The 72,089-nt window shown below is 39.1% G+C and overlaps 1 protein-coding gene across 1 annotated transcript; it reads left to right on the top strand.

Annotated features, from left to right (window-relative positions):
- Window positions 1-37,320: 37,320 nt before the first annotated feature.
- On the top strand, window positions 37,321-39,467 carry LOC147602610 (large ribosomal subunit protein uL1-like). Its single transcript, XM_086797822.1, has 4 exons — window positions 37,321-37,476; window positions 38,328-38,547; window positions 38,717-39,088; window positions 39,222-39,467. Exons 1-4 carry the CDS (start codon window positions 37,472-37,474, stop codon window positions 39,273-39,275), a joined length of 651 nt encoding a protein of 216 aa, XP_086653948.1. The 5' UTR covers window positions 37,321-37,471; the 3' UTR covers window positions 39,276-39,467.
- The last annotated feature ends 32,622 nt before the right edge of the window (window positions 39,468-72,089 follow it).

Raw genomic sequence — 72,089 nt, 5'->3', positions numbered from 1 at the left:
CTTCCTGGGCTTGGAATCTTTTAAAGTTAGAGGGTGCAGGCTTTGGTGGGACCTTTACTACAAAGGCTTTGGCAAAATCCTTTGCCATTTTTACTGCTTCAGCCATGGACACGGGTTTGGCATTTTTGACTAGTGTGTCCAAAGGTTCGTTCATTGCCCGAATGAACCTGGCCATGAGCTGTTCTTCATCTAGAGGTGGTGAGTATTTGAGTAGAAGAGCAAAGGCCTGGTGATATTCTTCAATGGTTTTGTTCTCCTGCTTTAGCTCTAAAAATTCGCTCATTTTGGTTTCCAAAAATCCAGGGGGACAAAATCTCTTTCTCAAATAGGTTTTTAGATCATTCCAGGATTGAGTATTTCTGTTCAGACGGTTGGTGTCACAGTGGTTCCTCCATGCTACCCTGGCTGTTTCCACTATTATAAACGGCCAAGAGCTATTTTGCTCAGCTCATTATAACCTGTGACGTCAAAATACTCTTCCATGGCTTCCACCCATTTCTCCACAGTCTCACCCAGGTTCTCCCCTTCTCCTTTGAAGGGTCCTGGTTGAGTCCTATGAAGAGCCTTGCGAACATCAGGATCAAGTTCGTTATCTTCGATGACAGGGTCTGGCTGCTACGATTTCCTCGTCTCATGATTCTGTCAAAAATTTATATATTAGAGAGAGAATAGTTATAAGATTAGAGAGGAGATTCTTATTTTTGAATACCTCAAAAACTGGGGAGAATTCTTACATTCTACCCCACTTAAAAAAAAGCGCGAGATGTCCTCATCTCGTAGGAAGAGGACAACTCTTTTTCTTACGACCCAAATTATTCTGGGGTTCCTTACATTCTGGTCGACCCAACAGAATACCTTCTGAACATTCCTCCACGGGAAATTTTAGTTAAGCAAGTTCTCAATTTGTCATTCCTTAACTTGATCTACCGGTCAAGTGTTAACAGTAGTAATCTGACAGCACAACCCACTAATCTCATAGTGATTTGCTGAAATCATTATCATCATTCCAGTTATGAATATCATCACTGGGACTCGTCCCATTCATCCTCATTGTGGTTTCGCTCAGCTTATTACATTTCAACTAAATTTTGAAAATCGTCATTTTTCAATCAGAATCCAAATCAATTCATCGATTCTTAAACAGAATTAAAAATCATATCAACCACATTCAAATTCATCATCTAGATAGCATTAACGCTTATAATTTCAAGTCTTAGATTTACTCGTATATACTGTCAGTAAAGAGCTGCAGTATACTCTCGGTATATACGGGTAGTCAAGGCCCTTGGAATTATAAGGTAAATACCATCATGTCTAGGCCTCAAGCAAGTCAGGATTCTATATAATTGCGGTACTTCCATTTGAAGACCCAATTACTAATTTATGAATTTTCAGATTGAATATCAATTTGTATGAATTATATCACACAATTACAACCTTTTTGATTCTTGATAAATTTTTGATATATTTGGCTTCTCGGTTGATCCTTATTAACCAAAAAGCTCTGATACCAACTGTGAGATCCCTGTTCCTACCGCGCAACGGATTCGGGGTACTAGCAGCGGAAGTAGCACTTCTTGCGTGAGGCAGGGTCCCACACTCGGGGCCTCGTCCACGGATATCCGGACAAAAGACTAATCCGTCGGTTTTTCCAAAACCGAACCCGGAAAAACTTCCCTTATCCAGAAAGCACGGGCGATTCCTCCATGATAACTTTTTACTCTAACGTAGTCAAGACCATTAGTGGTCAAACTGATCCGACTGCACCTATAAAGATACTCGATCAGATCAAGGAAGAAACTTGCACTTGGATCATTGGGATCAACGCTTTTTTCCCCATCAAGAGGCACAGCCGTTGATTCCTATCCATAGAACAATTACTATCCAGGACTTACTTCATCTATCGTAATAACAGAAATTGAGTCTCGATTTATGGATCCATTAGTCCAGCCTCCGATCCCATGGGTTAGCCAACCGCCCAACCACTGTAGTGATGGGATCCAATTTGGAATTTGGTTAGGTTTTGTCTCGGGTACCAAGTAAAAGAGTTCCAAGGCCCCCTAGCCGGAAGTTCATGCAAACATAAAACTAGCCACACCACTTACACACCCAATATGAAATTGCCTTTTTCTTAGCATCAGCTAACTTTAAAACAATCCTTTAATGAAACCATGGTACCACTGATCACAATCTTCCAATTTATCCAGATGATTCATAATTTCCCATCATTCCTTCATCAGAGTATCTATGGCATCATTGGCAACTAGAACGCTCACCACCTGTCCACACAGGGGTCTTTTCAATAGTTCCTAGCCCATAATACTCGGCAATATGATCACTTATAAAAATCAAGATGGACTCTCGTTGAAGATCAGCAAGATCAACCAACAGATCCATATAAAGAGCCATGGACTCATCCATTGAAGACCAGCAAGGTCAATCAACCAGATCCATGCCCGGTTTCACAAAACAACTCTTACTCCTTGTTCCAATATCTTCCTCGACGCACGCGTGGGTATCCTAGGCGACCCAGAGCCCGAGCACCGTATGGTCAGCACCCTCTAGGATCCTTCGCAGGTGACCTAGCGCTTCACTCATAGGCCGCTTCCTTGGTCCCTCATCCACCGTACCGGAAGCTCACCATTTTAATCGAACCGAGGCTGGTCAAGACCTCGGCCGACTTTGCTACGCGAGACGTCCTCCATTGACTCTCCGTTAGCAGTTGCAACTTTATCAGTTAGGTCTCCACGACCTTAGTCACAAGACGGTCAAAATGCTTCCCCAGCATTCTTGACATAAAACAGCCATTTACAAACAGTTTACAATACAGTTTCTATATTAACTCTCATTTTTCCACATTATCCTTCATTAATCCACATTACTTATTCCACATTCCATTTATATGTGTACTCATCCAATCACATCATTTTTCATCTCTTCACTTCAGATTCTTTCACATCACATATCATATATTCACATCCATACATCCACATCCACATCCACATTCACATCCATACATCCACATCTACATGCTTACCTCCATTTTCACATCCTCATTTATACATCCACATCCCATATCCACATTCATACATACACATCCATATCCACATCTATACATCCACATCCACATGCATACATCCATTATCACGTCTTCATTCATACATCCACATCCACATACATACATACATCCACATCCACATTTCCATTCACATCTATACATCCCCATCTACATCCACATACATACATACATCCACATCCACATTTCACATCCACATCTATACATCCACATTCACATACATCCACATCCACATTTTCATTCACATCTATACAGCCACATCTACATCCACATACATACATACATCCACATCTACATCCACATACATACATACATCCACATCCACATTCACATCTATACATCCACATCCATATCCACATTCCACATTCGCATCTATACAACCACATCTACATCCACATTATACAACTTCATGCATACATCCATTTTCACATTCATACATCCACACTCTCATCTTCATGCATACATCCATTTTTACATTCATACATCCACACTCTCATCTCCACATCCACACATCCACATACATACATCCATTTCCACATTCCCATTCATATAACCCCATATGCCTTCACAACTAATCTTTTACATCACATCCATTCTCGCCCTATCACAACCCATATACATCTTATCCTATCACATACACTTCTTACCTCATCCCATACACATCTTATCACATCTTAATTCATTTTATCTCCTCTTATCACCTCTTATACACCTCTTATCACATCCTATCACATCTCATATCTATTTATAGAATATAAGAGAATTCTTATATTTGATATAAGATTTCTTTACACATTTACTTATGCATAAATTTCATTTAAGGAGATTAATACTTCCGAAGAAAAATCAATCTTTTATGCACCTTCCTATGCATAAATTCATTTTAAATGAAAATGACACTTTTAAATTAAAATTCAATCTTTTATGCATCTTCCTATGCATAAATTTAATTTAGATGAGAATGACACTTTTGAATTAAAAATTTAAATTTTTTATGCATCTTCTTATGCATAAAGTCAATTTGGTAGGAATTACACTTTTAGAATAAAAGAATTTCTCTTATGCATCTAAGTTATGCATAAAATCCGTTTATGATGAAAATCACACTTTTAGTATAAAAAGAATATCTTTTATGCATACCTCCATGCATGAAATCCAATTATGATAAAAGTAACACTTTTATAATAAAATAATCAACTTTTATGCATACCTCTATGCATGAAATTCAATTGTGACAAAAGTAACACTTTTACATTAAAATAATCATCTTTTATGCATACCTCTATGCATGAAATCCAATATGATAAAAGTAACACTTTTATAATAAAATAATCAACTTTTATGCATACCTCTATGCATGAAATTCAATTGTGACAAAAGTAACACTTTTACATTAAAATAATCATCTTTTATACGTACCTCTATGCATGAAATCCAATATGATAAAAGTAACACTTTTGATATAAAAAAAATTATCCTTTATGCATACTTCTATGCATGAAAATTAAAAATGATAAAAGTAATACTTTTGATATAAAAAATTTTCCTTTATGCATACTTCTATGCATGAAAATTAAAAATGATAAAAGTAACACTTTTAATATAAAAAAATTATCTTTTATGTATACTTCTATGCATGAAAATTAAAAATGATAAAAGTAACACTTTTAATATAAAAACAATTATCCTTTATGCATACTTCTATGCATGAAAATTAAAATTTGATAAAAGTAACACTTTTATGTTAAAATAATAATCCTTTATGGATACCTCTATGCATGAAATCCAAATATGATAAAAGTAACACTTTTATGTAAAAATAATAATCTTTTAAGCATAGCTCTATGCATGAAAATCAACTATGCATAATATAAAAATCAATTTCTCTATGATTACAATGAATATCTTTCAATTAATCTAGGATGATAATTCCTAGAATATGGTAGGAAGTCCTGTTTTTATGCTTTGAATGAAATTATTTTATGCATAATTTTTATAAAACTTTTGCCATAGCTCCCCTGCTATGACTGATAAATCTCAATTTTTCTAAGGGATAAAGCTTATCATTAAGGAAATAATTAAAATGATCTCTAATTGGATCATTAATCCATAATGGATTGAATCATCAATATACATAAACTAAAAGCATAGAAAAAAGCCATTAATTTGGCCTCAAGCATAGCTTAATCTTGGGTTAAGGAAAAGCTTTATGAAAAGCTTGATTTGGATTGAGAATGGGTCATGAGTATGACCATTTCTTGAGTGAGAGAGAGAAATTACATAAAAACCATTAGAATTTAAACATAAATGGAAATTAACTTCAATAGTATTTATTAAATTATGTAACTCTTCACTACTATTCAACAATTAACTTCAATAGCATTTAAAAAACCATACCAATTAAGCTTCTCAAGCTTGAGAGGGGTTGAGAAGAGAGAAACATTGAGAAATTATAGAAAAGATCAATATTCACTAATTACCTTACAAATTGCTTGATTCTTTGTTCACGGTAGAGGCCCCCAACCAATCAATTGGTTAAGTATGTTGATGGAGCCACTAATGGGGATTGAAGAAAGAGGGAAGCTCCAAAAACTAGTGAATTATTAAATGAATTCACAGTTCTTGGCTTAGGTGGAGTAGAGTAACGATGCATAAATACTATCTATTTTTCAACAAGGGGAAGGCTTCTATTTATAGGAAAAATTGATCTCCTAACCCGACAAACTGATTCTAGAATTTTCTAAATCAGTTTGGTCAATATTTGACCATGTTTAGGTCGGTTAAGCTAACTTTTTGGAACTAGACTTGAATGAGGAGAGAGGAGAGATGAAATATCTCAATTTTTATGAGTTTAAAACTCATTCAAGCATGTGAAATATGCACTTCCTTTAAAGAACTCCCCTTCCTTACATATGTGTCATAATGGAATCATTTTAATATTGCTCATAGTTTTTTACTAATAAACCTTGTACATTTTCAACTCTTCATCTTATGTGAAATATGCACCTCCTTTAAAGAACTCCCCTTCCTTACATATGTGTCATAATGGAATCATTTTAATATTGCTCATAGTTTTTTTACTAATAAACCTTGTACATTTTCAACTCTTCATCTTATGTGAAATATGCACCTCCTTTAAAGAACTCCCCTTCCTTACATATGTGTCATAATGGAATCATTTTAATATTGCTCATAGTTTTTTACTAATAAACCTTGTATATTTTCAACTCTTCATCTTATGTGAGCATTTACTCATTTTTGGATACCCAAAATATCTCATATTTTTAATATTGCTCATAGTTTTTTACTAATAAACCTTGTACATTTTCAACTCTTCATCTTATGTGAGCATTTACTCATTTTTGGGTATCTTCTTTTACAAATTGGATTTATCTCCTCCCTGCACATGGATTGATGCTATTGGCCCATAGGAACCTTAATTGGACCATAATCCAAAAATTTCTGAAAATCTAGACCCTTAGACTAAGGTTCTTTATACCTATTTCCAATTAATTCCAATTGCACATTGGAAAATTCTTTTTGAATTTCTGTTTTAGGGGAACTCATCTGAATTATAAGAGATATTTTTCTATCCAAAAATATTCAAAATCTGAATATTCTCTCTCTAGGCTAAAATAGTTAGCAACAAGGTCTTTATATTTCTGAAGAGGGTTGATTACAGGGGAAGATACTAGACATAAAAAAGGGGTTGGGGGAGGAATCTTACATTCTACCCCACTTAAAAAACGCGAGATGTCCTCATCTCGCAATTAGAGTATGATTTCTTTCATCATCTTCTTCTTCTTCAATCACATTCAACTTTACGCCTTGGAAGTGAACGGTCAATTTTTCCCTGGTATTCTGCTGGAGTATGGATGACTGGAGAACTGTCGGTTAAGCCCTTGGTTTTTTCAATTGCAGTAAAGATCTGCCCTTCTTTCCTCTTCTACTTCTTCTGAAATTGTGACAGCTCTGGCTGCTACAGTCTGAGATGGAATTCTTTCTCTTTGGTTGCCCCTGTTCTGGAAAGGAGTTCTGAGATTACTCTGGGTAGAGGCAGACGGTTGATTTGGAGTTCTTCTGGGGTTACCCTGGCTTGGGTGAGACGGACCCTGATTAGACTGGTATGAAGGAATTGGTCTCTGAATTCGAGGCCCTAGACTTCCGTGTTCCCTTGACATGGCAGGAGTTGGGCAGTCTTTTAACTGATGACCAAAACCTTGGCATCCAAAACACCGGTTCTCACTTCTGGGCTCATTGTTCTGCATCCTTAAAATAGATGGTCCTCCTGAGAAAGTATTCTGGGGGAAGGATCTTCCTTCACTTTGGAATCTTCCTGCACCTTGATTCTGAATCGGTCCTTGCTGTCTCTTTGGGGGTGGAAAGTTTGAAGTACCTTCCTGGGCTTGGAATCTTTTAAAGTTAGAGGGTGCAGGCTTTGGTGGGACCTTTACTACAAAGGCTTTGGCAAAATCCTTTGCCATTTTTACTGCTTCAGCCATGGACACGGGTTTGGCATTTTTGACTAGTGTGTCCAAAGGTTCGTTCATTGCCCGAATGAACCTGGCCATGAGCTGTTCTTCATCTAGAGGTGGTGAGTATTTGAGTAGAAGAGCAAAGGCCTGGTGATATTCTTCAATGGTTTTGTTCTCCTGCTTTAGCTCTAAAAATTCGCTCATTTTGGTTTCCAAAAATCCAGGGGGACAAAATCTCTTTCTCAAATAGGTTTTTAGATCATTCCAGGATTGAGTATTTCTGTTCAGACGGTTGGTGTCACAGTGGTTCCTCCATGCTACCCTGGCTGTTTCCACTATTATAAACGGCCAAGAGCTATTTTGCTCAGCTCATTATAACCTGTGACGTCAAAATACTCTTCCATGGCTTCCACCCATTTCTCCACAGTCTCACCCAGGTTCTCCCCTTCTCCTTTGAAGGGTCCTGGTTGAGTCCTATGAAGAGCCTTGCGAACATCAGGATCAAGTTCGTTATCTTCGATGACAGGGTCTGGCTGCTACGATTTCCTCGTCTCATGATTCTGTCAAAAATTTATATATTAGAGAGAGAATAGTTATAAGATTAGAGAGGAGATTCTTATTTTTGAATACCTCAAAAACTGGGGAGAATTCTTACATTCTACCCCACTTAAAAAAAAGCGCGAGATGTCCTCATCTCGTAGGAAGAGGACAACTCTTTTTCTTACGACCCAAATTATTCTGGGGTTCCTTACATTCTGGTCGACCCAACAGAATACCTTCTGAACATTCCTCCACGGGAAATTTTAGTTAAGCAAGTTCTCAATTTGTCATTCCTTAACTTGATCTACCGGTCAAGTGTTAACAGTAGTAATCTGACAGCACAACCCACTAATCTCATAGTGATTTGCTGAAATCATTATCATCATTCCAGTTATGAATATCATCACTGGGACTCGTCCCATTCATCCTCATTGTGGTTTCGCTCAGCTTATTACATTTCAACTAAATTTTGAAAATCGTCATTTTTCAATCAGAATCCAAATCAATTCATCGATTCTTAAACAGAATTAAAAATCATATCAACCACATTCAAATTCATCATCTAGATAGCATTAACGCTTATAATTTCAAGTCTTAGATTTACTCGTATATACTGTCAGTAAAGAGCTGCAGTATACTCTCGGTATATACGGGTAGTCAAGGCCCTTGGAATTATAAGGTAAATACCATCATGTCTAGGCCTCAAGCAAGTCAGGATTCTATATAATTGCGGTACTTCCATTTGAAGACCCAATTACTAATTTATGAATTTTCAGATTGAATATCAATTTGTATGAATTATATCACACAATTACAACCTTTTTGATTCTTGATAAATTTTTGATATATTTGGCTTCTCGGTTGATCCTTATTAACCAAAAAGCTCTGATACCAACTGTGAGATCCCTGTTCCTACCGCGCAACGGATTCGGGGTACTAGCAGCGGAAGTAGCACTTCTTGCGTGAGGCAGGGTCCCACACTCGGGGCCTCGTCCACGGATATCCGGACAAAAGACTAATCCGTCGGTTTTTCCAAAACCGAACCCGGAAAAACTTCCCTTATCCAGAAAGCACGGGCGATTCCTCCAGGATAACTTTTTACTCTAACGTAGTCAAGACCATTAGTGGTCAAACTGATCCGACTGCACCTATAAAGATACTCGATCAGATCAAGGAAGAAACTTGCACTTGGATCATTGGGATCAACGCTTTTTTCCCCATCAAGAGGCACAGCCGTTGATTCCTATCCATAGAACAATTACTATCCAGGACTTACTTCATCTATCGTAATAACAGAAATTGAGTCTCGATTTATGGATCCATTAGTCCAGCCTCCGATCCCATGGGTTAGCCAACCGCCCAACCACTGTAGTGATGGGATCCAATTTGGAATTTGGTTAGGTTTTGTCTCGGGTACCAAGTAAAAGAGTTCCAAGGCCCCCTAGCCGGAAGTTCATGCAAACATAAAACTAGCCACACCACTTACACACCCAATATGAAATTGCCTTTTTCTTAGCATCAGCTAACTTTAAAACAATCCTTTAATGAAACCATGGTACCACTGATCACAATCTTCCAATTTATCCAGATGATTCATAATTTCCCATCATTCCTTCATCAGAGTATCTATGGCATCATTGGCAACTAGAACGCTCACCACCTGTCCACACAGGGGTCTTTTCAATAGTTCCTAGCCCATAATACTCGGCAATATGATCACTTATAAAAATCAAGATGGACTCTCGTTGAAGATCAGCAAGATCAACCAACAGATCCATATAAAGAGCCATGGACTCATCCATTGAAGACCAGCAAGGTCAATCAACCAGATCCATGCCCGGTTTCACAAAACAACTCTTACTCCTTGTTCCAATATCTTCCTCGACGCACGCGTGGGTATCCTAGGCGACCCAGAGCCCGAGCACCGTATGGTCAGCACCCTCTAGGATCCTTCGCAGGTGACCTAGCGCTTCACTCATAGGCCGCTTCCTTGGTCCCTCATCCACCGTACCGGAAGCTCACCATTTTAATCGAACCGAGGCTGGTCAAGACCTCGGCCGACTTTGCTACGCGAGACGTCCTCCATTGACTCTCCGTTAGCAGTTGCAACTTTATCAGTTAGGTCTCCACGACCTTAGTCACAAGACGGTCAAAATGCTTCCCCAGCATTCTTGACATAAAACAGCCATTTACAAACAGTTTACAATACAGTTTCTATATTAACTCTCATTTTTCCACATTATCCTTCATTAATCCACATTACTTATTCCACATTCCATTTATATGTGTACTCATCCAATCACATCATTTTTCATCTCTTCACTTCAGATTCTTTCACATCACATATCATATATTCACATCCATACATCCACATCCACATCCACATTCACATCCATACATCCACATCTACATGCTTACCTCCATTTTCACATCCTCATTTATACATCCACATCCCATATCCACATTCATACATACACATCCATATCCACATCTATACATCCACATCCACATGCATACATCCATTATCACGTCTTCATTCATACATCCACATCCACATACATACATACATCCACATCCACATTTCCATTCACATCTATACATCCCCATCTACATCCACATACATACATACATCCACATCCACATTTCACATCCACATCTATACATCCACATTCACATACATCCACATCCACATTTTCATTCACATCTATACAGCCACATCTACATCCACATACATACATACATCCACATCTACATCCACATACATACATACATCCACATCCACATTCACATCTATACATCCACATCCATATCCACATTCCACATTCGCATCTATACAACCACATCTACATCCACATTATACAACTTCATGCATACATCCATTTTCACATTCATACATCCACACTCTCATCTTCATGCATACATCCATTTTTACATTCATACATCCACACTCTCATCTCCACATCCACACATCCACATACATACATCCATTTCCACATTCCCATTCATATAACCCCATATGCCTTCACAACTAATCTTTTACATCACATCCATTCTCGCCCTATCACAACCCATATACATCTTATCCTATCACATACACTTCTTACCTCATCCCATACACATCTTATCACATCTTAATTCATTTTATCTCCTCTTATCACCTCTTATACACCTCTTATCACATCCTATCACATCTCATATCTATTTATAGAATATAAGAGAATTCTTATATTTGATATAAGATTTCTTTACACATTTACTTATGCATAAATTCCATTTAAGGAGATTAATACTTCCGAAGAAAAATCAATCTTTTATGCACCTTCCTATGCATAAATTCATTTTAAATGAAAATGACACTTTTAAATTAAAATTCAATCTTTTATGCATCTTCCTATGCATAAATTTAATTTAGATGAGAATGACACTTTTGAATTAAAAATTTAAATTTTTTATGCATCTTCTTATGCATAAAGTCAATTTGGTAGGAATTACACTTTTAGAATAAAAGAATTTCTCTTATGCATCTAAGTTATGCATAAAATCCATTTATGATGAAAATCACACTTTTAGTATAAAAAGAATATCTTTTATGCATACCTCCATGCATGAAATCCAATTATGATAAAAGTAACACTTTTATAATAAAATAATCAACTTTTATGCATACCTCTATGCATGAAATTCAATTGTGACAAAAGTAACACTTTTACATTAAAATAATCATCTTTTATGCATACCTCTATGCATGAAATCCAATATGATAAAAGTAACACTTTTATAATAAAATAATCAACTTTTATGCATACCTCTATGCATGAAATTCAATTGTGACAAAAGTAACACTTTTACATTAAAATAATCATCTTTTATACGTACCTCTATGCATGAAATCCAATATGATAAAAGTAACACTTTTGATATAAAAAAAATTATCCTTTATGCATACTTCTATGCATGAAAATTAAAAATGATAAAAGTAATACTTTTGATATAAAAAATTTTCCTTTATGCATACTTCTATGCATGAAAATTAAAAATGATAAAAGTAACACTTTTAATATAAAAAAATTATCTTTTATGTATACTTCTATGCATGAAAATTAAAAATGATAAAAGTAACACTTTTAATATAAAAACAATTATCCTTTATGCATACTTCTATGCATGAAAATTAAAATTTGATAAAAGTAACACTTTTATGTTAAAATAATAATCCTTTATGGATACCTCTATGCATGAAATCCAAATATGATAAAAGTAACACTTTTATGTAAAAATAATAATCTTTTAAGCATAGCTCTATGCATGAAAATCAACTATGCATAATATAAAAATCAATTTCTCTATGATTACAATGAATATCTTTCAATTAATCTAGGATGATAATTCCTAGAATATGGTAGGAAGTCCTGTTTTTATGCTTTGAATGAAATTATTTTATGCATAATTTTTATAAAACTTTTGCCATAGCTCCCCTGCTATGACTGATAAATCTCAATTTTTCTAAGGGATAAAGCTTATCATTAAGGAAATAATTAAAATGATCTCTAATTGGATCATTAATCCATAATGGATTGAATCATCAATATACATAAACTAAAAGCATAGAAAAAAGCCATTAATTTGGCCTCAAGCATAGCTTAATCTTGGGTTAAGGAAAAGCTTTATGAAAAGCTTGATTTGGATTGAGAATGGGTCATGAGTATGACCATTTCTTGAGTGAGAGAGAGAAATTACATAAAAACCATTAGAATTTAAACATAAATGGAAATTAACTTCAATAGTATTTATTAAATTATGTAACTCTTCACTACTATTCAACAATTAACTTCAATAGCATTTAAAAAACCATACCAATTAAGCTTCTCAAGCTTGAGAGGGGTTGAGAAGAGAGAAACATTGAGAAATTATAGAAAAGATCAATATTCACTAATTACCTTACAAATTGCTTGATTCTTTGTTCACGGTAGAGGCCCCCAACCAATCAATTGGTTAAGTATGTTGATGGAGCCACTAATGGGGATTGAAGAAAGAGGGAAGCTCCAAAAACTAGTGAATTATTAAATGAATTCACAGTTCTTGGCTTAGGTGGAGTAGAGTAACGATGCATAAATACTATCTATTTTTCAACAAGGGGAAGGCTTCTATTTATAGGAAAAATTGATCTCCTAACCCGACAAACTGATTCTAGAATTTTCTAAATCAGTTTGGTCAATATTTGACCATGTTTAGGTCGGTTAAGCTAACTTTTTGGAACTAGACTTGAATGAGGAGAGAGGAGAGATGAAATATCTCAATTTTTATGAGTTTAAAACTCATTCAAGCATGTGAAATATGCACTTCCTTTAAAGAACTCCCCTTCCTTACATATGTGTCATAATGGAATCATTTTAATATTGCTCATAGTTTTTTACTAATAAACCTTGTACATTTTCAACTCTTCATCTTATGTGAAATATGCACCTCCTTTAAAGAACTCCCCTTCCTTACATATGTGTCATAATGGAATCATTTTAATATTGCTCATAGTTTTTTTACTAATAAACCTTGTACATTTTCAACTCTTCATCTTATGTGAAATATGCACCTCCTTTAAAGAACTCCCCTTCCTTACATATGTGTCATAATGGAATCATTTTAATATTGCTCATAGTTTTTTACTAATAAACCTTGTATATTTTCAACTCTTCATCTTATGTGAGCATTTACTCATTTTTGGATACCCAAAATATCTCATATTTTTAATATTGCTCATAGTTTTTTACTAATAAACCTTGTACATTTTCAACTCTTCATCTTATGTGAGCATTTACTCATTTTTGGGTATCTTCTTTTACAAATTGGATTTATCTCCTCCCTGCACATGGATTGATGCTATTGGCCCATAGGAACCTTAATTGGACCATAATCCAAAAATTTCTGAAAATCTAGACCCTTAGACTAAGGTTCTTTATACCTATTTCCAATTAATTCCAATTGCACATTGGAAAATTCTTTTTGAATTTCTGTTTTAGGGGAACTCATCTGAATTATAAGAGATATTTTTCTATCAAAAAATATTCAAAATCTGAATATTCTCTCTCTAGGCTAAAATAGTTAGCAACAATGTCTTTATATTTCTGAAGAGGGTTGATTACAGGGGAAGATACTAGACATAAAAAAGGGGTTGGGTGAGGAATCTTACATTCTACCCCACTTAAAAAACGCGAGATGTCCTCATCTCGCAGTTAGAGTATGATTTCTTTCATCATCTTCTTCTTCTTCAATCACATTCAACTTTACGCCTTGGAAGTGAACGGTCAATTTTTCCCTGGTATTCTGCTGGAGTATGGATGACTGGAGAACTGTCGGTTAAGCCCTTGGTTTTTTCAATTGCAGTAAAGATCTGCCCTTCTTTCCTCTTCTACTTCTTCTGAAATTGTGACTGCTCTGGCTGCTACAGTCTGAGGTGGAATTCTTTCTCTTTGGTTGCCCCTGTTCTGGAAAGGAGTTCTGAGGTTACTCTGGGTAGAGGCAGACGGTTGATTTGGAGTTCTTCTGGGGTTACCCTGGCTTGGGTGAGACGGACCCTGATTAGACTGGTATGAAGGAATTGGTCTCTGAATTCGAGGCCCTAGACTTCCGTGTTCCCTTGACATGGCAGGAGTTGGGCAGTCTTTTAACTGATGACCAAAACCTTGGCATCCAAAACACCGGTTCTCACTTCTGGGCTCATTGTTCTGCATCCTTAAAATAGATGGTCCTCCTGAGAAAGTATTCTGGGGGAAGGATCTTCCTTCACTTTGGAATCTTCCTGCACCTTGATTCTGAACCGGTCCTTGCTGTCTCTTTGGGGGTGGAAAGTTTGAAGTACCTTCCTGGGCTTGGAATCTTTTAAAGTTAGAGGGTGCAGGCTTTGGTGGGACCTTTACTACAAAGGCTTTGGCAAAATCCTTTGCCATTTTTACTGCTTCAGCCATGGACACGGGTTTGGCATTTTTGACTAGTGTGTCCAAAGGTTCGTTCATTGCCCGAATGAACCTGGCCATGAGCTGTTCTTCATCTAGAGGTGGTGAGAATTTGAGTAGAAGAGCAAAGGCCTGGTGATATTCTTCAATGGTTTTGTTCTCCTGCTTTAGCTCTAAAAATTCGCTCATTTTGGTTTCCAAAAATCCAGGGGGACAAAATCTCTTTCTCAAATAGGTTTTTAGATCATTCCAGGATTGAGTATTTCTGTTCAGACGGTTGGTGTCACAGTGGTTCCTCCATGCTACCCTGGCTGTTTCCACTATTATAAACGGCCAAGAGCTATTTTGCTCAGCTCATTATAACCTGTGACGTCAAAATACTCTTCCATGGCTTCCACCCATTTCTCCACAGTCTCACCCAGGTTCTCCCCTTAACCTTTGAAGGGTCCTGGTTGAGTCCTATGAAGAGCCTTGTGAACATCAGGATCAAGTTCGTTATCTTCGATGACAGGGTCTGGCTGCTATACGATTTCCTCGTCTCATGATTCTGTCAAAAATTTATATATTAGAGAGAGAATAGTTATAAGATTAGAGAGGAGATTCTTATTTTTGAATACCTCAAAAACTGGGGAGAATTCTTACATTCTACCCCACTTAAAAAAAGCGCGAGATGTCCTCATCTCGTAGGAAGAGGACAACTCTTTTTCTTACGACCCAAATTATTCTGGGGTTCCTTACATTCTGGTCGACCCAACAGAATACCTTCTGAACATTCCTCCACGGGAAATTTTAGTTAAGCAAGTTCTCAATTTGTCATTCCTTAACTTGATCTACCGGTCAAGTGTTAACAGTAGCAATCTGACAGCACAACCCACTAATCTCATAGTGATTTGCTGAAATCATTATCATCATTCCAGTTATGAATATCATCACTGGGACTCGTCCCATTCATCCTCATTGTGGTTTCGCTCAGCTTATTACATTTCAACTAAATTTTGGAAATCGTCATTTTTCAATCAGAATCCAAATCAATTCATCGATTCTCAAACAGAATTAAAAATCATATCAACCACATTCGAATTCATCATCTAGATAGCATTAACGCTTATAATTTCAAGTCTTAGATTTACTCGTATATACTGTCAGTAAAGAGCTGCAGTATACTCTCGGTATATACGGGTAGTCAAGGCCCTTGGAATTATAAGGTAAATACCATCATGTCTAGGCCTCAAGCAAGATTTCTAGTTTCCAATCATTCCTTCATCGAGGTACCTATGGCATCATTGGGAACCAGAACGCTCACCACCTATCCACTCAAGGACCTTTTCAATAGTTCCTAGCTCATAGTACCCGGTAATATATTCACTTATATAAATTTAGATGGAATCTCCGTTGAAGATCAGCAAGATCAACCAACAGATCCATATAAAAGAGCCATGGACTCATCCATTGAGGACCAGCAAGGTCAATCAACCAGATCCATGCCCGAATTCAGAAAACAACTCTTACTCCTTATTCCAATATCTTCCCTGATGCACGTGTGGGTATCTTCGGCGACCCAGAGCTCGAGCATCGTATGGTCAGCACCCTTTAGGATCCTTCGCAGGTCACCTAGCGCTTCACTCATAGGCTGCTTCCTTGGTCCCTCATCCACCGTACCGGAAGCTCACCATTGAAATCGAACCGAGGCTAGTCAAGACCTCGACCGACCTTGCTACGCGAGACGTCCTCCGTTTACTCTCCGTTAGCTGTTGCAACTTTATTAGTTAGGTCTCCCGACCTCATTCGCACGACGGTCAAAATGCTTCCCCAGCATTATTGACAAAAAACAGTCATTTAAAAACAGGTCATAAATACAGTTTCTATAACGAACTCTCGTCTTTTCACATTTCTCATCAATCCACATTACTTAATCCAGTTCCAATCATATGTATTCCCATCGTCCTTCATCCATTCACATCTATCCCAATTTACATCACATCCATTTCACATCACATCTCATTCATTCACATCCCGATTCACATGACCTCACATCTCATCAATTCACATCACATACCATCCATTCACATCTCTCATACTTCACATCGACATCACATTCAGATCCACATCTCTTTACATTACACCACATCTCATCCACATCGACATCACATTCAGATCCACATCTCTTTACATTACACCACATCTCATCCACATCTACATCACATTCACATCCACATCCCTTTACATCACATCCACATCCACATCCCTTTACATCACATCACATTCTTTCACATACACATCCACATCCATTCTTTCACATACACATCCACATCCATTCTTTCACATACACTTTCACATCCATTCTTTCACATATATATCCACATCCATACATACACTTCCACATCCGTTCTTTCACATACACTTCCACATCCATTCTTTCACATACATATCCACATCCATACATACACTTTCACATCCGTTTACTTCACATCTCATCCACATTCATTTTCTTTACACCACATCCTATCACACTCCATTTACATCTTATCACATCCCATTTACATCTTATCACATTCATTCACATCCTATCGCATCCCATTTACTAGTTTTTTTTACTTCGATACTGATAATGGAACTTTTTCTAAATTTCTACTAATTGCTTGGCGGTTCTTTTTCTCGACAACTGTTTCCATATTCTTTCTCAATTTCTCAAATGAATTATATTCAATATTCCTCTTTTGAATAAAAGAATTCATGGGATTTACAAAAATCAATTTTACCCATATTTTCACTTTTGATAAATAATCATAAATTGAATTATACTAAAAACTTCTCTTTTTTCCATTTAAATGATTGGATTCCAAATATGATGAAAATTTCTCTTTCATCATTTAGATTTATACATGCATAAAATAATTTTAACTAAAATTTCTCTTAAAAATTATATAAAAATATCCATTAATTCCATTATGCTAGAAATTCTACTTTTCTCATTTAAATGATTGAATTCCAAATATGGTGGGAATTTCCCTTTCATCATTTAAATTTATCTATGCAAAAAAAATAAATTTAACTAAATTTTCTCTTAAAAATTAAATTAAAATCTCTATTAATTCTATTATACTAGAAATTCCACTTTTCTCATTTAAATGATTGAATTCCAAATATGGTGGGAATTCCTCTTTCATCATTTAAATTCATTTATGCATAAAAATAAATTTAACTAAAATTCTTCTTTAATAAAATAACCATTATTTTGGTATTCCAATTTTTCTCTTTCTCCATTGGAATACATGGACTTCCATTGTCGTGGGAATTTCACTTTTATCATAAAAATGAATTACTAGAAATTTCTCTTTTTTTCTAATTAACTATTTATGCATAAGCATTAAAAATCAAATTTTCCATGGTTATGATGAGAATTATTCAATTAACCTAGTATGACCAATCCTAGAATATGGTAGGAAGTCCTCTTTTCATATTATGTATGAAAATGATTTATGTGTGTGTGTTAATTTTCTAAAAATTTTGCCATAGCTCTACTACTATTACTGATAATTCTCAATAATTTTAAAAAGCATAAAGTTTAATAATACGAATAACTACCATTTGGATCAATATCAAATTATGGACTTGATTCCTAAGTTTCTCATAATTTAAGTAGCATGAAAGCATTAAAAAGCCACTTCTTTGGCCTCTAATTTGACAAGCATAGAAATTACTTTTAGATTTGAGAATTGCTTCATGAAAAGCATCATTTGAATATAGAATTGGTCATAGGAATGACCATTCTTTGGGAGAGAGAGAGAGAGATGCTTAAACATAATTTTTAACTAATAAATCTTGTACTCGGTCAACTCTCCATCTTATGTGAGCATTTACTCATTTTTGGGTATTTTATTTTATTCATTGGATTTATCTCATCCCAACACTTGGATTAATCTTATTGGTCCATAGAAACCTTAATTGGACCATAATCCAAAATTTTTAGAAAATCTTGACCCTTAGACTAAGGTCTTTTAAATCATTTTTAATTAATTCCAATTGCACCTTGAAAAATTTATTTTGATTTTCTGTTTCAAGGAAACATATTTTTGATCTTTATAGAATTTATATATCCAAAAATATCTCAATATTGAATTTTCACTCTCTAGAAATTTTCATCTCACTAGGCAAAAACAAGGAAAATAATATTTTCTTGTATTTAGAAACAGGGAATGATTACAGGGTATTGAGGTAAAGGCTTATTCATTATTCAGGTTGAGGAGGAATCTTACATTCCCCGAGCCATAACGATACGTCTTCTCGGACATTTTAGATGCCCACTAGCTGAAGTATGTTGGGGGGCGGTGGAAGCACATGACTACTTCAACAAAATGTGGAAAAAGGAGTTTGCTAATATCTCCCTTCTAGTCCACCCACACTACCATCCCACAGCCAGCAGGGCCCGTTGATTCCCAACTAGAACTAGAAAAGCTTTTCCACTCAACATGTAGAGTATGCAACAAAAAGTTAGCAGTTGCAGAAAAAGAAGCCAAAAGGCTAGTCGATGAAGAAAGTGCTAAAGCCAAAGAGACCAGATAGGTACCTAAACATTTCAAGACCTTCCATATGGCTGATTGATTTGTCCAATATGATTCGGCCCAAAGGTCAAATAGTGGGCAACCAAGGACCTCTTATGATGGTCCCGGCCAAGGTCAAGGAGATAAATCTTGCAGGCCTGGGTGAAGACCCACGCTGGGTGAAGACCCAGGGCCAGTATATATTGGAGAAGACCTCTACATAGAGAAAGAGACTAAGCTCATCGCTTTGTTAGAATTCTAGGATTTCTTTGCCTGGAAGTACACGGACATGAAGGGTGTACCTCTAGAAGTAATCCATCACACCATCCCAATCGTTGATATGAAGCTAGACTGGTCAAACAACGGGCTTATGTGATGAACCCTAAATACTCCAAGATGGTCCAAGAAGAGATCAACAGACTCATTGATGCTGGATTCATTTTAAAAATTGAGCATATGGAAGGGGTATCATCCATTGTGATAGTGCCCAAGAAGAATGGAAAAGTCAAAGTATGCGTAGACCTCAAAAAGGTCAATGTCACTACCATTAGGAATCATTATCTCTTACCTTTCATAGAACACGTTCTAGAACAAGTAGCAGGAAAGGAAACCTACAACCTCCTTCATAGATTCTCTGGATACAATTAGGTGCTGATCAATCCCAAGGATCAGCACAAAACAGCCCATCGAGCTGATCAATGCCCCCGGTACCTTCCAACGTCTCATGTGCACGGCTTACAAGGAATATGTTCAAAAATTCCTTAAGGTCTTTATGGATGACCTTAAGGAATATGTTCATAAATTCCTTAAGGTCTTTATGGATGACCTTTGTGTCAACTCCTCTTTGGAAGTCTCACCTTGCATGTTTGCGTTCGTAAAGTGTTAGAAAAGTGCAGGCTACACCGTATCTCGTTGAACCCACTTAAATGTCAATTTTGGGTTTGACATGAAGTGATCTTGGGACATATTGTCTCTAGGCAAGGAATCTCTATTGATAAATAGCAAAGTGTGGCTCATCCTAGAGAGCTTCCCCCACCCACTAACTTTAAAGGATTCCAGTGCTTCATGGGGCACATCGGCTACTATCGAGGCGATTCATCTTTATGTACGCTGGTATTGCTCGGCCTCTTTAGTATACGGACTCTTAATCGTCTTCGAGTGGACTGAAGAAAGCTAATAGGCTTACACAACGCTGATATTGCTCGACCTCTTTAGTATACGGACTCTTAATCGTCTTCGAGTGGACTGAAGAAAGCTAACAGGCTTACACAACGCTCAAAAAAGCCTTGGCAAGTGCTCCAATTCTTAGGTCTCCCAACTGGGACATTATCTTCCATGTCCACATCAATGCCTCATCTTTCGTTGTTGGTTGTGTGGTGCTAGCCCAGCCGGGAGAACACAAGATGGATTTCCCCATCAACTTTGCCAACCGCCAACTCAATGAAGCTAAGAGAAACTACACCATGACTGAGAGAGAAGGATTAGCCATGGTCTACATGGTCAAGAAGTTTTGCCATTATTTTTTACTATATCCATGAAGTACATCACTTGAGACTTTATCCTAACTTGCTCTACCACATGCTCTTGAAGCGGAATCGCCATAAGTATTCAACCGCGGGACCATTACGAGTGCCCGTCTAAGTTGTAGATTTGGATGCCATTGCTTCATATCTTGAATGTATGACATTTTGGTGTATCTACCTTGACTCCTTGATATAAGATAATGGTAGTAGCTCTTGTTAATCCTAGAAATAGATTAACAAGTAGATCTATATTTTCTTTCATGATCTACTCTTCTTCGTCATGTTCTACCCCTTCCAGGTAATTTAGGCCTTCTACATGGAGCGATCGGCTCTTCTACATCGTCTTCTACCCCTTCCAAGTAATTTAGGCCTTCTGCATGCAACGGTCAAGTGGCCAGATTCAACTTGTATTTTTCTATGACCGAGATGTAAACCTTCTTTTCCCCCCTCCAAATTGTGATCTTGTTTGTATCCCAATTGTGCCTGATCTTCCACTTCTAAGCCACGGTCTTCCCACAGCATGGATATGCACCCGTTATCTCTGTCCTTTTGAGGACTATGAACACGGTAGTGAACATGCATCCTACCACTTCTATTTGTTCCCCCCTGGTTATTCCAATTGGTCGAACTCCTCTCTGGTCAGCCATGCGCATCTAGAATGGAGCTGGGTGCATGTGCATGATACCTATCTTTTTGACCAGGCTATCTGATATCTTGTTCACTCCTGATCCTCCATCCAGAATGACCCTCATCGCCACTACTCTAATCTTAATGGTCACTTCTGAATCAAATGTGTCATAGTCTTGGATTGTTTTCATATTCCTGCATTCTGCTTTGTCGGATTTTTCAGTTCCTACAAAGGTATCTATGCCAATTTCTCATTTGGTACTATGGCCTGAAGCAGATTTTGCCTGTAGTAGTTGGGAACTAGGTTCAAAATTTGGTCCAGTGTGATGTTCAGTTTCATCTTGCTGAGATCCTCCCACAAGTCATATTCCTTCATGGAGTTACTGTTTTTCTCATGTCAGGCGGGCATACCTTGACCTCTCTATACATTCTTCCTTCTTCCTCTTTTGCTTTCTTTTCCTTTTCCTAACCCTCCCTTGTCAATTTTCATATCCGGATTTCTTCCAGATTCCCTTCCATTTCCTTCATCTCGTGACACTTTTGCTGCTCTGGGATAAAATTGGCTCTAGTTGGCACTTCAGCATCCTTTCTTCAGTTTACCATAACACACCGGATTCTTTCCTGCTGCAATTTCTTCTCTTTTCTTGACCAGGTTTTTCATGTTCGAATTCTCCTTAGAATGCTCTCCCAAGAGTAGGATATTCTTGCATTGTCTACACCATCCCTTGTGCACTCTATACCAACTCGGTAATTCTCACATTTCTACAGGGGGTTTGTTAGATATTTATAGTAGTACTATAGTGAGGCCACATACTGATGCCATGGGCACTTTTGTCCCATCAAGTTTTTTCCCATGGCCATCCAGTTGTGAATAGACACTTTAGTTACTATAGAGGTAACATTACTATAGAGGCAACATTTGTACTTGGAGAGAACTTCATCTCTCTGCTACCTTGCCCACTATAATGGCTTTTATTTCTGTTCTAGCTTAGAATTCCTACCTGTTGACATCTTGACAAGACCTTGTGATCTTCTCACAACCATCACCTCTGGTGGATTTTCTTGTTCTTTACCTACCCCATGGTCCACTTTTACCATGTTTACAACTGCATATTAGCTCCTCCTCCTGGGTTCACCTCCCTTTGCAGCCTTGCCTCTTGCAATTCCTGATGGTGCTGAAATATAGGGTAGTCATTTTGTCTATGCCCTAGACCATTGCAATAGAAGCAAGTTTCCCTTAGCCCAAATCTTCCACCTCCTTTACATACAGTCTGTTGATTTGAGGTCCTCTGCAACTTGGTTGATGGCTATGTGATTGTTCCTTCTGTAGATAGTGCACATCTGTTCCACATTCTTCAACTGGAACTCCTCCTTCATGTGACCTTGATTGTTACACCTTATGCACCAGACATCTGATCTGAGTCCAGATCCTGCCTGTCCTCTGAAAATCTTGGCTAGGGAAGCCTTTAGTTCTTCCTGAACATACTGCTTGCTTCCTACCTTTGTTTCTCTAAGGGTTTCACTCTTCGGCATCTGACTCCTGGCTAGACTCTGATTCTGAGGTGTCTTCTTCGAAATCCAATTCAGAAGTTTCTTCCTCCTCCTTCTTCCTTTTATCCTTCTTCTTCTTCTTGGGGTCTTTTCTTATTTCCTTCAAGATCCCCTCAGCTCTAGTTGCTCCCACCACCACTTGTTCAAAGGTGAGGACATCCAAGTCATATGAGGTCACTATTGTTTGGAGTTTTTCCCTTAGTCCTTTGATGAACCACTGGCTTGATGTGGCTAGAGAAAGTCTGTTGGGCTGATCTAGGTGCATTAGAATTCAGCTGCATAGTCCTCTGTTGGCCTCTTCTTTTGAGTTAGCCTCTGTAGGTTTTTCAGTACTTCTGTTATTGTCTTATCTTTCCTAAAGCTTTTCAAGAATGCTTTCTTCAAATCTTCAAATGTCTAGAAGTGCTCCAAACCATATTGTGCATACCAATTGGTGGCCTTGCCACCCAAAGTTGTCGCGAAATACTCTATATTTTGTGTGGCAAACAGAGCTCTAGTGGCCTCTAGTGGCCTCTAGTGGCCTCTAGTGGCCTCTAGTGGCCAGGAATGGCAAAGATGTGGGCACTTGGATCCTCCTTGCTCTTACCCTTGAACTTAGGGTACTTGAGAGACATCCTTCCCACTACTGTGCAGGTTCTTGTTCTTCTTGAGCTTCTTGCCTCCTGTTTTATGGCTCCTAGTGATCTCCTTCTTGATTTCTCAGTGGTTCTTGAATCTGCCCTTCTAGCTTGCACGGAATCCCTTCTAGGAGTCTTCTTGGATGATGCAGTTGTCATTCATGTTCTATAGCTTTAGCCTGTTTGCGGGGCAATGCCGCATTGCTCTATTTGAGCTCCCTTCATTCTCCATGCATACCCCATTGTACTCTTATGACTCTCTCATCATGAACATTCCTCACACCACTATGTACGCACTTATTTTCTAAATCTATTTCAACCCGCTTTACTCTATTAACTCACTGTGCAGTACTAACCTAGCCTCTATCTTCCTACTCCCCTACCTGGCATCCCAGTCCCCAATAGGATTGCCAAAAGTGTTAGAGTCCCGGTCGTCTCGAGACCCCGGAACTTACATGGTTCCAAATCACCTAGTCGGCTCGGAGGAGCAGTGACTAATGCAACTGTGCCCAATGCAATAAGCCAACACTAGGACTTTGAGCTACATGTCTGCCTAAGTGCTGGGAGATTGATCATGACTCTGTAAAGCAGGTTAGTTCTTAAGTCTATCCTGAATCTGGAAAGTAATCCACATCCAATCAGAATTGCACTTAACACAAGATTGAATGTTGAATAGATAGAGATAAGTAGAGTGAAACACAAGTAAGACAAAACACTAGTAAGATAAAGACCAACCAATGTGTCATCCTTGAGCAATAACAATACAAGTACAATCCAAGAGCTCTACTTATAAAATTACTCACTCAACTCTCCAGTCTTGCTATTCAGTATTATTACTCTCCTATGGGCCCAAGTAGACCCAACATGATTCTTGGACCATCCAAGTGAAAATGCACTCCTTCTCTAATCTACGCCGGGTAGACCAAGTCTTCTCTAATACCCCATCCCCTTATCCAACTAATTCCACTTTTTCCTTTATACAACTACACGGGTACTACCCATTCTTCAAGGTGCTATTATAAGTTTGTTACAAAATAAGAAGGCTTAGTTTATTGCACAATGGTCAGTTTAGGTGGCGATTTGGGCGGCGGCCAAACAGGCTGATTGGCCGCCAACAATCAAGAGAGGGGGAGAGGGCACTAGAGGTAGGTGAGAGGCAAAAGGTGGGGGGTGGGCTAGGCACGCGGGTCAGGGGCAAGCATAGAGAGGACAGAGGAACCCCCTTACCCTGAATATGGTCATTGGCGTGCATGAACATATTCGGGGCAGCCAAATATGGTCGCTAATGACCATATTCAAGAGGCACAGAATCTGGTCATTGGCAACCAAATTCAGGGCATCCGAATATGGTCACAAATGACCATTTTCAGGGGGCATAGAATATGGTCATTGGCAACCATATTCGGGGCACCCTGAATATGGTCACCTGAATATATGTACACACACACATATATGTACACACACACACACACACATATATATACACACCTGAATATATGTACACACACACATATATGTACACACACACACACACATATATATATATGTATGTATGTATACACATATATATGTATTTATACATACATACATACATACATATATACATATATATATATAAATACATACATATATATATATATATATATATATATATATATATATATATATATATATGTATTTATACATACATATATATATACATACATGTATGTATGTATGTACACACACACACACACACACACACACATATATATATGTATGTATGTATGTATGTATGTATGTATGTATATGTATTTATACATACATATATGTATGTAGGTATATATATATATATGTATGTGTACATAATATATATATATATATATATATATATATATATACATACATGTATGTATGCATGTATGTATGTATGTATGATACATACATACATACATACATACACACACACACACACACAACACACACACACACATATAAGCAAAGGAGAGGGATGGCTCGTCGTCCCTCTTGAGGGGTAGCTGTTGCCCCCCCTTCGATTGCCCTGCCTGTCGCCCCCCTTCCTTCCTCTCAAACACCCCTCCCTTTCGGTTGTCCCCTTGCTCATCATTCCCTTTCGTTTTATTTATATAATTATTATTTAAGTTTAGATATTAAACTATAGTTATATATATATATATATATATATAATTGATATAAATAATATACATATGTTTAACCTTGATATATATGTATGTAACAAGAATATATGTATTAAGTAAAATACTTATAGTTTAATAAAATAATTATATATTTATATCATTAATATAAATATGTTTAACCTTGATATATATATATATATATATATATATATATATTTATATATAACATGAATATATATAATATTAAGTATATTATAAATTATTATTTAAATAAAAAATACTTTTATGAGAAGTAATAAATCAAGAGTTTCATTAATTTTATTTATAACAATATTTTTTTTTATGAAAAGTAAAAAAATACTTTTATAAAAAGTAGTAAATCAAGAGTTTAATTAATGATATTTATAACAATATTTTTTGATCACATTGTTTTCTTTTTAGTGAAGGTTTTTTTGTTAAGGATATGAGATGATATATTTTTTTAAATGACATCACTTACACGGATGGCTCAAAGATTAGAGAGAGATTGGGTTATGGGTTTTATTCATAATAAAGTGGAAGTGGGTGAAGGGATAGTTCTATAAACCGAGCGAGGAAGATATTTTGTTCATGGTGTCGCACCATGTGGGTGTTCTAATAGAAAATGGAGAGATTGTTTATCTTGATGATACAATGAAAAGCTTCATCATTTGGCGTATAAAAGATCTAGTAAGAATTCAACTTTCACTTCGATACTATATTATTTTATGGTAAAATTGTGATAAGGTGACATTTTATGACTTCTGCTTAGGTTTTAATACAAGGATCAAAAAAATTCTCATGAAATATAATCATTTTTGGATGGTTTTTGTGGATATAGTCAAGTCAGAATGACACTTGAATGCAAAGAGAAAAAAGCATTTGTCATAGGATGGGGGGTGTTCACATCCAACATCATGACATTTGGCCTAAAGAATGCACCGGCAACCTTTTATAGGAGAGATATTCTATGAATATCTCATCACATTCATGAAGTTGTTTGTGGCTGACTTCGTACTAATGTTATTTAACAACCAGTGGGACCCGACCTCAGTAAGATCAAAATGACATGGATTATCCCTTACATCATTTCTACAAAATTAGGAACCGTCACTTTTGAACTAAAAACAATGGACAAGGAGCGACTAAGAAAAGTTGGTTAATGGATTTAGGTTATGACCCTATTTAGGCAAGGTGCCAGAAAGACTGGCAATAAATTTTCCCTATTCATATGTCAATGCAGTGAGTATCATCAATGAGCTGCATGGGCCATAACTCCGCTCACCGTTAATAGTCCCGTCACCACGTGTCTCACATGCATTAGACAATACCCTAGGCATCGTTAAATATCATGCACCATTAATAGTCCTATCGCCATGTGTCTCACATGCATTAGACACACTGCCCCAGGTAGTTGATAAACTATCACATCATTTACATTCTTTTTTTGTAATGCTAGCATGCACTGAGATCTATAAAAATTCAATCTGCTTTGGTCATTGTGCCATCATGACATTCACATTTATTCCATAAGGTCTCATTATGAAACGTCTTATCAATCAATAGGTAGGTCAAGAGGTCCAAAATACGTATTCTTCATGCATTAGGCTCCCAATCACAAGTTATTGTTTTAACATTCTGCAAGCTCCTTGCATAACTTGCACTCTTGTACAACCCCTACTCTCTCTGTGATCTTATATAGATAGTACAAGATGATCCAGCTTGAGAACCTCACTACCATCACTCCTGTAGTAGTAGTAGAGGAGATGCACAAGGAGTGGATGGAAAAGGTGCAACTTAAAGGCTTTGTAGAGCTTGTAGAGCTCCCGTGGGGTGGATGAAAAGTGGTTGAAGCAAGTGTAGCTAGAAGGCTTCATAGAGCTCTCTTAGGGATGCTCCCTTGAGATGAGGTGCAAAAGAATACTTGATCCCATGAGTAGCTCTAATACCCGAAGAAGGAGAACTACATCCCACTGGCCAATGGGGAAAAGAAAGCCTTCATCCCCAACCCGATGGCAAAAAATTTCAAACTACTGATAGAAGGCATATCGAAGGTGTCTCTGATAAATGATTCAAATATGGTCACTTAGTTTGGCAATAAACCAAGTAAAGAGTTTTTAGTACATAAAGTGGCTAATTAGAAAAGGCAAAAGTAGTTCCATTTCATACTGAATATGCTCTATCTCGCCCACAAGATAACATATATGAGAAAAAAGACATATGGGCTGATCAAGGCAACAAAACAAGGGAAACACTTAGCATGGCCATAAATATTTGTCATGAAAAATATAGCAAGCAGTAGGCACCTCAACTAGACAAATATTTCTCCACATTTAAATATGTTGTTTAATCAGGTTGCTCGCAACAAGAAGAATGATGTTGATACCACCCACAACAGTAACAATAGAAGCAGTAGAGCAGGAACATCAATATTAATAACAACAAACACAAAAGTAGCAACAACTACATCTGTGTCATAGAAAGCAACATCATAAAAGCAATAGTAGCTTCAAGAGCTTCTACAGCCTCAAAAGTCTCAACAACAACCAAAAGGTCAAAACATTTGATTATGGGCTGAAACAACCTACCCCCCCTAGAAGATGCAGAAAAAAGGTGTGTTATATAACACCACCACCACCGCATCTACCATTGCAACAATAATCTCTACAAGCCTTGAAGGAACCCTACTTGACATCACCACATCTGCCCTCATCACCACCCCAAAACCCATAACCACTACCATATCACTCGACATGTCCATTTCCATAGCCTACACCGATACCACCACCACCTCATTAACCACCATCTTCCCCCTCCCTAACCCCCTATTACAAACAATACTAATGATGTCCACATAAGTAGACATGGAAAAGTTGCATCAGGCACTTGGCTATGTCAACCATTGTGTCTTGACCGGATTGGCCTTACTAGGGATTACGCCAGAGTTCAACTCCAACAGAGTAAGCAAAGGCTAGGGAGGACCTCCCTAGAAAGTAGAAGAAATGGGCACAAATATAAAAAAGGTTGGAAGAGGAGACATTGGAAGTCAACTTGTACAGATAAAAAGAGGAGACACTGGAAGTCAACTCGTGGACGTAAAAAGAAAAAGTGAGGCCCACAAGCTCGCAAAAGTTGAGTGTGGCAACCTAAGGAGACAAAGGAGTGGCAAAAAGAACTCGCAGAGCAGTGGAGGTAGGTAGAGAGAATGCTTAGCATGCAGAGGCAAAAATAAACAACATTTTGGCCACACACCTCCAAACCGTGTAGGGAGCTGGAATGGCAGAATGATCATATTAAGCTGTAGATAGCCATAGCCAAGGTGGCTGTGTGATAGAAGGATCATATACATAAAAATATATAGTGAGCGCATATAAGATGAAGGACTAGAAGGAGCACACTGCATAAACTTACATGGAGGAGCTCCAAAAGCACACTGCATAAACTTACATGGAGGAGCTCCAAAAGCACCCAAAGAAACTTTAGAAAGTCAATAGAAGGGGAGGACAACACCAACAATCCAAACGGGAGGAGCAGGGCTGGTGTAGATAAAAACCCAAAAGCCGCATCTACTGCCAATGCCACAACCAATGCCATTGGCATTGGCATCTACTGCCAATGCCACAACCACCCAAATAGAACAAGCCAAAACCTCCTTCAGAGGAAAAGAGAACAATAGAGGCCACCAACCTTTTGGATCTCAAGGTGAGGTTACGCTTTAAGCAGAACACAAAGTGCTAAACGTAGAGACAACTTGACTAATGGAAGATTTGAAAAAAGGTCAAGGTGAGATTGTGCTCTAAGCAGAACACAATGTAGCATTATATGGTAGTGACGTGTGTGAGCACACTTAGGACCGCTGGGGCATTTTTTCCCTCACTAGGAGGTTTTTTCCCCTGTGCAAATGTACACTCTCTTATCTGCTCATTTTGGGGTGTGTACTTATTTTTTGTATCTGGCACACATTTGTTCATTCTAATATAGTGAGTTCGTGTGCTCTCAAGCTTCTCTATCTTGTGTGTGCATTGTTGCAACCCTAACCCTAATTCCAACAATTAGTATCAGAGCTAGCTTCCTTGACACTTGATCTAGTAGTCTGCCTCCCTCCTCATGACCTTGTTTTTTTGTCTCCTATTGAGATACCCTCTTAGGAGAAGAAGGTATATAATGTAGTGTGCTGTATACAAAGTATACTAAATTTTCAGGATCCGCGGTGCGATTTGGCCACATTTTGGGCACCGCAAGGTTTCTGCAAACGTTCTGGAGAGGCATCATTTCGGATTGGTTTTGGGTATTTGGGCTGTGCAACGGCAAAGATTTGGTATACAAGCAGCATCTACAATGTCTTCAACAACATCGACCATCATACTTTCACCAGCAACACTCTATTCTCTACTCTGTGTTATTTTTCATACACTTTGCAGGTGATTTAGTCAGTTGGCAGCCATCCGGGGTTGCATTCAGTGAATACTGTTAGTGAATACTGAGTACTTGCAGTGTGTTGAAAGAATTTGCATTTGGTAGACAGTCATGGTTGGCAGTAGTGATTTATTCAAGATGTTGTTTGCTAAGGGCAAACTTGATGGGACTAACTACCCATTGTGGTCCTATATGATGAGGGATGTAGTGGTTGCTAAATGCCTTTGGAATGTGGTCAGTGGTAGTGAAACTCGTCCTGTTTCACAACTATTAGTGTTGCATGTACATCTGAAGTAGAATCTGATACAGATGTGGCTCATCCACATGCACCACCAGTACCTCCCACTGCTGCTCAAACGAGATGGAATGGAAGAGATGCACACGCACATGCATTGCTTGCACTTTCTGTGAAGCGAAGCATTATTCCTCATATTCGATCATGTAAGACTTCAAAACAAGCATGGGATGCACTTACTGCATTATACCAAGTGCACAATGAAGCACGTGTTGCATATCTGCGCAAACAGTTGGAGTCTGAGCACATGAATGAGGGAGACTCAATGGACAACTTCTTGACCAAGATCAAAGATTTTAAGGAGCAGCTCACTAGTGTGGATGAGATATATCTTGATGGTACATTGGTGCCCATAGTTCTCAATGCATTGTCGGATTCTTATCAGAGTTTTACCTCTACCCTTAGACTCACAATGAAGAGAAATCCAAATGCCCTTACATTTGATGAGCTAGTTTCAACAGTACTCTTTGTTGCAAGAAGAGCAGTCTAGGCAAAACAGATATGTTATGCAAGTTGGTGACCAAGCTTTTGTTGTCAATCAGAAAGACAAAGGTAAAGCTTCTTTGCATGGTGGCTATAAGCCAAAATCAGAATCCTCAGGTAAGGATGCAAAGAAAGAAGGTGATAAGCCTTAAAAAAAGGGCAAGTGTCACTATTGCAAGATACCAAGGCACTACATAAATGAGTGCAAAAAAAGGCTAAAGAAGGAGAAAAAGAAAGAATTGGGCATGGTTGTGGGATGATGCATCTGCACCAAGTGCAGAGAAGAAGGAATATGTAAGTTTTGCTCATTCAAGATGACAGGGCATGGACTATACATTGCAGTTATGACCCTTTTGTTCATGATGTATGCATGTCAGTGGTGGCAAAATCAGATGTCTGGTACTTTGAGAGTGGTGCTAGTGCAGAGAAGAAGGAATCTGCACATTTTGCTCACTGGGCATAGACTGTATATTGCAGTTATGATGCTTCTGTTCATGATGTATGCATGTCAGTGGCAAAATCAGATGTCTAGTACTTTGAGAGTGGTGCTAGTAAGCACATTACTTCACAAAAAAATTTGTTCTCATCTCTGGAATCTGTCCAAAGTGCAAAAACCATCACATGTGCAAATGGTTCCTCATATCCTATCAAAGGAGTTAGTAGAGTTGTGCTCACTGCTGCAAATGGCTTTCTAAAGTTTTATATGTGCCAAGCATTAAGAAGAAATTACTGTCAATTTCAACCTTTGCCTTGTTAGGCTTGATGGTGAAATTTGTGGATGATAGATGTACAGTTCAGGATAGAAATGATGGTTATTCTATCATTATCTCAGGTACCTTGTTTCATGGCCTATACAATATGGATGTATTTAAGAAGTTGCAGCATGATGCTTGCTCAGTATCTACGACTCGTGTTATTAGCGATGCATAATTATGGCATGCACGATTTGGCCATATGAATTATGGTAGTTTGTTACGCCTTCAAAGGCATGACATGGTGTCTGAGTTGCCAACTCTTGAGACCCTTGCTAGACATGTATGTGAGGAGTGTATTCTTGGTAAAATGTATCGGGCATCATTTCCAAAGGATGGATATGTGAGAGCTGTTAAGAGATTATAGCTTATACACATAGTGATGCATGTGGTCCTATGAGGACACCATCTATTGGGGGATATCTCTACTTTGTTACTTTTATTGATGATTACTCTAGATATAGCTGGGTGTATTCATTAAAACAGAAGTCATAGGTTTTTATGTGCTTTAGGAACTTTGTATCCATGGCTGAAAATGCATGTGAATGTAAAGTTGGCACCCGTCATTCGGATCGAGGGGGGGAGTATATGTCCAAGGAATTTCATGCATATATGGTTGAAAAAGCATAGGGCATCAATGTACAATGCCATACACACCTCAGCAAAATGGTGTGGCTGAGAGGAAGAACATGTCTCTCATGGAGATGGCACGATGTATGGTGAAAGCCCAAGATTTACCTCATGGTTTTTGGTTAGAGACAACTATGTGTGCAAACTATGTGTTGAACAAATGCCCTACCAAGGCCTTGCAATCTAAAACTCCTTATGAAGCTTGGCATGGCAGGAAGCCTTTTGTGGCTCATTTGCGTGTTTTTGGTTGTCTTGCTTATGCTCTTGTGCCCTGAGCAACAACGCAGTAAACTTGATAATAAGGCATATTTGTGGGATACAGTTCAGAAAGCAAGGGATGTAGACTCTACCATCCAGCCTCAAAGCGGATTTTGGTAAGTAGAGATGTTGTTTTTGTCGAAAACTCAGTTCATCCCATGTTTTCATGCCAAATATAACAGAATGTATACTCACAGGACATGTTTGATTCGCTGCTACCTTTGTTCAATGTGGAGGGCAGCCATATGTAGAGCAATTGAATGCTCAACCAAGTGCTGAAATTCAAAATTTGCAGGTGCAAAATGAGCCTGCAAATCAGCCTTTTGAATGAGGCAATTATTGAGGATGTAGTGGATGAGGAGAGAGAAGCCATAGAAGAATCTAGGCGTATGCCAAAATGGCTAATGCAAACATTGAGGATAGCAAGTTGGCAACTCCTTTACCTAGCAGAACTCATGTAGGTTCTCATCATGCAAGTTATTCTCATATGGATCATGTTCTCATTTCTACTTTATGTAATGAGGAGGAACCTGTTTCCTTTGAGACAGGATGATGATCATTGGATGCATGGTATGCAGGATGAGTATAACTCTATACTCAAGAATGACACCTGGTATTTGACAGATCTTCCTCATGGTGGCAAGAAGGCCATTGACACTAAGTGGGTTTACAAGTTAAAACGCAAAGCAGATGGTAGCATTGATCGCTACTACAAGGCCATACTTGTTGCAAAGGGGTATGCCCAACAAAAGGGCATTGATTTTATGATGAGACATTTGCACCCACATCTCGTATAACTACCATTAGGTGTCTCATTGCTTTGGCAACACATCATGGGTGGAATGTACATCAGTTGGACATTAAGACTGCATTCTTGAATGGTGATTTACATGAGGAGGTGTATGTATTGCAGCCTCCTGGTTTTGCTGTGAAAGGAGAAGAGTCTAAAGTATGCTGGTTGAAAAAGACTCTTTATGGCCTTAAGCATGCTTCTAGAGCATGGTATGAGAAGATACATACTTGGTTGCAAATGATTTTTGCAACAGTCCAACAAAGAGTACCCTCTATGTGAAGAGGAAGGACACATTTTTGGTCATTATTCTATACGTTGATGACATGCTACTCACGGGACCCGATATAGATAAGATTTCAGTCTTTAAGACTAATTTGCAGTCATCATTTTTTGAGATGTCAGATTTGGGGCCCTTGCATTACCATTTGGGGATTCAGTTTATGCAGCACAATGATGGCATTGTTATGTTGCAATCTAAATATATACAGAAGCTATTGAAGAGGTTTAATCTTGAAGACTGTAAACCTATGGCTACACCTATGGTGGAGACAGGTACTTGACTTAGTCTTCAAGATGCAAGAGACTCTTTTGATGCTAGTTTGTATCAACAGGTTGTACCTTTTTCCATTAGTCAAGTTGCTTTCAGCACTTTGTGTGTTGGAATTAGGGTTAGGGTTACAACAATGCACACACACAAGATAGAGAAGCTTGAGAGCACACAAACTCAATAGATTAGAATGAACAAATGTGTGCCAGATACAAAAGATAAGTATACACCCCAAAATGAGTAGAGAAGAGGGCGTACATACGCATGGGGAAAAAAACCTCCTAGTGAGGGAAAAAGTGCCCCGGCGGTCCTAAGTGTGTTCACACACGTCACTGCCATATAATGCTACAAACATGCCCATGAAAATAGAAGAAGACAACAATGTGATACATCAATCATCAAAAAATAGGCTGAGTATTTTAGGAGGGCCTTTGTAGAGGAAAGACAGAAGACGTCAAAACACAAGTGATAGTATGATCAAAGTTATGGCCACAGATAAAGACAAACATGAGCAACAACTCACGACCATGACCACACAAAGGGAGAGAGAACTAGAAGAGCTCCAAAATCAAGACAAGAGAGTGAAGCGCCATGTAGAAGAGACATAATCCAAGCTGGCAGTTGAGCCCGATGTGGGAAAGAGATGTGAAAGGAGGCTTCAAAGTTCATAGCTTAGAGGGCTCGCTCTCGAAGGGCTTTTGTGCTTGAAGAGGTTATCGACAAACTTCATTAAGTCATATAAGTTACTCAAGCCAACAACACCCCCTTAGCTCTAAAAAACAATTGAAGAAGAAAAAAGAGTGAGGAACATTAGGACTAGAGAATTTTGAGGATTCGAGGTGGTTTTTATGAAAAATAGCAAGTGATGCGATGGGTAGATGTTAACAGCAAGGAGGAGTGTCATGTGACCCTCAATTGATGTATGAGTTGCATCAGTCATAGACGATGGTTCAAGGGCTCAAAGGAAGCCCTTAAGCAAAGGAGAGTAATTGATGTATGAGTTGCATAAGTCATAGACTATGATTCAAGGGCACAAAGGAAGGCCAACTGTGAAGGTATAAGTGGAATTTCCAACCCAAATGTGAAGGTATACGTGCAATGTCCAGCCCAAATGGAGGCCAAAAGGAGGTATCTAGAAAACAGTGGTGAATAGCCCAAGCGGGTGTTCACTTCAAGGGAGATAGTGCTCAAATCTAGGCAAGATTAGAGGATGGCTTAACCAAGATTAGGAGCCACAATTAGTGGCTAACAGAGATGTACTCAAACCTATATGAAGGCTTGGATTATCATACGATCTTTTTGCTAAACTCTTGTCTTGTCATTATGCTCTAGCTTTGTCATTAGTCTTAATCTCTTTCTTGCATTTCTATTATGTCAAGATGTTGATACTAATCCATTTCTACACACCCTAATCCTCTCTGTGCATGAAATTCAACTTAGTATTAGAGCCACCCATCATCTCTTGATCATCTATACACCCTAGTTAGTAATATCATACACACCCTAATCCTCTATAGGCATGAAATTCAACTTAGTATCAAAGCCGCCCATCATCTCTTAATCATCTATGCACCCTGGTTAGCATCCAAATTAACCCATTAATCCAATTTTCTCCCTCTTTTCCCAAGCTCCAAAATCATCAAGAATCACAGTGTTTAGGCTCGTTTGTGTTGCAAGAAGGCATCATTCTAGAAGTGCCCGGACTATGTCATCCGGCTATATTCCGCCATGTTGGTCAAACCGCCCAACACTGAATGTGCATGCTACTAATGTTTTTGGTGTTTCTAAGGAGAAGGTGACGCTAGATGAGCATTATCTTAGCTTTGGAAAGAGTATCAAGGATGGATGAGATTTAACAATAGTGACGAACATCTTGTGGTGCTGATCGACACATGCCGATCAACACAATAGTGTTGGATCTGACATCTTTGGAAGATATAGTTGTTGAAAGGGTGGCGGTTGATCTTAAAGGACATCTGGCGACATCTGGCTCATGATGGTGACCATATGTATGCCCAGCTAGTTCTTTATTAATTCTTTATCAAACGTTGTCACAAAAAGTCTGACAAGTTCATAACTGCGTGCTTGTGTTGCATATTATTCTTCTTGTGGGTGCTTATGCTTATTATCATCAACGAAACCTCATCAGCAAGATGTCTGAAAATTGTTCATTCACTAGACATATAGAAAAGAGATGCATGTAGTAAATGAACCAGAAGTGCGGTTATACAGACCAGAAGATCGAGCTCTCTGCTTGATAGCAAGCAAATTATGAGCTGTGGAAGGGCCTTCGGGGGGAGTGAGAATGCGATTAACCATAGAAGGACCTTGTTGTCTAGGCACAATTGACATGGATGGGGACTAGGAAACTACTGTCCACCATCGTGCAATGTTGGAGGTCGATGGGACGACCTTCATCCACAGGGGAAAGCTGAAGGTCGATGGTCGACTTGCATGATATTACTGATATCATGCATAGGTTTTCTTTTAGGAGCCATGAGAATCAGCAGCAAGGCGGCAATGAACACAGAGCAAAGGTAAAAGTAGATAAGGAAGACAACGCCCAATGTCATTAAATACCAAAGGAGACCATAACTTGCCGTACATATATCCTCTAGAAAGCGCCACTGTCGACAGCAGTGATCCACAAGAGCAAATCCCATATGATATGTCGAGAACATACCTTGATGCACGGCGGTATGGCATGGCAAAAGAACTCCAAGCCATACCAACCAGGAAGAAGATGTATGCACCTCGAGGAGAAAGACGATTGTTGATGAGAAGCATCCATGAAGCGTTGGAAGCACCGTGCCCAACAAAACAAATGAATGAACAAAACATCAGCATGACAAAATCTTAAAAACAACCACAGGCACAACGGCACATCCGCGTAGGTCCATGCAATGTTCGAGACAACTGGCCCTGCAAAATAGGGGCGCACGGCATGCACAGTGACAAAAGGAAGGTTAGACGGAAAATGAAAAGGTTTTGTTGCACACCATGCAAAGACAGATAAATGAATAAATCGGTTGTGGGTGCATATTGTAAAGAGAAGGCCCTTACCTCAGTTAGAAACTAAGGGTAAGGCTCTTGACATTAAATGTTACCACATGTGGTCAGTGTGACGGCTGGCATCAAAGGTTGGGCAGATTTAGGGTTTTCTCAAGTCCTACTACCCGCTCATCTTCTTTTGCTCCATCTTCGTGTACGTCCTCATCAGCACCGAAGCTGGTAGCAAGCAAGCATGAGGTGCCCCTCTCTTCTTCTCTCTCATTCTCTCTATATCTGTTTGTTGGCTATGGCCGTAGTCATACACTGTTTCATTAAGAGCATTGTTTTGTTGATCTGTCACGTTAGGGTTCCGTAATCAGTGATATTTCGGGTTTCGTCTAGCTGTTGCAGTGTGGGATGCGTGGCCGTAAAGGCATGCATCCATGCCGGTCTTTATTAAGAGATGTTTTTCTAAAATTTTGTCTCCAGGAAGTTTCTGTTTGGAATTAAGCTTCAGCTCTTAACCTATCTAGGTCTCCAAATTAGAGTGATGCCATGTTTGTTATCAAGTCGAGGGTTTGTGAATTTCGTTTGTTATGGTCAGTATGCCTCTCAAATGTTGCTGAGATCTTAATCATGTCCAGCATGCCATGCATTTCTGTGCCTGGATTTTCCTTCCGGTACGGATCTGTTCTGTTTAACGCCCATTGAATTGTCGTCATGTTTGAAACACGAGATTCGTTGGCTCCTGTGACTAGCGGCTCGAATGCGTTATAGGTCTCACGCATGAACTCAGACTAAATGTATGCCTCCTCTTATCAGTCAGAATTGCCCAAGAGTATTCTCTTTTGAGCTTGTTAGCAACGGCGAGAGGTCAAATGTGATGGGTTGTTGTGTATGGTCAAATATGAACGCCTTATTGAGGTTGTTCTCTCGGGCTAGATGCTTTAATTTTTGGAGCCGGATGTGAAAGATCTTTTGAGGGCCAGGTGTTGCTTTCAAGGATTCGACACCGAATTTGTTATTTTCTCGTGTGTAGCTGGTAGCCCCATTTTGGACACTGGTGGTTTTGTTAAAGGCTGTAACTATGCCTTTTTGGTTTGGTGCAGTAAGCTTCAGAGTGACGTGTTGAGGGAGGCAATCACCCAAATAGTGACGGATTCAAAGGAGAAAAAGAGGAAATTTTTGGAGACAGTAGAGCTTCAAATCGGGCTTAAGAATTATGATCCTCAAAAGGACAAAAGGTTCAGCGGGTCAGTTAAACTTGCTCATATTCCTCGACCCAAGATGAAAGTTTGCATGCTCGGAGATGCCCAGCATGTAGAAGAGGTAAACCGTGAGCTATCATAGCTATGTACTTTCTTTATGTCTTCCTGTAAGAGGTGCATTGTGGATAGTGGTGCGAGTGTACTGCTTGTCTTAGACTCATCAGGGTACTGCCGTCACTTATTTCTGTATGTATTGGAATTTCACTTCTTGTACTTTTGATTCTGTTCAGGCCGAAAAGATCGGTCTCGACTGCATGGATGTGGATGCGTTGAAGAAGATGAACAAGAACAAGAAGCTCGTGAAGAAGCTGGCCAAGAAGTACCATGCTTTCTTGGCCTCTGAGGCTGTTATTAAGCAGATTCCTCGTCTCCTAGGGCCTGGTCTTAACAAAGCTGGCAAGTTCCCAACCTTGGTTTCTCATCAGGAATCCCTGGAGGGTAAGGTCAATGAGACCAAGGCTACTGTGAAGTTCCAGCTGAAGAAGGTTCTATGCATGGGGGTTGCAGTGGGCAACTTGGAAATGGAAGAGAAGCAGTTGTTTCAGAATGTTCAGCTTAGTGTGAACTTTTTGGTTTCTCTCCTGAAGAAGAATTGGCAAAATGTGAGTCAAATTGCTTCACGAAACTTACAGTATTATGCCAATTGGATTATATGCTTGGATTATGCATTACCAGTGTGAATAGTCGTTTAAAGCTGTAACTGGTAACATGGGTCTTCTTCTGTTTGCTGCTCAGGTGAGGGTGTTGTATCTGAAGAGTACCATGGGAAAGCCAGTGCGGATCTTCTAAGCTGATCTGGAGGGGATTGAGATTCTAGATTGTTTAGTTCATGCTCTTGTAATGAGAATGTGAGGACTTTTTTGCCATATGAATATTGGGAAGCTACCGGAATGCTACCTTGCAGTGCATCTGAGGGACCTGGATGAGGAGTTCAAGATTTTATGTTGCTTTTTGAATTTAGTACTTTAAAAGTTTCTGATTTATGCCATAATGTTTAGTGCATTCAAAACTGCTAAATTTTGTATGTATAGTATATCCGAGAATAAGCTGCTTTTTACCACGCTGTCTTGGGCTCTCTTTTGTGCTGACTGCCTGGTAAAAGCTTGCAGTCTCATCCTGCCTTTCGGAGTTTATGTTCAGGTGCAGTGGTGGCCTTTGGGGCGGACAGATGGATAAAGTGTTGTAGTACTGGATTTATATGGTTAAGAATATGGTGGTGGTGGTGTTGGGCTGCAGTCAAGGTGGAATTGTACACATATATATATATAACCAGTGTTACCCAAAAAAAAAGAATATGGTGGTGGTGTTGGGCCGCAGTCAAGGTCATTACTATTTGCACTAGCAGCTGCTGGTTATCTTACTGGCAAATGAAATGGGTGGATGTGTTACTAATGGGCCGATATAAATTTGAAAATCTTTTATGCAAATGAAATTGGCAAAATCTTTCAGCAGGAGATGTGGGCCTAACTAGACTGCAAACTCATCTGCCAAGTGGAATGGTATGAAGAGGGGTGGAGAGAGTGTTAAATGTTAGTTTGGTACTCTCCACTCCATGTCTACAGCACTGTGCTATCTACTAGCCAGATGACTAATTTTGAGTCAGGTGGCATGGGTCTTCAGTGGTAGGTGTGCTTACTAGTTCTGCTGTTTACTGAAGGCCGCCTTGTATATTTTGAGATCTTGTAAGTTAAATGACGATAGCAAACTCTTCTCATAGGCCGTGCAGCCTGATGGAGCAATAGTAGCACGACATCCTACATATCCGCCATTAGATTACAGAGAATTGTATCAAGCTGTGAGCAACTTAATCCTTATGTTATAACTACCCACTAGTCATGTTTACTGAAACATCTTATCTTGTACCTAACTAAACTATAGTTGAGCAATGGTGATTTCAACTTGGTTAAAAACATCAAGTCAAGAAATTGGGTGCACAGGCTAGTGCACATGCAAGTGAGAGAGAGAGAGAGAGAGAGAGAGAGAGAGAAGCTCCACTTCTTAGGATCCTTTTAAATTATTGCATGGATGTAACTACAGGGAAAAGACATGAGGCCAACATATCCAAAACAAGAGAAATTACCCATCTTAGAAAAAATAATTCTCTTCCCGACCTGCTGTCTTCAACAGTAAAGTTGCTAAAACACTCCAAAGTCAATTGAACACATACAGCCTACAATTAAAAAAAAGGGCAAGCAAACAATTTCACCCTTGAAAGACTTGCACGTGTTACCATATCCTTCCTTCCTTTACGCTTGCTCCTCTTAGCTAGACACCACTTGCAATGAACTAGCTCTGGTCGTTCAAAGCATGGATGTAGGAGCACCTTCCATGAGCAGGGAGGATGACAAGATTGCCATTAAAGTTGATTAGTTTGTAAATTTGACTAGTATGAGTTAATTATGATTAGTTATTCACATTGGCCTATATACTATGGTCTCTTTTTTACACACTTATTGGTGTTTACCTCCACTTGGCCTCTGGCCCATAAGCTTATGTCTCAATTACAATTGGTTCTTTGGTCCAATACACATATCCTTAGTCCTTGGTCTCATATGTATAAGTCTTGTCCACAATTATGTGTCCACCGTTCTATTACAAACCAACTCCACCCAAATATGTTTGGTCCTCGAAACATGCTTAAAGTAGAACCATAGTATGGATGGTTTGCATAAGCATCAACACTTTACACTTCTTTTTTGCTAAAACTATCCAAAAGAGCATCATTTGAGCTTGTGAGACCTCCAAAACTTCATGAAATGCTTTTCAACACATTGCTAATCATGGCTAAGAAGTGTATATGTCAATTTCATCCATTTGAACCTCTTTTATGTAAATTACAGCAAGTTAAGAAGTGTATATGTCAATTGCATCCATTTGAACCTCTTTTATGTAAATTATAGCAAGTTATTTTTTTTTGTTTTGGCTCAAGAATGCACCTCGGATGCATCAAAAAGGTGTTCCATCTCCTCTAACATAGAGGCGGGTTGCCATGTTGCTTCATCTTGAGGTAAACCTTTCCACTCGAATATGGGTCCATTTATCCTCCGGAATAGGTAAAGGCTGAAGCAAACCACCGAGCTTGTGTGTGGGATCCTTGTTGAGTTGAGAAGGCATACACTTAGCAACATATTCTTTGACTTTCCTCCATAGCTCTTTCCAATGGAAACTTTTCCTTATGGCATTATAGGTTTTGAACAAACCCAAATGTCCCGCCATGGGAGTAGAATGCATCTCATCCATGACCTTTTTCTTGAAGGATGAGTGGGGTATAAGATACACCCTTTCCTTATAATAGAGGAGACCATTGTGCAATCGAAAATGAGGTAAATCATCACAAATACCATGTTGTAATTTTTGCACTATTTGTGAAGCCTCATCATCAAGCATATATTCCTCTTGAATCTCCTCAACCCAATCATTATGCACTTTCGTGATGGCCGATAAAGAACATGTCCACATTCTAGAGAGTGAATCCGCCACCACATTCTCCTTTCCCTTTGTATATGTGATCTCAAAATCATATTGTTGAAGGGTAGCCAACCATCTTCTTTGCTTAGGTGAGAGGTTTGATTGAGATAGGAAGAATTGAAGAACCCTATGGTCACTTCGCACACATAGAATTTGCTTCCATAAAGATAGTGATGCCATTTCTTGATTGCACGCAAAATAGCAATCATCTCTTGATTATATACATGCATCTCCATCTCTTTGTCATCAAGTTTGTGACTTTCATAAAGCAATGACTCCATGGTCTTGATACAACACCGCACCAATGCCTCTCCACATGCATCCACTCTAATCGTGAAGGGCTTGGAGAAATCCGGGCATACCAAGATAGGTGCCGAAGTAAGCATTCTTTTCAACTCAGCAAAACTCTTTTGTGCTGTTGCATCCCAAAAGAATGCCTCTTTCTTCAACTTATCTGTCAAAGGAGCCGCTATGTGTGCATACCTCTCCGCGATAGAATGATGAGAGATAAGAATCCCCTCATTTGAGTGAGATTGGTGGGAGTAGGCCAATTCTTCACACATTCCGCCTTCTTGGGGTCCACCTTTATACCATCAATGCTCATCACAATGTGACCAAGGTATTCCACCTCTTTTGCCATGAATGTAAACTTGGTTTCTTTGGCATACAAGTGGTTGGCTCTCAATGCATCAAATACCTCCTTCACATGAACCAAGTGCTCCTCTTCACTCTTGCTATACACCAAGATGTCATCAAAAAACACCAATACAAACTTGAAGAGGAATGGTTGTAGCACTTTGTTCATCAATGCTTGAAAAGTGGCCGGTGCATTACATAAACCAAACGGCATCACATGAAATGATAGAGACCTCTTTCGGTAGTACGAAATGCTGTCTTGTGCTCATCCCCACTTTTCATTCTTATTTGGTGGTAGCCCGGACTCTAAGTCAATCTTGGTAAAGAACTTGGTACCTTTCAATTCATCCAGAAGATCATCAATTCTTGGGATTGGGTACCTGTTCTTGATGGTGATTTTGTTAACATCCCGATAATCAATGCATATTCTGAAAGTCCCATCCTTCTTCTTCACCAATAAAACGGGCGATGCAAATGACGATTCGGGTCCACCCAACCAATATCAATGAGCTCTTTAACTTGCTTTCCCACTTCATCTTTTTCCACTTTTAACAACCTATATGGAGGTTTGTTGATCGGCCTTTTATTTGGCTCCAACTTAATTGCATGATCAACCTCCCTCATTAGTGGCAAGCACTTGGGCAAACACATCTTCATACTCTTTAAGTAACTTCTTCATGCCCTCATGTGTAACTTTGCTTTCTTTTTCATTGTCTTCATCCTTACAAAGCTGCAAAACATACATATAGCCACTCTTCTTCAATTCCCTCTTGAGTTGTGTGCTATTGATCAAGGTTAGCTTTGAGGTGCCAAAACCATGCAATGTAATGGTCTCCTTTCCATGCATAAACCTCAAAAAGCCTTGTTTCAAATTCATGGAAAAGGTTCCAAGAGTTGATAGCCAATCACACCCCAAAACCATATCAATGGGTCCCATATCGAGCACTAACAATTCAGCTTTGCAAGTTTACTCTTTTGAGAGCATCAATTCCACATTTTTGCAAATCGTTGTGCAATCCATGCTTTCCCCGTTTGCTACTTCAACTTTTCTTTTCATTGCCAATGCATGCGGGTATAATTTTAGATTTCTCAATGACTTGTAGTTCACAAAACTATGTGTGCTACCGCTGTCCACCAACACAAATGCATCTCTTCCCTTGACCTTACCCTTGACCTTAGCCTTGAATCTCAATGTATGTGCCCCTTTTTTTGCAACCGGCATAAGATTCATTGGATATGGAATAAAGAGAAATATTGTATTCATATGCATTTGTAGCACCCAAAGTATGAGGTAAGCCATCATCATAATCATGAAGATCATTAAGAGAACCATCAGGGTTAAAAGGAAACTCCCCATCCGGATCTAAAGAACATCCACAAACTCACATGGCTCCAATTCTTTGTCACCATTAGTGTCATCTACCACCTCCGAATAAACCATATTAATCTTGACATTGCGGGCTTTGCACTCCTTCCAATGATCCTTGTTGCTATACTTCCCACCACATTTGTAGCATAGGTTTTTGTCCCTCATCTCGTTAATGAGGTATTCCTTCACAAATTTGGTTTTGGTGATCCCATCATTAGTTGGCTTTGCACCCACTTTTAAAGGCTTTTGAGAAGTATTTCCACCTTTGAAAGCACCCGCATTGTATGGTTTTCCACCTTTGAAAGCACCCGCATTGTATGGTTTTCCACCTTTGAAAGCACCCGCATTGTATGGTTTTCCACCTTTGAAAGCACCCGCATTGAATGGTTTTCCACCTTTGAAAGCACCCGCATTGTATGGTTTTCCACCTTTGAAAGCACCCGCATTGTATGGTTTTCCACCTTTGAAAGCACCCGCATTGAATGGTTTTCCACCACTACCATTAGACGGTAGGAAATTTGGGTACATTTGGAGTGGTAGGAAATGGCTTTGTGAAAGCATTTAACCCATAATCCGGCCAACAGTTCACCCATGTATTTGCATACTTTTCTTCATATACTTCAACCACAAGATCATTGCATCCTTGAGAGTTGTCGGTCTTTGTGCCTTCACATCCTTTCCAATTGCATTTTTAAAGCCCTTGATGTACTTGACTATTTTGAATTCTTCACTAAAACCTTCAACATGAAGCATAAGTTTGAGAAACTTATGTGTATACTCCTTCACACTCATGTATCTTTGTTGTAGATAATCCCATTCACAAACCAATTTGTCCTTGTGCATCTTGGAAGTGAATGCGTCCCTTATATCTTCTTTGAAAGCATCCCAACTTGTGGCCTCATAACCTTGTGATGATTGAGATGCCTCCACCATGGATGAGCATACCCTTCCAAGTGGCGAAGTAAACCATAGATTTTTCACTTCGAGGGTTCATCTCAAAATAGAGATCCAATTTGTTGACCCACTCCTCAAGGACATCATTATCAGTGCCTTCACCACTAAACTTTGAGAGGACAATCTTATCCTTCACACCCTTGAATTCAGCTCCATTGCCATGATGATCACCATGCCTACGCATGGGCCCACATAATGATTGTAGTCCTCAAACTCACCAAAGAAATCTTCCTCATCTCATGAGGTCTTAAAGCACCGCCTCGATGAGTATTCCCTTTGAATGGAACGTGACCATCTCATGAGGTCTTAAAGCACCGCCTCGATGAGTATTCCCTTTGAATGGAACGTGACCATCTCATGAGGTCTTAAAGCACCACCTCGATGAGTATTCCCTTTGAATGGAACGTGACCATCACTCCTTGGAACTCTTGAACCTTCATTTGGATGACCTTTGCCTTTGGCATCATTGGGTGAGTGTGTAAACATTGGGTTGCGCATAGCACCATGAGTAGAATGAAAATTTGGGTGATAATTCTCCTTGTCCTCAACATGAGCTTGTCGAACCTTGTGAGATGTGCCACCCTTGTCTTTATCCTTGGTTTTCATGTCTCCATGCATGCCCCTAATCTCTTGCACAAGTGTCTACGTTATGGTGCCCGTAATCTCTTGCAAAAGTTGTTGCGTCATACTTTCCAATATGCTTCTCATCATCATCATCGTTTGTGACATATCATTAGTCATAGCGGGCATTGCTTGTGCATTTTCTCCCCTCAAATGATTTGATGTATTGACCACATTTGTAAAACTTGGCCTAATTTGCACATGATTGGCTCTATGTGTGCCGCATTTACAATGTTGTCATCGTGTATATTCACACCCTCATTACCACAATATCTTCTACACGATCCTCATTCACCATTTCCCTATCTTCCCTTATCTCATAAAGTTCCATTGCTTGCTTAGACGGATGTCCCCTTGGCATAATGGGCTGAAAATGGGAAATGGCTAGTAGAAGGCTTGAATGCTATCGGAATTGAATGATCTAGGGCTCTATTGAAATGAAAGCTCTTGATGTATAGAATGCAAATATTCAAGAATAATTTTTTTGAATAGCCCTAATAATCTCTGTTTTAGGGTTTTTACAACACTGTTGAAAATCGGAATTAGGCTATAGAGTACTCAAAAGTCATCAGATTTGGATGAAATTTGATGTGTTGGATTGTGACAACAAGTAATAACTATGCCTAAGAGAGTTTGACCAAAGTCAAAGTGCAGATATCCTCTGTTTTGACTTTTTAGTCAAAGTCAACTATATAGGTTTGAACCCCCCAAACGACATTCGGGTGTACTATGGATTTTTGGGAAGCCCTAATGATGTACATCCATCCTATGATGTCATTTGTCCCCAAATAGCTTGCTGTTTCTAACTGGGCACAGACCTCCAATGAAAAATGGCAAGTTGGGTATCCAAATGATGTCGGAACGGAGAGGTTTAAGGCTTGTTGGGAAGGTATAAGGGATTACTAAGAGCCTATATAATCACCCAAAATCTAGCCCTAATGTAATTTTACTGAATTAAGAATTTGTGAATCTGTAGATTTTGCTCTCAAGAGCTCCTTTGGTACCCCCATTTGCCTTCTGCATGTTCCACATGTACCACCCTTTGCTTCGAAGCATCTTTGGCATCCAAAAGCACCTTATATGTGTCCACAATTGCTCTCAATCCCAACCATGCATGTAAATTTTATTTTATTTTTGGCATGGTCTCCTTTGTATTAGTGACCAAATCTCAATATCAAATTAATCAAAATCAATTGCAATACTGAATTTCCTGCTTTGCCAAATCGTTGCCCAATAAAATGCATCCACAATAGGCACTCAAAAGTCAATGAAGAATTTCCTGCTTGTTGATCTCCCGACCAAGCTCTTCCCACCCACCTACCTAGGTCGAAACTAGGCACAAGTTAGGGCCATTTCTTCACCACCGGTACCTAATCCTCCACCTTACTGCTTTTCCAAGGCACTCATGGCAAGGCGGATTCAAGACATTCTCCACCTCAGGTTCTCCTCCAAATGTCGAGGTACCCTCACACATCACTTGATTACTAAGAATTGAGATGTGAATACAAGTGTGTGTGAGTTGTGAAACATGAACTTGAAGGTATATGTGAATCCACTTACAATCAGCACTTATAGTTGCATGCCATGATCATCCAACATACGAAGCTAATGTCATAGAAGAGGTTATTTGGGAATACAATTTAGCTTCTTAATGTCTTCAATCCCCATGGCTTCATGTGAAAACAATTCAATGCCAATGCAACAAGCAAGGTGAAGCAAAAGGCATATGGATTGGCATGTATCTTGACATTCCCCAAGCATAGAGATGGCTTGAATGTCACACCAATGATTGAAGAAGCATCAAATGGTTCCAATGGCATCGAATGGTGTATGGATTTGATCAAAAACCCCCAAACTAGAGACAAATGTCTTGATCATTGGTCTATTTGAAGCATTAGCTTGTGTAATAGCATCATCAGTATAATTAATGATGATTAGACAAGGCTAATGGCAAGTTGGAATGGCCAATGTCAAGAAATTAGGGTTCCTTTAGAAGAAAGCCCTAAATCTCAAGGAAAGATTCAAGAACTCCAAGATTCAAGCAAGAAATGCAAGGAAGTGCTTAGCGATTGTTCAAATATCACTAAGAAACTATAGTCTTGAGTGTAGGTTTTGAAAATTACCCTTGCTTTGAAGAAAAACGTGGATCTCTGTTTTTGGATTTTGGGGAGTCCCATGGCTTCATAGATCAAAGAATAGGACTTCAAAAACCTTGGATATGATGAGGAACACCATTTCTAAGCTTAACAAAGCATTTAGACTTGATTTTGAAGCTTCCATGGCCCATTTCTTATACGAAAAAATGGCGCCAGCCCTTTCTGAAATCGTAGACCCAAATAGAGAATGAAAGTGAATAGGAATATGAAACAGACATAGGATCTGAAGTTGAAATAATAACCGAAACTAACTTTATCTTTTCTTCACTCTATGACCCCTCTAATGGAGGGTTTCTCAATCTTCTATTATTGAGATTTCTCTTCAATTGGAGCTTCCTCTTCCCCCATTTTTGTGATGAGTATACTTGAGTACATTATCTCCACTGCAAGTGCACTTAACCAAGAAAGAGGGAGAGACGATACTTGAGTGCATTATCTCCATTGCAGGTGCAAACTTGAGGAGATACCTAGTCCCCATTTAATCTCTTTTCTTAGAAGGTTTATAGATTAAAAGGTTTCACAATTGTTTTTGATTCCTTATGCCAAAACTGGTGCCAACTGGAGTTCAATAAACTAGCTTAAGCAAAAATAGGAAGAGACAATATGTGAGTATATCCAAGCTAAATATCTCCAAAGTAGGTGTGAACCTAAGGAGAGACCTAGTCAAACCTATTTACTCTCTCTTTTCTTTAGAAGGTTTACAGAGCAAAAGACTACACGAAATGCTTTAACCTCAAAGGCACATGACCTTAAATGTGCATTAGATGCCAGTGATGATTATGATGATAATTTCATGGAACAACTTAAATGAATGGTTCTAAGAGGAATCTTTCAAAACGAGTTCTAGAAGTGATAGATGAGGGAGGCAACACCAATGAAAACCCTAATCAAGAATATTAACAAAATTCTCCTAGCGCAAACTTGGAAACTATCTCAAAAATGAGAAAACAAAGCGGAGATAACATGGAGGAGGTTTCTTTAAAGAAACTCTCTCAATCTTCTCAAGGAAGCTAAGAAACAATCCAAGAAGTTATCTTGAGAAGAGAAAAACCTGGAGAAAGATGTGTAAAAAATTCTTGAATACTTTAGAAATCACAATATTAGAGAACATGAAATACACATGGTGACAAGGCCAAGAAGACCAAAGATGAAAATTCAACCATATTATGAAAGACCCGCTAAGGTGAAACAGGTCAATCTTGTAGAACTTGGCAAAGGCCCCAAACCTGTGTATATTGCGACAAATTTAAGTGCAAAAGAAGAGAATAATATCATTGATATCTTAAGGGATTTCAAGAATGTGTTTTCTTGGAAATACACTGTTAACCACAATGGTTAATATTATTCTAAATGTGGTTACGCTTCATGTAATTCATTCTTATGAAAAACCGTGCTAAGTGCTTCATGTAAAAAGATATGGGATGACTAAGCTTATGACATGTGTAATGCCATCCATGAGCAACAAGCTTAGGTGTACATGGAGAGCTAGAGAACTAATTTTGGGCCCCCAATTGTTAAATGGATGACTGGCCATTGTGAAAAGAGAGCTCATGTATATAAGTGACTTATGAAATATGCAAAGGATACAATCCCATTATCACAATTTATTTGTCTCTTGCTCTCTTATGTCTATAGTGGTGAGCTTGGGTGTTGATGCATACCTACTTACTTGATTGTATGTGTGTGCTTGTAGGTGTTGCTCCCCTCCTTCTCCCTTCTCCTTCTTCTTCTTGGTCTCTCTCTCTCTCTCTCTCTCACACACACACACACACACACACACACACACACACACACACACACACACATGATGGAATTGATATTGGAGTAGAGCTCTCCATAGATTCTTCTCTCATTGCTCCCTACCTAGCTCAAGGAAAGATCCATTTGGGTGACACAAGTGGTGGTGGAGTGAGCCTCTAAAACGGCGGCTTCACATTGAGGAGTTAACCCTCTTAAGGTTGGCTAAGTGCATGTTCCTAAACCGACCATTGCATCTTCCCTCTTCTCTTCTTCCTCTCTCATGCAAGGAGAATGCTCATTTAGGTGAACATATTTCGCATTGTTACTGAGGATAGCACTTTGCTTAGGGTCCTCCACAATCTATTCCTAAGCTAGAGTTTTGTTTTGCCCAGATGGAATGCAAATCCACTGGTACAAGTTGGTTATGAGATGCTTGTTTGAATTTTGTTATTTTTTTTCCCTTGTACAATGGAGTTGTACAAGGAATTTTGTTATTTTTTTCCTTGTACAATGGAGTTTTTTCCTTGTACAATGTTGTAATTGAGCATTGGGAGCATTAGGAGCTTTGGAGGCTACACCAAAAGTGAAAGCTACAAGTAGGTGCTCTAATTTTGCTCTTGATTCCATTAATTTTGGTTTTTTTGTCAAGTAGTTACAAAATTGCATATTAGCTTAATCCTACCATTAATCTCAAGATATTATAACTAATTAGGCATTCCTTACATTATTAGGTAGCTTGGGACTAGCCTAAGCCATCCATAAAAAGAAAACCCTAAAAAATCATCATTCCTTATAGCTTAATCCTACCATTAATCTCAAGATATTATGATTAATTAGTCATTCCTTGCATCTTTAGGTAGCTTGGGACTAGCCTAAGCCATTCATAAAAAGAAAACCCTAAAAAATCATCATTGAGAGGGAGAAATTAGGGAAAGACTAGGCACAATTCAGTCTTGGGTTGTATCTTTGAGAATGAATAACCATTCACTTCATAGAGGTACAACCATACCCCTCTTAGCCATGCCCATTCACTTCTTATTGGAGAATCTCTCCAAATCTATCTTATAAATGAGAGTAATGTGCATTAAAAAGGGTATCAATGTGCATTTAAAGAGCATAAATGTAGTATAGCTGAACTCTCATGAGAATATTTGAAGGTAACTATCAGAAGATATACTGTTTCGGTGTAGTTAAGATAGTTTGTGAGTGCACATCTGTACCTTCACAGACGTACGTCCATTCCTTTCCGAATAAACGGTTGTACCTTTACGAGCGAACACCCATTTCCCCTCATGGATGAAAGTCATTTTCCTAACACAAGACACGACTGTACCTTTTTGTAATTGAACGATCGTTCCTCTGACAAAGGAATGCCCGTTCTTCTCTTCAGCCACCACAACTGTACCTTCCTGACGCAACACCCACTCCTCCTCCACAAGGAAACACCTTTCTGTTTTCCAACCCACAATTGTACATATGGCAATGTACAATCGTAACTCTTATTAAGCCACGCCCGTACCTACATCAAGTGAACGTTCGTTCCTCTATGAATGGACGGCTATTCCTAAACTCCCTGACGGTAAAAAATTTTCCTGTCCAGAGTGTGACTGTGCACTGTTACTTAACAAATTCATGCACCTATGCTCAGGGAAATTGGTGCAAAACAACCCCTTACTCAACAACACTGAACCCTCCTAGGCACAATCACTTGCTAGATCTGACCCTTCGGTTAACATAGTGTGGCCCAATGCATGGACAGACCATTGACTCATCAGCAACCCCCAAGTTCCCCTGCACATTCACAGAGGAGTCTTACCTCGAGACTGAAAAACTTTATCCTTGGAAGCACACAATCAGAGGAGTCTTATCTCAGGGACGACACGAGCATGGATTGTCAACCTTAAAGAATTGTCACACCTCAGCTAGTAGATCCAAGACCACAGGTGGGGTAGGGCCCAAATGTCCTAATTCAGACTGATCCGATGGTTTGGGGAGCCATGCCAACTGCCGTGATGGGGCACATTCATTCCAGAGTGGTAGGCGCTACTAAGCCTAGGATACGAACCATGCCAACTGCCGTGATGGGGCAGATTCATTCCAGAGTGGTAGGCTAGCACTAAGCCTAGGATAAGAACCAGCTCTAGAGACCTCCTACCAAAGAGAAAGAGTCCACCCAGAACTTTCCAACCAATGCACAACACACATGTACAGCCACTACCTACCTCGTGGAGTGTATTCCAGATACCATAACGATCCTTACAAAGTGCATGTCGGCCCACCACCACTGAGACACGGTTCACAAATGGGATAATATCCTCCAGGCCTAGCTCCCCCACTTGCCTCGACTACCATTTGTTGTCACAAATCATATTTTTTTCCTGTATTCACACATACTTTTGGTACTTTGAGGTTTAGGCCTTCATACCCTAATTCATTGACTTCATGTTATGATGAGGTAGTCTATTCATTCCACATGTGGTTTTTTGAGCTTGAAGGATTCATGCTAGTCACTCAAGATATTTGTTTGATGAGGTGGATGTTTATGCTAGATGGTCTGCACACGAGGATTTCATTATATCACTTCAAACAAATGGTTCGGTATTGTTCATGTGGGATAATTCTTCCTTGGGCATCTTACATGAGTGTTCTATACTCTTGAGCCATTATGATTATGTCCTTGAGAATGTGGACTACACTAACACAGATATAAATGATGATGATGATGACATATCACACATACCTATGATGATGTATCTCATACACATACACATGATGATGTGCTGCACACACACTTATGATGATATTGATACACATACACGTGATGATACACATGCAAATGATCATAGTGATACACATGTGCATGATCATAGTGATACAGATGCAAATGATGCTATTGCCACATATGTACATGATGATGATAGTGATGTGTGTGAGTTAGATCGTGTGGGCATGATCTCGAGGGTAGAGAGACCCTATGTGTGAGGATTACTTCAATGAACTTGGAGAATCCAAGGTTGCGGATTTTATGAATGATGATTCCATTTATCTCTCATGTGTGGATACATTGCCAGCCCCCCTCAGACAATGAAATTTATGATGATTCCATTTATCTCTCATGTGTGGATACATTGCCAGCCCCCCTCAGACAATGAAATTTATGATGACTCTATTGATCATATTCTGATCTTGGAGGATCATGCACACATAGAGGGATTTGCACATGAGGATGTGATGCATAATTCAGGGCATGCATATACACACAGATATAGAGGGTCATGCCTCGGATGTTTCGAGTTGTGCTGATGTCGATTCTTATTTGACTTTGGATGATGTTGACTACTATGAGCTATGTGCATTTGGTTCCTGTGATTGTTGACAAGATCCTATGTTTTGCAGGGTTGCGTGACATTTACTTTTGGGTGCATCATTTGCCATTTGTAGTTTCTAGTTTTTTATTATGTGGCTCGACATTCACCTATGACACATCTTAGCCTTGGTCTACACAATGGTTCTTTTTTGCCAAGACATTTCGACATTTCGCTATTGTACCTTTTATTGCATTTTACCATCATTTGATATGATAGTCATCTTGTTTTCTTGGAGCTTATGCCCAAGCTAATTCATGGAAATCTTTCCATGTTTAGGTGCTACTCCCTAGGATGAGTGGGACATGTGCGTACTCCATGCTAATGAGTGCAAATCCCTATGTCCCTTCATCATAGAATGAGTAGCAAAGTAAGCTTCTACACATGTTCTTGCTCTTAAGGACAAAGTCCTTCTACACTTGGAGGCAGTGGCCTTAGGTGTCATGGCCCAACTACCACTACTATAGTGGGAATTAGATTTGGTGCCTCACCACTTAACCCCAAGAATAGGACCAGAAAGCTCAAGGATGTAGAGAGATGGAAAGGATGTACAAGTGAGACTCTCCTTTGGGGATGCATTAAGGTATCATTGCAATTTCCAATGGTGTTTGAGCCTTGGAAGAGCTTTAGGAGCACTAAGCCTTCTATGAGAGGGCTCATAAATGGGATAGAGGCTAATTGGTCTTCTGGTATGACATAATAGCCATTATATATGAGTAATTAATTGAGGTGGCTCATCTAGCCAAGATTTTATCCTTGTGTTAATAATAGGAAAAAGGTAAGGGATTGATTTTACCATAAGCTCTTTCTATTTAGGCCTTATCCACATACATGTCCATGTTGAGGATGAACCTTCTTGATAGATGTTTGATAAAAATCTTATACATAGTTGTAAGCATAGTAAAGAGTCTCCAATTACATATTTATTCCTTTTCCATTTTTGATCTTTTAAGAAGTTTTATTCTTTATTTTTGAATGAGATTTTCTTTGAGGATTATTTCATAATAAAAAATTCTAAAAATTTCACTTAATCTACTTTATAATACATTCTTTTTTATACGTTCTTTATCTTTTTTTAGAATAAGTCATTTAAACAATATTAATTTACTTAGATTGCTTTACCACTTCTTTTATTCATTACTCTAGTATTAATAAGTTAAAATTTTCTTAATTAGGTCATATATTTACTTAAATCTCATGAAGGATCTAAGTTAGATTTATTATTTTACCATCTTGCCATTTGGGGATTGATCATAGCCACATGATGTACATGTTCACATCATCACTACCGGGGAGATTGATCATAGCCACATGATGTACATGTTCACATCATCACTACCGGGGGGATTTTATAGCCATTGATGTGGTAGTGATATGTGGACATAGGCTAATAACGGCATGGGACACTTTTTTCCTCCTTAGGAGGTTTTTCTCCCTAAGCATGTATTATGAGTGTGTAAGTGATATAATCATGTCACTTCACTTATACTTCACTCATTCTTGTGTTGTGCTTCTCTCTCTCTTTGCTTGCTTGCTTGTTACATATGTGTGTGCATTACTACCTTGATCTCCACTCCATTGGTTGGGAGAACATCATGAAGAAAGGTATGGTATTTCTTGTATAAGATCTCACCATGCTTACCCCCTTGCCAAGTTGGGTAGACAAGTACAATAAATGAAAACTTAGTACACATGCTCGAATCAGATACCCTAAGCACCACAACTAAAGTAGATAAGGATCTAGTGGAAGAGTGCAAAAATCCCATTGCATCTAGCCATATGTTGACTCTCCCTCTCCCCCACATTCTCTTTATGGTATCAGAGCTCCGATTTGTGTGAGACCTAAGGAGGCAAACAAGCAAGGAAGCGGTACATGGGTAAGAGCATCATTATCTCTTCCCCTTCTTGTTTAGGTACTACAATTTTGAGAATGGGCTGAGTTTACTTTGAAGAGCGAAATCTAAGAGATTAGGCTCTCAAAAGTGAAAAGCTAGAGTATAGTGTTACATACTAGTGCACAACATCCACACTTGAAGATGCACTCTTAAAAATATTCTTCATTCCCAGTGGCTCCTCTAGAATCAAAACATTGCATTAGTACACAAATCCTAGTTGAGCTATATGTCCACTACTAGGTTTTCATAGAACCACTTTGTAGAGATCAAAAAAATGTTGCAACAATAATGTAACCTATTTTTCCAAATGAAAAACCAAAAAATTATGAGGCAAGAAATAGCTTCAAGTTCTATAGCTTAAGTGAGGAGATTTCAGAATGGGCATGATAAAACTCTTTGCGAGAGGGCTCACAAGTCATTCCACTGGATACAAAAGAGTTTGCAAACTTTACAAGATAGTTCCAACAAGTGAGGAAAGCAATAGTTTCAAGTTCTACAACATAAAGTGAGAAAAATCATGATTGGCCACCTGATAAAACTTTTGGCCAAAGGGCTTGTTTGTTATTCAAGAAACATGAAAGAAAGGTGTGCCAAAAGACAACCAGAATGAAAGAATGAAAACTTGAAGTAGGACTCAAACTTGAGGCTGAGGGAAAAGCTAAACTTGAGGTCGGGTTGAACTTTTCAAAGGCTCAAGTTTAATGGGTAGGCTCTTCTTCCAAAGATATCATCAAATATGATGGCCAAATTTGAATTTTAATCACGCATTTGAAAACAATCGTCAATCTCAAATCAACCTACATCAGTCCTTGATTCACTAGTCAATCTCAAATTAGCTTGCATCATTCACCATGCCTGCATCAGACCTTGATCCACTAGTCAAGCTCATTTTGCCTACATCAATCCCTGATTCACACTAAGGTGCTGCTGTGAGGAAGCATAAATAGTCCATAGCTCTCTCTCCCTCTGTAATTGAAAGAGCTCTCTCTCTTTCTAACCCTCTAAGTCGACATTAAGCAACTCCATCTCCGTCTCTCTCTCTTTTCATAATAGAAGATATATTACCAAAATTACTTTGCAAATGGCTACATGGCCTCGTTATGTGATGTACTAGCTTTCCCTCACTGTTATGGGCTATCACACCTCCCAAGAGGGAACTCCACACAACTACAAACGGGAGAAGCAATAGACACAAAAATCGTTGGGTACTTATCAATGCTTTGAGCTCATGTCCCTTGAGGCTCCCCAAGCTAGCTCCACTCCTCTGATCTCCACCTCCACAGAGTCGCTCACACCACGATGCAAGGCAGTCTACCTCTAACTCTCTCACACATGCATGAAAGAGGAACATGCACTAGAGTACGCTCTCACTCTCTCTCAAGACAAGACAAGAGATCACATAGTACAAAGGAGGATTGTATCATTTTATTATTATGAGAATTGACTTTTATACAACTGGCCCTTATTCACACTTAGGTACCCAAAACTTACTAAGGCCTTGGGTGGCCACTATCCCAATATAACTTTTATAGTGCCTTTACATGACACTTATTAATTTCCTCAATTGGAGAAGCATCTTTGTTAATCCAAAATGGGATTAACATCCCCCCTACCTAATGTAGGTTTTATCCTCAGAACCTCTACCGAGGCCAAAAGACCTGGTCGCCAAACTCGTGTCTATAGAAGTTACGACGCGATTGAAGTTTTTTGAGGGTTCTTCTGAGTGAGAAGTCTAGAACCCAGTGTCGACCATGTCTTCAAATGTGACATGCATGCATCCTGAAAGACACCTTAGGCATTATAGTAAAGCATCATGCCTCTTTCAGTTGGCCCTGTGTTCATGTCAAAGCAAAGGTGCTCCGCCTGAAATCCATCATGTCTTTCTTTCGGTTGATCGATGATGGTTGATCGATGAGGACCACGATCAAGTTTAAAAATCTCACAGCAACTACTACATCTGGATCCGCCGAGATTCTACGCCATGCTCTTGTCCATGTGAGCAATTGGTGTCTTTGACTTGTTATATTTTGGAATGTTGATGGCGAGAAGTGCGAGAAGTTGTAGCACACATGAGAATCCTTTTTCTTGGCCTCTTGGAACTGTACTGGAGTCAATTGCCTTTTGAGGGGCATGTATAAATGATTGAATCGAAGTGTTTGAGTTACACTATTGGCTTAGAGAGCTAGTTTATGCAAGTTCTGCACAAACCACATCTTTATAGTGTGCGATGCACACTTCGGTATTTGAGGGCCATTGTTGGTTATGCATTGTTTTATGCAGCAAGTGTACCATTGGAGCTATATGGGTACATAGATGCAGATTGGGCAAGAGCATCTTAAACAGATCTACTAGCGAATTTATGTTTTCATTGGGGGGAGTGCTACTGTGACATGGAGTAGCAAAAAGCAGTGCACAGTTGCCTTGTCGACGAGTACAGATGAGCTGCGGTGGCAGCATGTGAGGTAGCCTAGTTGCTGATTTGGGGTTACATGTGGAGAGAAAGGTTGTCATATATTGTGACAATCTTAGTAGTATACAGTTGGCCAGGAACCTAGGTTTCTGGTATTGATAGCTGTATTCAGGCACTGTTAGGTACTCCTTTTGCCATTTCGGTTGTATGCAAAAATATGCCAGATGGGCGTTGGTATCAACTGTGTGGATAGTTGTGTAGCCACTGTTAGGTACTCCTTTTTCCATTTTGGTTATATGCAAAAATATGCCAGATGGGCGTTGGTATCAAGTGTGTGGATAGTTGTGTAGCCTCCCCTTGTATGGGTGTTGCTTCCACCATGTGCCGAAACAATAGCTGATCACATGAAAGTGACAATATGGATTTCCAGCATCTTGGCTAAGTGGGGGTTTGCTAGATTTGTGTGCTTCGCCATGTTCTCCCGCAATGTGCCTTCTCCCCCCAATTGGTAAAAATCTTCTAAATCTAGCATTGGTGCATGGAGAGGGTAAGGTACATAAGGCTGCCTTCGTGATTCCATTGTAGAGTAAGCATTGGGCATGATCCTTCGAGTGGGTTCAAATGGTGTGATTTGCATCAACACCTTGAACATGAGTTTTGGCTTTAAAAGTGGGTTTCCTAATCTGATGAACCCCATGTGTTCTGCAGCAGCTACTATCAAGGACTCAAGGACATTTATGTCAGTAAAAGCTTCAATGTCATCCTGAGGTTGAAGATTATGTACCTCATCAAGGACATTTATGTCAGTAAAAGCTTCAATGTCATCCTGAGGTTGAAGATTATGTACCTCATCAAGCGGCCGTTGTGGAGGAAGATTGGGTGCCGACATCTCCTCGAGGGTTAGTGGGAAGATCAAGAGGGATAGAAGGGAAGCGAGAGAATGTGCGATTTGCCTTAGTTTTGTTAGTAGGAGTTACATTCGGATAGGGATTCAGTAATTTACTTGCGATGGAAGAGAACATGGGATAAGTAGCTGAAATGAATGTGCCTTGTGTCTCTTCCTGACCCTCACCTGTACTTGGGGATGGGTTGGTGGGCTTGTTAGTTTTCATGAATTCTTGAAGCTCATATAGCTATATCTTCTATGGGTTATATTAGGATATTCAATATATTCTTTATCAAAATTATAAACCATAGTAGAGTGAGCATAGACTCCAAATGCTTATGGATATTTCGATAAAGTTTTATAATACCAAAAGGATGATATAAGGTGGATTCTAAAAGATTTAGATTCTAATGGGTATTATAAACCTCTATCCAACCGTGGTGGCTAATGACCCATTGATAGCTTCTTGCAACAACCTCGTAGTAGTGGCCGGTGTTATTAGGATATCATCTGGCAAAACAGGTTGAGTTTATTGACACTGTCATCCAAGATGTCCGATTGTTGTAGCACTCAACACCAACTAATGAAGGTTGAGCACTATGGGATGTAAGGAGTAGAAAAAGATATTAGCTGGTCGATTAGTACTATACCCCCCTGAAGGTTCCCATTATGATGGTGGGGTCGGCATCTCTTTCCGTATTCTGAAAACGAATGAGTGTGAGGTCTCCTAGGCTGAGGTCTTCTGTGAGGTTAATCTCATATTGAAGGAGAGAGAGGGTTAGTGTAGATAAAAGCAATGTTAATGTTTGAGGATGAGCCCGAGGAGTTACTGGCAAACGTACCTATCTTTGAGCCGTGTTCAATGAGGAGTCGTAATTCATTAGTTGTTTCCATCATTTGAGTCCTTTGTTGCATGGCGAGTTGGTGTTCCGATTCCTGTATCCTTGAGTCTTTGGTGGCAACAAGGAGGTCGAACATAGCAGCCTCATGCAACTAGTTCCTCATATCTTCTTGTAGCCTCTTCTTGTTACCTTCTTGCAGTGGTGGCCCTTGCATTAACATCTTCAATCCGCTTCAGCCGCTCCTCTACCAAGCTCTGGCTGTTGCTTAGCCTACTGATTTACATGTTCAAGCACCTGTTGGTGGTTGGCTAGTGTCTGATTTGTTTCCACAATTCTTGTAGTGATCACCTTATTCAAGGCTTTGATCTTCTCAGCATGGGCTTTGTTCAGCTACTACTTTTCGGTTTGAAGGTTGATCACTCTTTGTTAGGCTCTGCAGCAATAGCTTCAGTGAGCGTGTGATGTGCTTTTTGTAAATCCTTCTTCCTTGGCTTGGAACGTGGCATGGGAATCCTTAAGCTACTGTGTATGTTGGTCTTCTTTCTCTCTTGCATGTGCCACTTCCTTTTGAAGCTGCTCTTTGGCTTGGTCTACTTGTGCTTTGAGCTCCGTGTTTTCTTTAATTCTCTGAACGATTGTTTTGCTAAGCAGTTTGTTGTGTTATTCTAATGTTTGGAATCTGCTTTCTTGCTCTTCTGGTGCTTTTAAGCTTTTGAGTATTACCTCTCTGTGTGTTGCATTTGTTGCAACCATTTTCTCCTTAAGTGCTTGCACTTAGTCCATCGCTTCATGTACTTGTTTCCATAGGGTGGCATTCCTGTCATGTAGCATGTGAGTAGTAAGTAAATTACATCGCCATACCCTTTGCTCTTGTTCCCAAGACACTTGTGGAGGCCGAGTCCTCTGTTTCATGAAATTGTAGTTGCAACACGCTGTCGATGCCTTCCATGGTTTCCTGTAGGAATCAATCAGCCTCTAAGTTGTGCAAGAAGGAATCTTCTCGTATTGTGCCCTCATCTTCTATTCGCCTCTTCTTGCTGGGGCTTGTAAGCTCTTCTGCTCTCTTTCTTGTTTCAGCTTCGTTGCCTTCCTCTGTGGCCTCTAGTTGTGTTAATGTAGCTTCTTCATACCTTACACTTGCATCTATTTGAGGTACATGTTGTTATGGAGCCTCTTTTACACCAATCTCCCACTGAGAAGGTGGCTGATTCGAGATGATAGAGTCATGGAGTGGCGAGAGGTTTGTGAATACCATCTATATAGGGCTTGAGGGTGGTGTGTGAAGTGGAAGCTCAGGAGCTGTGCTTGCTGGTATACTTATATTTTCAAATCCCTGTGCTTCTTGCTGCTCCAATGCCTGCTTTAATGAAACTATCTCCTGTGCTACTTATGTGTCTATCTATTGGGATTCAGCTTCAACCTATTAGAGGATCCCCCTTATCTTTTTGTCCTTCTTAGTTCTCTTACCCTTCTTTAGCTCTTGCAGTAGCTCCTTATGTAAGATTCCTCTCTCCAGCTTTTGAGGTGTACAGGTGTAAGAACCTTCCCATCTGTTCTTGTAATTATTCCCCTCTCTCAAATAGAAGAAAGATCCTATTTTACCCTGTTTTGGCCTCGAGAGAGGAAATGTCTAGAGAGAGGTAATCCAAAATTGAGATATTTTTGGATATAAAAATCCTCCTAGTGTCTAAAATGGTTTCCCCTGAAGAAACAAAAATTCAAAAAGAACTTTCCAATGTGCAATTGGAATTAATTGAAAATGTGTATAAAGGACCTTAGCCTAAGGGTCTAGATTTTCAAAAAAATTTAGTTAAAAACTATGAGATATTACTAAAAAAAATGAGATATTTTGGTATAATGATATATTTTTGACACCTTGGTAAGGAGAAAGGGGGACTTCAAGGAGGCGCCTATTTCACACATGTGGTGGAGTTTTTAATTCAATAAAATTGTGATATTTTTATCTCTCCTCTCTCCTGGATCAAACCAAAGCAAAAGGGAGCCAAACTAGGTCTAAATCTTGTCCAAATTCAGCCAAACTGAACCTGGAAAATTCTAGAACCTAGCTGGACTTGGTTAGAGGCCTCCCTCACCTATAAATAGATCCTTACTCTTTTGTAAAAAAAATCTGTGAACTATACCATGCTAGTATTATACTAAAATAATGATATTTTTTATTATCCCTTAAAAATCCTCTACTTTTGGAGAGAGCGGAGCCTCTCTCTCTCTCTCTCTCTCTCTCTCTCTCTCTCTCTCTCTCTCTCTCTCTCTCTCTCTCTCTCTCTCTCTCTCTTCAACCATCCTTGGAGCTTTCCTTTCAACACACAACCAATTGATTGGTTGGGGGCTTCTTCTATGATAGAGAAGCAAGCAAAAACAAGAGGTAAAGTGTAATTTTATGGTTTTTCTCTACTATTCTCAATGTTTCTCACTTCTCAACCCCTCTCAAGCTTGAGAAGTTTTTAATTAAGTGGTTATAATGCAAATCAAGCTTTTCTTAAGAGTTGTAATGAATAATTAAAAAAAGTTTACATTTATGCTTAAATTAGGATGCTTTTATGTTTATCTCTCTCTCCCCCAAAGAATGGTCATTCCTATGACCAATTCTCTATTCAATTGATGCTTCTCATGGAGAAATTCTCAATTCACAAATCAAACTCTAGGCTTGTGAAGCTAGAGATTAAGAAAATGGTTTTTTATACTTATATGCTAGTAAATTATGGTAATTTTACGAGTTAAATCCATAAATTGGATTTAAGGCTAAAAGATAGTTATACTATCATAATTACATTACTAAGTCTTATTCTTTTCAAAAATATTAAAAATTGTCAGTGATAGCAGCAGCAGAGCGGAGCTATGGTAAAATTTTTAAGAAATTGATACATAATTCATTCTTATGCATAACGTGGAAAGAGGACTTCCTACCATATTCTAGGATTAAATATCCTAGGCTAAAAGAATGATTTTCATCACATTCAATGGAAAACTAATTTTTAAGGTTTATGCATAATTAAATAATTAAGAAAAGAGGATATTGAGATAATTTTATTTTATGATAAAAGAAGAATTCCCATGACATTGATTGGAATTCAATCATTTAAATGGAAAAAATGAAATTCTTGGTATATTGGAATTAATGGATATTTTATCTAAATTTAAAAGAGAAATTTTAGATAAATTTATTTTATGCATGAGAAATATTTAAATGATAAAAGAGAAATTTCCATGACATTGGAATTTAATCATTTAAATGGGAAAAGTGGAATTCTTGGTATATTGGAATTAATGGATATTTTATCTAAATTTAAAAGAGAAATTTTAGATAAATTTATTTTATGTATGAGAAATATTTAAATGATAAAAGAGAAATTCCCATGACATTGGAATTCAATCATTTAAATGGAAAAAGTAGAATTCTTGGTATATTGGAATTAATGGATATTTTATCTAAATTTAAAAGAGAAAATTTAGATAAATTTATTTTATGATAGAAGAGGAATTCCCATGACATTTAGAATGCAATTAATTAAATGCAAAAAGAGGAATTCCCATGATAATTGAGATCTAAGAAATTAAATGAAAAAAAGAGGAATTTTTAGTATAATTCAATTTATGAATATTTATCAAAAGTGGAAATATGGGTAGAATTGATTTTTGTAAATCCCATGAATTCTTTTATTCAAAAGATTCATTTGAGAAATTGAGAAAGAATATGAAAATAGTCGTCGAGAAAAAGAACCTTTATCTAAGCCAAACAATTGGTAGAAATTTAGAAAAAGTCCCATTATTGGTATCGAAGTAGGAAAAGCTACTAAATGGGATGCGATAAGATGTGATAGGATGTGAATAGGTGTGATAAGATGTAAATGGGATCTGATAGGATGTGAATGGATGTGATAAGATGTAAATGGGATGCGATAGGATGTGGATGGATGTGATAAGATGTAAATGGGATGTGATAGGATGTGATAAGATGTGAATGGGATGCGATAGGATGTGGATGGATGTGATAAGAGATGTGAATGGGATGCGATAGGATGTGGATGGATGTGATAAGAGATGTGAATGGGATGTGATAGGATGTGGTGTGATGTAAATGTATGTGAAAGAATGTGATGTAAATGAATGTGGATGTGAATGATGAGATGAGAATTAGATGTGATGTGCTGAAAAGAGATGTGGATGTGGATGAGATGTGACGTGCTGAAAAGAGATGTGGATGTGAATGTGATGTGTATGTGGATGAGATGTGATGTGATGTAAGGGAATGTGGATGTGAATGTGATGTGGATGTGGATGAGATGTGATGTGATGTAAGGGGATGTGGATGTGAATGTGGATGTGAATGTGATGTGAATGTGGATGTGATGTGATGTGATGTGATGTGATGTGATGTAAGGGGATGTGATGTGATGTGATGTGATGTGATGTAAGGGGATGTGGATGTGAATGTGATGTGGATGTGGATGAGATGTGATGTGATTTAAGGGGATGTGGATGTGAATGTGATGTGGATGTGGATGAGATGTGTGTAATGTAAAGAGATGTGGATGTGAATGTGATGTGGATGTGGATGAGATGTGATGTGATGTAAAGAGATGTGGATGAGATGTGATGTGATGTGAATATATGTGGATGTGAAGTGATAGATGTGAATGTATGGATAGATGTGGATAGTCGTGCATGTGAATGATTGGATGTATGTGGATGAATGAGATGAGATGTGTATGAATGAGATATAATGTGGATGTGATGTAAAGTGGGATGGAATGAATGAGATATGATGTGGATAGATGTGGACGTGATGTAATGTGGATAGAGTGTATGTGATGGAATGGGGATACAATGAATTTAATGAATGTAAATGGATGTGATATGATATGATGTAAATTGGGATAGATGTGAATGGATGATATGTGATGTGATGTGAATCAGGATAAAAGTGAATGAATGAGATATGATGTAAATTGGGATAGATGTGAATGGATTATATGTGATGTGAATGGATGAGATGTGATGTGATGTGAATCAGGATGTGAATGAATGAGATGTGATGTAAATGGGGATAGATGTGAATGGATGATATGTGATGTGGATGTGATGTGATGTGAATCGGGATAGATGTGAATGAATGAGATGTGAATCGGGATAGATGTGAATGAATGAGATGTGATGTGAATGGATGAGATGTGATGGGATGTGAATCGGGATAGATGTGAATGAATGGGATGTGAGGTGAAATGGATGTGATGTATGTGGATCAGGGTAGATAATATGAATGGACGAGATGTGAATGAATGTGATGTGATGAGATGTGGATATGGGTAGATGCGAGTGGATGAGATGTGATGAGCATAAATGTGGAAAGATATGATGAGATGGAAAATGATGTGATAAGAATGGATGAATGACGATGGGAATACAAATGATTGGACTTGGATTAAGTAATGTGGATTGATGTGGAACAATGTGGAAAGATGAGAGTTCATTATAGAAACTGTATTTATGACCTATTTGTAAATGACTGTTTTATGTCAAGAATGCTAGGGAAGCATTTTGACCGTCTTGTGAATGAGGTCGTGGAGACCTAAGTGATAAAGTTGCAACAACTGCAATGGAGAGTCAATGGAGGACGTCTCGCATAGCAAGGTCGAGGTCTTGACCAGCCTTGGTTCGATTTAAATGGAGAGCTTCCGGTACGGTGGATGAGGGACCAAGGAAGCGGCCTATGAGTGAAGCGCTAGGTGACCTGCGAAGGATCCTAGAGGGTGCTGACCATACGGTGCTCGGGCTCTGGGTCACCGAAGATACCCACGCGTGCATTAAGAAAGATAATGGAACAAGGAGTAAGAGTTGTTTTCTGAATTTGAGCATGGATCTGGTCAATTGACCTTGCTGGTCCTTAACGGATGAGTCCATGGCTCTTTTATATGGATCTGTTGGTTGATCTTGCTAATCTTCAATAGAGAGTCTATCTAAATTTTCTTATGTGATTATATTGCCGGGTACAGGTGGTGCGTTTTGGTTCCCAATGATGCCATAAGTACACCGATGAAGGAATGATTGGAAACTAGAAATCAACTGGATATTTTGGAGGATTATGATCAATGATACTATAATTTCATTAAAAGATTGTTTTAAAGACAGCTGAATCGGTAAAAAAGGCAATTTCATATTAGGTGTGTAAGTGGTGTTACTAGCTTGAAGTTTGCATGAAGATCCGGTGTGTAAGTGGTGTGACTAGCTTGAAGTTTGCATGAAGATCTGGCTAGGGGGCCTGGGAACTCTTTTCCCTGGTACCTGGGACAAAATCTACCAAATTCTTAAATGGATCCCATCACTATAGTGGTTGGGCGGTTGGCTAACCCATGGGATTGTTGGATGGGGTTAGGCTGGACTGATGGATCCCTAAAATGAGACTCAAAAATGAGACTCAATTCTGTTATGGTACGATAGATGAAGTAAATCCTGGACAGTCCTTATTCTATGGAAAAGAATCAACGGCTGTGCCTCTCGATGAGGAAAAAAAAGCGTTGGTCTCTATGATCCAAGTGTAAGTCTTTTCCTTGATTTGACCATGTGACTTACGGGTTCGGTCGGATCAGTTTGGTTAGTGATGACCTTGACTACATTAGAATAAAAATATTTCGGAGGAATCGCCTATGCTTTCAGAGCGAGGGTAGTTTTTCCGGGTTCGGAAGAACCGAGGGATTAGTCTCTTGTCTGGATATCCGCCGTGGGTGAGGCCCCGAGTGAGAGGCTCTGCCCCACGCAAGAAGTGCTACTTCCACTGCTAGCACCCCCAAATTCGTTGCACGGAGGGGGAAGGGATCTTTCACATTAAGAGCACTTGTCCATGTTGCAGCTCTTTGGGAATGATAGTAGACGGTTCCAAAGATCCTTCAAGTTGGGGTACCTATGCTTCCTAAGTGCCTTCTGGAAGGTGGAAGGTTAGCTGCATGACTGAGCACTTTAGTAAGGAGATAGGGGTTACACACCTTTGATTGGTGTGACTTGAGGTAAGTCTCCATTTCTCTATGTATATACCACACCCAATCTTCCTCTTTTTCTTCATGGACCTTAGCTATGCGGTTTAGGGGTACCCTATTATATTTGTCCATGGGTTTTACCTACATGAGCATGGACATGGCTCTACAAGCCTTTTCATCTACTTCATCCCTTATATTTTCGTACTCTGCCCCATTGGAGTTACAGGAAATCCTCTTCAGTATGTTTTCCATGGGCATCTGCTCGAAATTGTGGACATGTGTCGAGATGGATGGGGCAACTACAGAGCATTGCATATCAGCTCCTCTGTGCTCAGTGATGCCATCTGACTTTGTTACTATACCTCTCTTGGTGGCTTTGTCATAAGATTTCAAATACTCCGCACATAAGTTTGTGTTGATAGTGCGGGGGAGGATCTCTGCCATTCGTCCAAGGCTCACCTTCTCTAGCTTGTTTTTGGGCGCGTGGTGCTCTCTTCTTTTGATCCTGTGGTACTGGCCTAAGTTACGACCGGATTCCCTTCTGCTTCTGGGCCTGATGTAGAGGAGGAGGCCATCTGTAACATTGAAAAGAGCGTCAGTCATAATGACTAGTAGGAGCATGTGGTCCTCTTTTTTTTTTTCTATGTGTGTGCATGAGTGTGTGTGTTAATGCTTGATGGGAAGGGTCTTAGTGGGGTGAGCAATAAAGGTGTGCATTAGTTTTTATCGGGAAGTAGTTCTAACTCGTGAAAGTCTAAGCCGTGAAGTGTTAAGCCATGAAGGGCTTAACGCATGAGAGGATTAAGCCGTGAGAGGCTTAATGCATGACAGGCTTAAGCCATGAGAGGCTTAATGCATGACAGGCTTAAGCTGTGAGAGGCTTAGCCTATGAAGTGTTAAGCCGTGAGAGGCTTAGCCCATGAAGTGTTAAGCCGTGAGAGTCTTAGCCCGTGAAGTGCCTTCTCCGTTTATTGCCATGTAAACCAATGGGGTACTTTGGAACCTGTGAGTATTTGTTGTTGCAAATGCTTCAGGTCAGAGTGAGAGCTTCTGATTTTTCCCTCCCTCTAGTTGAGGAGTGCATCCACCGAATCTTGGTGAACCTATTCTATTTCTTGTGCATGTTAGTGCACGTCTTCTTTACCCTCATCCATAATTTGGTTCAGCTCTTTCTCCTTGGTGGATGACATTGGTGGTGTTGCACTCCCCTATTTACTTGGTTGAACAACTTTCTTTTGCTAGAACAATGTTGGTTCTTCTTTATCACTTGATTTAGAAAGGGATTGGTTTTGTTTGTGCTTATGGGCCTCTTCTGTTGTCCTGAAGGTGCACATAACATTGGGTCTTGGATTGGTCTTTTATACCCATACCGTTGCATTCCCTAATAGTACCCTTGTGTTGCTAGTAAGTCCTTTCGGACCCACCACTTTTGAATGCTGAGTTGAGTGTAGGCTTGCTTGGAATATTGCATCCTGTGGTTGGTTGGGGTGCTTTCCTAGTCCCTTGCTTATAGAATAGCTTTTTTGGATAGATCCCATGAGTTCTTGTCTATATTATAGTACCCTTGGGCTTGAAGTTGGGCTTTGGGAATCCACTGTTGACGTACTTTTGCTACATTGCTTGTGGTTTTCCTGTATGGAGATGAGGTTGTGACGTGGACACTTCCTCTATTATGGCCTCTGCTTTCTTTGGTAATGGTGGTTCCATGTCACATGTCATTTCCTATTTTCCTTTATTTAATGGCCTCCCTAATGGCATGGTGATGGTGTCCTTACCATCATTGAGTTGTACTGCTGCCTGTTCTTTCAATTGGATGTGACAATTACAGGCGTAAATCCAGGATCGTCCAAGAATCATTTCTTCTTCCATGGATCCTACAAGCATGCAAACACCTTTCCAACCAAGGGATTATTTCTGATAGAAATATTACCATTAAAAAATCCCATGGTTTTTGTAGTTGACAAAGGCAGATTACGAACTTGCGCATTAGAGGCCTCGAGGTGAGGTTTGTCTAGAGCTACCCATGTTTCATAGAAGATCAAGTTATGACTTGATCCCATATCAATTAATGCAATTCTCTTAGTTTGAATCTCTTTTGTAGAGACTTTTACACTAAGACGTGCAAGTTCAATGTCCAGGTCATCCTCATCCAGCAAGGTGAGTGAAGCCATGTTCACATGTAGCATTCTTTACTGGAGTCTCTATTTTGCCTTCGGTGTTGAACTAATGGTTCCAACAAAATCAATCCCCTATTTCTCAAAGGTTGTCTTAAAATTATAGGGGTAAGTCACCATCCTGTCTTTTTATTGTGGAACAGCAAATCTCTGACATTCCTTGTATCTTTTCACAAACTTTATGGTGTCCCCGAATAACGTAGGCCACCATAGTCCTACTTAAAGCACTTTACGAGTTGTAGCTTCTCTAGCGAAATGTCCTCTGGCTAGTCCTGAGTGTGCTTCTTCTAATATCATGACAAATTCATCTTCTCACACACATCTTATTAGGATATGGTCCTTACCTAGATTATATAATTCTCTACCAATCAATTGATAAGGTGCGGCCAACTTAATAAGCCGATGCATTTTATTCTTGTTCAAAGGTCAATCTTGCAGAAAACCATTAGCTAGATAGTCTGAAATCTCCTTACTCCACTCAAGCACCATGTCAATCTTGCAGAAAACTATGAGCTAGTCTGAAATCTCCTTACTCCACTCAAGCACCATGTCAAGTTGGAACAGATAAGATCTGGGAGGTCATCTCATCAATGCCAGTTGTAGATTTTTCATTTGGAATTCTAGATACCATGACCGTAAAGTCAAATTCTAGTAATAGTAGCAACTAGCGTGTGATTCTTCCCGTGGTGCAAGGCTTGTTCACCAAATATAATAGGGCCTGATGGTCCACAAAGAATACAAATTTGTTGGCCAATAAGTAATGTCGATATTTCTTTACAGCATAAATGGCCAACCCTTTACGCTTTGCAGTGGTGTAGTTTATCTCTGCATCGTTTAGTTGACAACACTGGCAACACAAACTAGGTAATCCAATTTGAATTCCCTAGGTTGCGTCAATACACATCCTATCACAAAATTCGATGCATCGATGTGCACGTGGAATATAAGATCCCAATTGGGTGGTCTCAGAATAGGTGCACTTGCCAGTGCTTTCTTTAACTTATCATATACTTTCTGGAATTCCTCATCCGTTCAAAGATAATGAGTAGTCTATACAATGGTTTGACAATTTTAGCATAGAATATGATGAAGCATTGCTAATACCCAATGTGGCCCATAAACCTCTATACACCTTTGTAGTTGGTTGGTGGGGGTAATTCTAAGATCAATTTTACCTTGCTCTCCTCCGTGGAAATACCATTTTTAGATACAATGTGCCCTAAGATTACACCATGCTTGTTGATACTTCAAAAGGTTTAAGGACATACGATATAATCGACATCGCTCAAACACCTTTCTCAAGCAAGCCAAATGTTCGGTCTAGCGTGAGTGTGCACACAAATCATCAATGAATACCTCCAGCCACTTTTGTAAGTAGTCCTTGAAGGCCGTACACATCAATCGTTGGAAGGTTGCTAGGGCATTGGTGAGGCCAAAAGCCATAACCTTATAAGCATATTCCCCACATTGTATTGAAGGCCGTTTTGTACTGGTCTTCTGGTGCTATGGACACCTCTGATTATATCTTGAAAACCCATCTAAGAAGCTGTAAGCTTCTTCACCTTCTACTCGTTCCAATACATGTTCAGTATACAATAGTGGGGTTAATGATCCTTCTTGGTGGTTGCATTGACCTTTTTGAGATCAACATAAACCCTCAATTTCCCATTTTTCTTTCGCACAATCACGATTGGTGAAAGCCAATCAGTGTGCTTGATTTCATAGATGAAATCCATAGTAATGAGTTTATCAATTTCCTTCTTTATAATCGTTGCATATTTTGGATTCATCTGGTATAATTTTTGCATGGATGGTCTTGATCCTTCCATGATCGGAATGGTGTGTTGAACCACCTCAGGTGGTACACCCTTCATCTCCATGTATTTCCAAGAAGAACAGTCTTTGAATTCTTTTAAGATAGAAATGAGATCTTCTCTGCCGCAGTTAAGTCTTTAGCAATGTAGACAGGTTTGGAGTCCTCCCCTATCTCTGCAATATCCACCTCCTTAACTTCAGCTAAACCGTGCCATCTTCCTTCACTCTCTTAAGCCATCAATTGTACCACCTTTTGTTCGTTAATGGTGTATGTTTTAAATTGGTCTGGCACTGAGAGTATGTCCGCCGACTTGTTGTCCTCCTCATCTTTTGTCCAAGCTAGAGCCTTTTTGTTGTCACATTCGAAGCCTTATTTTGTTTTCTATGTCCGATCTTAGTGAGTTTAGACATTTTTGGCTCCTGTGGCGGCATAGCCCTTTCCCCTCATTTTCCTTCTAAGTTTATCTTACTCAATCCTCACCATAATCCCTAGAAAACTCCTCATGCACCTTAGTGACCTCGAGATATCTTAGCCACCCCTGGGCGTCTGTAGGGTTACTTCGTAATAGGGCATTCGTCAAGTGATATACCTCTCTTTTTTTGCCATCTCCTACTAATGCGTTGGGTGCTCTTTCGGCCTTGCAAGTTAGACCCTTCTGTGCTGGAGTCTTCATCCTCTGTTTCCTCTTCTCTTAGTTGCACATTTACCATGCACACTGAGGTGGCAGGAATAATTCCCGATTTGACGTACTGGGTTCCTCTAGGGGGCAACACATCTATAGTGGCAAGCATGTGCATCCAGTTTTCATTAAAATCTGGAGGTGGAAGCGACACATACATTGCAGCCTCTTCCTTTTCCTATGAATTCTCCTCAATTGGTTGTTGGCAAACTTGTAAGGATGAGGTTTGCTCTGTGGTGGTGACTAATTCATTTCCAAACAATTGCCCTTCCATGGGATGTGCCTTCCATGTATGTAGAACAATTTTTAGAATCTGTGAATCCTTTTGTACATACACATGATCTAATGCCCAATCATGCACCAATTTGGCTTCCCTCATGAAGGGTATGCCCAAGATAATGTCATATGAGTCCCGGTTGGCACAGAAAGTCCATTACAACAGTTGTACGATGGTAGTGGAGATGGTAGTGGAATGAAAAGACCTTAAGCCTAACATTTTTCAACATCCCCATTGGTCTTGAGGAAGTTATGTTTGCCATCTCGACGATAAGATATGCTCTTTCCAATTCTGGTTTTCCCCAGTTCTCCCAACACCTTTTGGTAATAATGCTCACACTTGTGCCTCTATCTAGGATAGCCAGTACTTTGTACCCATTGTGGTGGATTGGAATTATGGCATTCGTATCATCACTCTCATAATACCAGCCTAATTGATTGACAAATATTTTGACAAATCTGGGTGTTTCCTCTTCCTCATGCACTAGGTTTTTCTCTGCTAGAGGTAACTGACTCTCCTTTGCAGTGGTCATTGGGTTCAATTTTCCTTCTATTGCCATATATATATATATAGGCAGTGATGTGTGCGAACACACTTAGGACCACCGGGACACTTTTTCCCTCTTTAGGAGGTTTTTTCCCTCGTCTTGTATATACGCCCATCCTTCTAGGGCTAACTTATCTTTTGTACATTGACATAATCTAATACATTGTGTGTTGTGTGCATTCTTGCTTCTTCTTCTCCAAGCTTTGTGTGCTTTCTTGCAACCCTAATTCCAACAATTGGTATCAAAGCAGGCATCGGCTCCCAGGGCTACACCGCCAGCACCCTCCAACTCACGTTCTCCGATTGAGTTCTGCACAGGTGTTTTCGTCATTTTGTACAGAAATTTTGACAGTGCAGTTTTCTGCAAAATAGGTATACGTATTCTATTGTGGACCATGCTACATAGCATGAGTTGTTCTCTATTCAGTCTTTGCTTCATTACAGGTAGCTTTTGCATCAGTTTCAATCAGTGGCCATGGCTGATAACAACAATGATGTATTTTGCATGTTGTCTGTGTTGAAGACAAACTGGATGGAGACAGCAACTACCCACTTTGGGCATACATGATGCAGCATGTTTTGGTTGCAAAAGGAGTGTGGAACATTATGCAGGGTATGGATCTATGTCCAGGTTCTTTGGATGTAGGATCTATTGAGGATGTTGCAGGTTCTAGCAGCTCTACTGTTGCTGTGCTATTTTACATGATGCAGCATGTTTTGGTTGCAAAAGGAGTGTGGAACATTATGTAGGGTATGGATCTATGTCCAGGTTCTTTGGAT

Source organism: Cibotium barometz, unplaced genomic scaffold (assembly GCF_041138505.1).
Source record: "Cibotium barometz isolate CiBa-2024 unplaced genomic scaffold, ASM4113850v1 ctg370, whole genome shotgun sequence".
NCBI classification, from domain to species: Eukaryota; Viridiplantae; Streptophyta; class Polypodiopsida; order Cyatheales; family Cibotiaceae; genus Cibotium; species Cibotium barometz.
The sequence above is the reverse complement of the archived record's forward strand: the minus strand, read 5'-3'. Positions and strand labels throughout refer to the sequence as shown.

Excerpts from the sequence above, each read along its gene's own strand:
- LOC147602610 (XM_086797822.1), top strand. Across the intron at positions 38,548-38,716 it reads ATGCCCAGCATGTAGAAGAG|GCCGAAAAGATCGGTCTCGA; the intron begins GTAAACCGTGAG and ends GATTCTGTTCAG. Across the intron at positions 39,089-39,221 it reads TGAAGAAGAATTGGCAAAAT|GTGAGGGTGTTGTATCTGAA; the intron begins GTGAGTCAAATT and ends TTTGCTGCTCAG.